Raw genomic sequence first — 72,089 nt, 5'->3', positions numbered from 1 at the left:
CTTATTCAATCAAGGGGAATCAAGAAGTGAGGGGGAGCAAAAAGTGCTCAATGTTCAAGTAAGTAAAGCAATTGTGCCAACAATTGTTTTCACAATTCCACTTGCTAAAGATAACATAAATCTAATTAAAGAAGCAGCAGCCAATTTGAGAGAAGATGAGAAGAAGCAATTGAGTCCAATCAATTGGGAGAAAATTGATGAGAACATCCAAAAGATATTTGGCCCTATTCAGAAGCCAAACAAAGCTTTCAATCATCACTCTGAAGTCATGAAAATCTCTGTGAATGATATAAGTATGAACTATCTGGAAAGGGGTCAAACTTCCTGTGTCAAGTCTCCAAAGAAAGATCTCATCATGAAGGCCAAATAGAACTATCCTAAGGTTTCAGACAAGAATCCTATTGATACAGTGTTTGAGACACCAAATCCAGATGAAAAGAAACTGTTGTCAAGATCTATTGCATTCTACAAGGATCCAGCTGATTCAGCATTGAAAAGAAGAATTGCCAAAATTTACAGAAATGGTAAGGAGATTTGTGTGGTGGTTGGACACCCACTATTTATGGAAGCTAAGAAGGAAGAGAATGAAAGAATCAGGCTAGAGAAGAAATAAGCTGCTTTGGATGCTAAAAAGCAAAAACAAAAGAAAGAACAAGCTGCTATCTTGGCCAAGCTTCAAGCTGTAAAAACCAAAGCAAAACCTCCTATACAACCAACTGTAATCACTAAACCTAAGGATCTGAAAATGCAGGAAGAATCACAGCAGAAAAAAATGTTTAGATATAAACTTCATTTCAAGAGGAAAGTGAACTTAGATAAAGAGGAATTGGAAGATCAGTTTCCCAAAATGCCTACAACTAAAACTCAGACATCAAAACCCTTAGTGGTATTTGAAGAATTCAAAGTGGTTGATCCAACAAGAAATATTCATGGTAAACCAATTATTCCCAAGGATGAGCCAGTAGACTGGGATAGTTTACCAATTCCTGAGCTAAATTTGCCCATCTTCAAGACAAAGAAGACAAAGACTAGAGCCAACAAGAAAGTGAAGCTTTTCTCTCTCAAATCCAAAGCTCTAACCAAATCCCAACCCACAGTCAACAAGAGAGATCTCATGTACATTTGTGATATCAAGGAATTTTCAGACTTGAATCTCTACTTGAATGAATTGGAAGAAGTTAGAGGAATTGATGCTTACAGACATCTTCCTAAAAGACTGGTATTCAAATACAAGGGAGGGAAAGAGATGACATGGCCTCTTCACAGGATTCTCCAAGAAAGCCAATCTGTTCTGATTAAAGTCTACTCATCATTCAAGAAGAACTTTGGATACAATGTGACTGCAAGAAGAACAGTTCTAAAGAGGATTGAGGAACTAAGGAGTATTAGATCCAAAGATGCACTTTCAAAAACTCTATCCATTCCCTTTACAGGAAAGACATTGCATCTAAGGCCCTAATGGATGATTGAGTTCATGGATGACAAAGGTGTCAGAAGATTCTTCAGAATGGAGCACCAACTGAGTATCCCTAGCAATGAGACTCTTTTGTAAATGCAGGAAATGCTAAATCTCTCAAAAGCCGATGAACTAGAATTCCACAGACAACTTCAGAATCAAATTGAAGAAAACAACAGAAGTCTTGGAAAGAAATTAGACAATCAAGGAAATAGATATATCTGCTCAGACTAGAGGAGCATCTTGATAACAATTATGAGCAATTTCTTTGTGTACTTTGCATTGTTCAATTTTCAGTAATATTGTAGCACTTATCAGTTCTATCTACTATTTTTCAAACTGTATCTTTAGTATGTTTTGTTATCATCAAGTTTCTCTTAATTTATGGCTACAATTCCAGTAGACATAAATTGGGGGAGATTGTTAGGAATATGTTGTGTACTTGATGATAAGCTAAATAAAACATCTTAGTAGATTTAACTTAGTGAATTTTGTAGCACCCGACGGATGATCAATTATAGTCATGACGGATGATTCAATATAGTCCCGACGGATGACTAATTGATATCCACCGGGTGAGTAGCTTATGTAACAATAAGTTATGTAGCACATTTTTGCAAACAACTTTGTATAGTTTCTGTAGTAGCTTATGAGTCATGGAGACTGCTAGTAGATGTGCAGAATAGGTTGATTAAATATAAATATAAGATGTCTTGTAATTCTGCACAAATGAAATAGAGTCAAGTGATAAATGGCTACCGACGGATGATCAACAAAGCTACCCGACGGATGATCAACAAGGCTACCCGACGGATAACAAGCAGGTACCCGACGGATGATCAATTCAAATATATGTTGACAGTGACAACATAGTCACATGTGTCGATTGTTTGCAAAAGGAATGTGGCAGCCTGTTTAACAGGGTTTTGAGAATAAAAAAGCATTACCATTTTCATGCAAGCTATGAAGGTTTTCAAAGATGCTGGAATAGAGTAATGAAGTAGCATAGAGTTAGACTTGATAGTTTTGTTTTATTATCTTGTCTTTTTGCTATGTAAACTTGGTGATATATAAACCAAGTGAAGCAAGTAGAACAACAACTAACTAGACTAAGAAAATACATTCTCAGAGAAACATTTGTAAGCTGTATCCTTTAGCATTTCTCTACAAGTTTTAGTTGTTCATACGTGTAAGCAGCTGTGAGCTTATTTGAGCTACACAGAGTTCTCTCGATATATATATATATATATATATATATATATATATATATATCTGGTGGATACATTCAAATCCACCAGAAAGTTTTAAAGACTTATGTTTTTATTACTTGTGTCTTGATATATATAATTCTTTCATTCCGCACTTTGCAAATCATACACATATATATTATTGAGTTAGAACCATTTTTCATAAACTTTAAAAAGAATCCAGAATTATATGCAACCCCCCTTTATGTAATTCTTGTTGTATTATTAGGGAATAACTGGTTTTCCAAACCTCATCCTTCTGAAACCTTTCACAAGCATTGCAGCCATCTCAACCACTTGAGGATCATCCATATCGATTTCAGAATCCTCGTCAGTATCTGTATCAGGATCTGATGCATCATTAGTATCTGATTCTTCCACAATATTCCTTCACGTTGACCTTTCACTTGTCTTTTCCTTGCCTTTGTGAGTCTCAGCATTAAGAGCCAAAGCCTTCATCTTCTGACCTTTTCTATTCTTCCTTTTTTGGATCTCCAAGTCATGAGTCTTTAGCATCCCATACACTTCATCCAGAGTCAGAGAATCAAGATCATATTGATGCCTGATTATTGAGGCCTGTGTATCCCAATCTTCTGGAAGAGCTCTCAAAAATTTGGTGTTTGAGTCTTCTCTTTCATATGCTTTTCCAACCAATGATAGATCATTCAGTAGTGTCAGAAATCTATCATATATGTCAGTAATTGACTCATCAGCCTTGACATCAAATTGCTTATTCTAGCACAAGAACAGCTCTTTTATTTTTCTTTATTGCCATCATACCTTGACAATGTATCATATTTCCTTTACAGTCTTGCAGGAAATAACTCTGTTTGACATCAAATTGTCGAAACTGTTGTGCAGAATATTCTGAACTTTAGCATCTTTAAGCATATCAACTTTTTCAGCATCTGACCACTTTGATTTTTCTTTTATGGCATAGTGTTCAGGAGCTTCTGCAGATATAGCCACAGTTTTGTTAGGCACAAAACACGCACTAATAATTCACGCAAGTATACGCGTTCACATGTAATATAGAATGATTTCTAGTTCATTACCACAGAGACTCAGACTAATTATATTTAATTAACACACACTTACCAATGTATTATTACTTCTCAATGTCAAGATAATAACACTTAAGGTTGATTAACTAATTACTAACTACAATTTACTATGAGAATAAAACACTTAAATTATTACTTGAATTAACAATATTAAACACACATGAGATCATAACTTCATTACTACTTCATTCAATAGTCATTGTTATTACCCTTAGCATGTAACGGTGATGATATTAATCGAACAACACGAAACAATAAAAGCCAACTTTCGTTGTACTAGTACCATTCTACCAAAAATCCACAATTAAGATAGAAGTTGTGTAACACCCCCAAATCCGGGGTCGGGCATCCGGGTTGTCACGAGTTCCATTTCCCTTAATAACACCCAATCTTAATAAACAACCAACTACTCCGTACTGTGACCCCACAATATACACACACACGCCACAAGTTATAGTCTCAGAGATGAATACCAAAAATAACACAAGTCATTTTATTCCACATTATAAGCCATTACACCTCAAGAGGGTTTCTGAATAAATTTATATTTTTTTGCCATTATTACAATTCATATAGATACATAAGTCCGGTACAACAAAAGTTGAAAGCCTAGCCTACAGGTAGTTCCTACCTCAGCTACAACGACATCAACGCCTACAGGAAACTGCGGAACGTTTCCTAATCGCTCACGAATTGGGAGCTTGATCCTGTTCATCTTGTCTATCTGTTGTTGTGTGATGAAAGAAGAAAGCAAGGGTGAGCAACAAGCCCACCGAAATAATATGTATAATGAATAACAATATATGAGCATTCTCATAGCACTCATGAAAGTCTTGGTCAAGAAGAATTGAACCAAGTTGATATCTTAACGCGACCAAGTCACAAAATATTCAGTATATATATACATATATACTTTTCACAATCTTTGAAATCCTCTGACATGTATAATATACACAGAGTTCCAGTTTATAACTGTATAAAAATATCGTTGCAAGGTGATCTCATATATCTAACCTTGTCTCAACATTTTTCTGAAAACCTTTGTCATTCATAAGATAATCATTAACTAGATATAAGTTGAAAAGATTAAGTTACAAGATACTCCAATATACTTATATCTTTTTCCGAATACTACTTGAACTGCCACCGTTCAAGGTATAAATAGTTCATCCCATAGATGAAGCTACATGACAAAACTTGTATAGAATCAATCTTTGAAATATCATCAAAATGAAATGAAGTTACGAGATACTTCATTTGATGAAAACATCATTTTGAAAACTCGACCCTGCCAACACTCAACAATCGCCCAGCCGTAGCCTTTCTATCGAAGTGCTCTGGGTAGTGTTGTAGAAATATCCAATTGGATGATAAACTCATTACGGGAGTTTTCCACGCCAGGAAGACCACTTACGATGACCAGTCGCAGTAGTGCAACCCCACCATTTTCTACATGTAGAGGAGAGCAGTCGGATTTACTTGTCAACCGAACCCTGGACTCCTAAGGAATGGACCGTCTTAGCGGAACTTCCAGGCCATTTGGGCCAATATAATAAGGCTGGGCCGGCGCCACTCGACCACTTACGCCACTCCTAGTTCAAATGAAATCCATGACTCTGAAACATAAAGCTCGTCCCCCCTTTCCCCAAGTAGAAACTTGTTGATACGGCTCCACCAAGAAGTCGTATCTAGTTGGAAAGGAAAACTCACCGATATTTCCCAGGCGGTGCCTGTTAATGGATTAACTTGTTCCAAGAATTTTACTTCCCGAGTGTTGGGTAAGTAATCAAAAACTCTTTTATCAAAACAGCAACCTTGTTGCGAATATAAAATACACCACAGAGCCGGATCCCTCATGTTTTGAGCGAGTATTTAAATCCCCTCCGAAAGGAAGATCTTAAATATAAAAAAATGAGTTTTGAGATCCGCCCTAACCTTTAAAAATCATTTTGAAGACTCGAAAATATTTTTAAGAATGTTTGGAGTAATGCTGATTTAATAAAATAAATCAGTCCCGATATATTAGAAAATATCTGAATATTATTATTTAAATAATATTCCCACAAGGATAATCCTTATAAAAATAATTGAAGTAGAAGTTTTAAAACTCATACTTGAAATGAATAATAAATAACCAAAGATATACTTATACGAAAGTACGATCTTTATTTGAATAATCGAAAATAAGTTTGATTATCAAAATATTATTCTTTAATAAAATAAAGAATATTATTTAATAAAATAAGCGGAGTCATAAGTCCTCGAATGAATATTCAAAACAATATTCATTAAATAAATTAAGCGGAGTCATAAGTCCTCGAATGAATATTCCAAAATAATATTCATTAAGTGAAATAAAGTTATCGAATAAACCTTATTCGAATAATAGTTTTGAAAACTATTCATATATATATAAATATAAATATATATAATATACTCGGGAACATCGTCTCCCGGTTTAGAAAATATGTTCACCTTTGGGTCCCCTATACCAAGGGTATACGCAACTACTGCTTATCTCTAGCATAGGTATTATGCAACTTATAAGCAATTGAATCAACAATTAGATATCAAGATTACGAAACAGACATGCATATATACCATATCAGTATGCTCCAATATATCGCAAGATTTGTTAATAACAATCATGCACTTATCACAAGATAATGCATATACATATATACATCACAACAACAGTATAACGGGTAGAAAACTTGCCTGAGTGCTCCGGGGTAGACTTAAGCTTAGAGTGGGTCCAGTAACCTATGAACAACAACATAAGCCGGAATTAAACTACGGTCGCTTAAGAAACTAGACTTTAACCAATTGAACCCTAACGTTTGCTTATGGTCATTTCTACGCTTAACAAATCACATAAGTCGTTCGAGTACCCTCGGCTCCACCATTTTTAATAAATTAACCGTTATGAATTTTAAGGTGACGCTTTCGTGAATACCCTAACAACTGTCTAATCCACTTTACATAATTGTTTCATACTCCAATTAGTCATTTAAGGGCCTTAACCAAGGTTTCAAAGTAAGGCGAGGGGTAATGGTTCGTTCGCGAAACACCGTTACTTAAAACGGTCATTTCTCCTAAACCGTACATCGGATTCAAGCGAACCACATATCAAAACGAAGCTCGTAACATGAACTATCTAAAAATTCAAAGGTTAGAATCTTTCAGTGAGTTCACGGGTCCTAAAGTTAAGAACAGAATAGTTAAGGAAAATCGGGCATTATGACGCTTATGTTTACGCGATTTCCAATTTAATTAACACTCTAAATTATCATCAATTTACGCACAACCACCAATACAACAATATTCAACCATCATACTACAAACTCAGTCCCCAAATCCAAGTTTTCCCAATTTATCCAACCAATCAAAGACCCAATATTCAAAACCAATACAAATCCACCAAAACTACTTATAATCAAAGATCAAGCCTTAATACTAACAATGCTTCAATAAAACTTAATGGAATCATAAAATCAAAGCTAGGGTTTGAAGTTGATACCTTCCTTGGTAGGTGTTAAGTTGCTAGGAAGCCTTAGGGAGCCTTAATCTAACCTCCTACAAACTTGATCTTTCCAAAGAAATCAAGAACACAAAGTTAGGTTTTGAAGTTTCTAAAAGTCAGATTGAAAGAACTGTCAAAACGAGGGTCTTACCATGTTATTTGGATGAGACTTGTGAACAAGAGTTGTAGGCCATCGCAATACCTTTCCAAAGAGCTATAGAACATACTATTTCAGTGAGTATTGAAGGAGATATGGTAGTTTGAAGTTGCAGCTCTGGTTTTGGCCGAGAGCTTGCTTCTTTAAAATGAAAAGTCAAGTTTGTGTTATGTTGTTTTGTTTCTTTGTTTATGGCTTGGCTAATTTTGAGGATTTACCATGGTAAAAAATGAAAGGCTCACAATCAACCAACAACACACTTCTTTTTGTCATGCTTAGCTCATCATTCTTATGTCATCCAAATTGCCACATGTCTCTTCCTTGTGGTTTGATGATGTCACAATCCTTGGCTTCTTGTACAAGCTTGTCTCTTGGTCGCTTATTTGTTTTACGGTTCGCTTAACTTTCGTTCTCGTTTGTCGTTTGAGGGATCATATCCGGGATCTTATTACTTGGGTTCCCCTAAACCTTTCTCAATATTTTATATTCCTTTTTATGATCCCCTCTTAAAATCCTTGAATTTAAATCCTTTTTATCCTGTCACCTTATACTCAATTCTTTCGGTATCTGGTGGATTTTCGGGAAAAAAATCAAAGTGTTCGAATTTGGATTCTGACGATCTTTACATACACTTATATACCATATAGAGTACTAATAAGATATCAGAATAATAATAGAATAACCCTTACATAGTGTGGCATGAAAAGTTTTCTTATTCAGCATAATCAGCAAAAACACTATTCATAAGGGTTACAAAAAGTTCAAAATTTTAGGGTTATTACAAGTTGCATAGGCATCAATTATGTTTAGACCCTATATGTCTACAGAATTTGACAATATAACGATTTAAGCGCAATTTATTCATTATGATTACACAGGGCAAGTAAAATGGTTAGAGTTACCCACTAATCATGCATACAATACATGAACCTATGCTAGCATGGCAAGTTCTAAATCTCAAGATTCACTATCGCTTCACAAGAGATTAATAGGATATCTTATATGTTCGCGACGCACATAAGACGAATAAGCACAACCTATACTGGATATCATACAATCATCACAGACCAAGGTATTAAACAATTAACTAACGAAATCCATAGTAAATCCACTATGACCCCATGATCACGATTAGCCCATGATAGAACTTATCGTCACCATGGGTTCATATGAAAACATGATAATAACATGACAATATAAACTAACTAACTATTTATTAAAACCAGAGTACGTCACAAGAGTATTAAGGTTCAAAGTAAAGAAAACTAGCATCCACTGTTACAACGAATAAAAGACTCATAAATTAATGTATGCTTCCTCTTCTTTATTAAGGTGTGCTAAAACGGTCTTCTTTTCTTCTCTCCTTGCTCCTTGCTTGATGAATACTTCATGTTGTGAAACGTCTCTGAAGATTACTTATATAGAAGTCCACAAGAATCAGCCGTCTCAGAAGTCCAGTAGAACACGACTTAATAAAAATCAGAATTAAAATTCCCGACTCCGGGCGGCCGCCCCAGCTTCCCAGGCGGGCGACCTAGATCCCAGGCGGCCGCCCCAGATCCCAGGCGACCGCCCCAGATCCCAGGCGGGCGCCTGGCAGGCTTCTGGAAAAAATGTTTTTCTGCTCCTGATTTTGCTGAATTCTCCGCACATTCCCCCGAGACTGATCCCAAGTACTTCCCTAGGCTTATTTTGATGAAATCTCCCCGAATATGCAAGTTACACCCTGAAATGCAAAAATACTTGATTCCAAAACATCAATTCAAGCCATTATAAGATGTTCTAAGTGGTATAAAATGCCACTTATCAAGTTTCCATAGGTTATGGAGGTCCTGTTTTGATTATATCAACATATGCATCATCAATAGCTTCAAGGAACATCAACATCTTTACTCTCCATGTAGAGTAATCGGCTTTCTTCAGGATGTGAATTTTCATGCTTTCATACTTACTTCCAGACATCTTGACCTTTGCAAATTAACAATTAATTTGACAGCTCTGATAACACTTGTTGCCCAGTAAAGTAATTGTGTAAGGGGGATGGATACAATTACTAAACAAATCGATGTATTATGAAAGTAAAGTAAGAACGGATTAATCAAATAACAATTTATATTGATCTTTAATAAACTGTTACAAAACTCTCTCAAGAACAATATTCTTAAGAGCTGCTAGGTTATACGAATACTCGAGCTATGCACTATACATTGTGATAACCTATTTTGTGTTTATATACTACACAGCTACAAATCAGTCCTCTATCAATTACAAGATATGTTTTAATATAACTCTAATACTTTACATAATTAACTACGATCCTATAAATCAGTACCTTCTGATTTATCTCGCAGTCATGACTTATCAACCAAGTCATTCTTCAACGGATAGCTTTGATCAACTGATAAATGTTTTAGCTTCAATGGATAATCATTTATGTATATCAACGGATGATATCGAAGCTTTTAACGGATAATCATATTAGAGCAGTTGATCATATCCTGATTGTGACATAAATCCTGATCTTTGACTTAACTAATTCTCAACAATCTCCCCCAATTTATGCTTTACAGAATAAGCATAATTTCCAATATAATTGTCTAGTACCAAAAACCAAATAGACAAAATAAGTAGTGTAAAGCTTACTTTATTTCATATATAGATCTTCATATTTATTGATAGACTCTGCGATATCTCTGAACAAAAGCTTTAACTCTGTCATCAATCTTTTTCAACAGAATATCTTTTAACTTGATCTTCAAATTATTTTCATACTCTATTTTGTTAGATAATTGATAGATAGAAGCCCTCAGACTTCTGATTTGTGCTCTTTCTGTCATCATGCCTTCCAATGAAACATAGCAAGTTTTTCTTCCATCAGGATTTATAGTTATATTTCTCTGAGTAAGAACATTTTCAATGACAACTTCACCTTTCTTCATGTTGACTTCTTGCCCTCTGAAATTTATGTATTTAGGAACATATGATCCGAAATAATATCGACCATCATCCAGTATCCTTCTTCTGATATTGGAAAGAATCATGTTTGATCATAACCTAGAAGTTTCATCTTCAACTCTTAGCAAATAATGAATGTACTTAAATTATTTTGTAGGCATGATCATCAGTTCATCAAGTGAAAGAACTTAAACTTGATCATTTTGAAATAAAAGCAAGATCTTCTATTTAGATTCAGAACGATCATGTTTATCAAGGATAATCTTCACAACTTCAAGTCTATCCAGATGATCAGCAGTTATTTCCAAATATGGACTATCAACAAGTGTGAAGTTCAACAACTTTAAGTTGATAAGTTTAGCTTCATGATGTCTTATTCCAGCTCCTTTGAATGGTTCAAACAACTTCAGCTTCCTAGCTTGTTCTAACCAAAATTTCTTATCTCACATGGTAATAGAACTAAGTAAATCATCCAACCTTATTCCTCTTGGAGTAAAACTCAATTTATCTTTACAATTAAGATCAACAACCTTTCTCCATTTGCATTTGTTTTTTATCTTTGGAAATACTTGAGCTCTCCTTTCTATTTTTTCTTGCAACATCTTCTTATTTATGCTCCTCCATCTATTCCTTTCAGATCTTTTAAGCATATTCTTATATTCTTGATCTGCTTTATCAACAACTATTCTGATTTTTCCTTCCTGAGCCATTTCTTCTCTGTAGGAAATCATTTCTTTTTCCTTGAAGTTTTCAACATTAACAGCTTAAACATAAGCAGAGAGAATTTGTAAATCTATTCAAAATAAAATTTCTTCTTATTTGGATTTCACAGAATCATGAATCACACCATCACTCTTTCAGTGTCAGGAAAATCATCAGAACTTGTATCTTTGTAATCAAGAATTGATATAGGAGTAACAAAAGCAGCTTCCATGTTAGATCTATGTGATCTATCCTTAGAGATTTGAGTTGACTGTGTCTTCTTTTGACTTTGAATTCTAATTCCAGATTAAACTTTCACAGTATCAACTTTCATAGCATCAGATGTCTCCTTTTTTTTATCACCATCATCATCACAATTGGTATTTCTCCACAAAACTGATTCAGGTTGACATTTTGTCTTTTGATACTATCTCCCCATTTTTGGCATCTAGACTCTATAGTAGAGAAAAAATAGCATCCAATTTGGAATTTGTAGCAATCTGACCAGCTTGTAAAGTTGTCAGTTTTTTAGACATTTGATCTTGTTTTGATTCCAAACTAAACATTCTCTTTAGCAAACCAATTTGTTTATTTATACCTTTGATAGTCAGAGAAAGATCAACAAGCTCTTCTTTGATTTTAACAGTATCTTCCTTGAATGCAGAGACAGAAGAATGCAGTCATTTGACTAAAATAGTAGTGGATTTGATAGATGCTTTTATATCAGTATTTGAAACTCATTGAACATCATGATCAGCTAAAGTTTGAGGAGATTCTATAGATATCTTTTCACTTAGTAATCGCCAGGAATGATTCCATTCATAAGCCCTATAAGGTTGTAGAATAATTGTATGACCAGCTATTGAACTAAAAGTAGAGAATTTAAATGCTTTAATTGTTGGGTTTCGAGCACATAAACGCAACGAAAACAGTAATTAAAAACATAAAAATCAGAGCTTTTGAAACCCACCGCAGGATCCATGCGAAAAACATATATTTAATTCGTAGATCAGATTGTTTACCTTAATAAGCTTTACCAATTGGTTGACTAATGGAGATACAAAGCTTGTTCAATCACCACACATCCCGCTCTCGCGATCTACGCTCTATCGGTATCCACACGAATGCTTGAACTCAAGGATTGGATATGTACTAGCACAAACCCGTTTCTTCTTGCTCTCTCCATCTTTTCTCTTGGTGGCTAGGGTTTTAGTAAAAGTCTTTTTCACACCCAAAAATAAGCCACACAAGAGATGTTATATAGAGAGTAGAAAAATGAATTATAACTTTTAACTAATTAGGAGTTATTATTAATTCAAAATTCCTATTTATATTACAATTAAGTCTCACTTAATTATTTAACAAATAAATTTTATAATTAATATTAGTAAATTTGAATATCAATATTTATCTAATTAATTAATCATACTTAATTAATATTATAAATAATTTGAATTACTTTAATATAATTTAAATCCAATTTAAATTAAATAATCCTTCAAACATTCTTAGTGTGTGACCCTATAGGTTATTATTACGTTGGCAATGAATTTTAAATCTAATTTAAAATCGTAAACAATGAGCGACATCTAGTAATACATCATTGCTACCCAAGTAATAATAATTGAATCGGTGATCGATTAACCTTTTCGTGAATAATGTACAATATAATAAAATCCCTTTAACCACATATTATAAATTAAACTAGAGGCATGTAATGTGTCATCCTCATCAATGTTTAATCCAGATTTTCTTGATCAATGAGTAGACTATCATATCAAATCAACATTTGAGTGTGGCCACGCATTTCATAGTCTAGCTCACATAAGAGGCCAATAATATCACTCCTAAAATATGAGGGTTAAATCCCATCTAGATCATTCATATTTCTCATACGATTCATAATATACCCAATGTCCACTTTTATCATTACTCGGTCAAGGATAACTTTTAATGGAATCAATGTATATTAATTCTCGTATAGAAATATAATGACTTCAGGTCTAAGGACCATTACTTCATTATCACTGTGAAAATTACTTATGACACAACAGACATGTAGAATCTCACATCGGGTCTGTCCAGCACCATGTACATATACATCTGCCTGTGTTTTTGACTTTAGTATCACTATACCAATGATCAATAAGATGTGATCATCAGTCAACAAACACACCGGTCTTAATGCATTATTATTGTCCCTTAATAATGATACTCAACTAGAGACCTTTAGGAATATTGATATTATTCTCATAATCTCATTTCTAAGTCACGTACTTAGAGATATAGAATTGCAGATCATATTCCAAGGACATTTATTAATCTAACATTTATATCGCAGTAAATTAAGAATTAATAAATTATGAAGAAACTAGTATCAGTGTAACCCTTTACAACTAGTTCCCTATCTTCTCCTTACACCAAAAATAAATCTTTAGTCCTCTTTAAGTACTTAAGAATATTCTTGACAACTATCTAGTGACCCTCACCTGGATCAGACTGGTATCTGTTTGTCATGCTCAAAGCATACACAATATCATGACAAGTACATATCATTGCATACATTATAGATCCAATTGCTAAAGCATATGGAGCTTTCTCAAACGGCCCTTATCATCTAATGATTTAGGGGGAAATTATTTTTATGAAATCAATAGCCCTAACTATTAATTCGGAAAAAATATCTTTTATATCCTCTCTAGTGAGCCAAGACCCATATTTCACCACGCATTAGGTCAGTTTTGGCTTTTCTCCTAACACATGATTATTTAGGTAGACAACATTTGTCAATTATATCAACTATATAATCTTCACACACAAAAATCAGGAATTTGAGATCAACCCTACTGTGGTTGAGGCAGCTTAGAAATTTCTTGTGTTGAATGGCAAGATTCTAGTTGTGACTCCCACTTCGACACTCTTTGACCGGGGCAAAGACATTGGTCATGCTGTTGATTTCACTAAGGCTCGGGAGATGTTCAGAACAAAGCTCAAGAAAGAATGGAATTTCTTCTTTGATTGTATAAGTAGAGCTTTTCTGAATAAGGTATCTAACTTTGATGTTCGTCCATTATCATCATTGCATATAGGTTATTCATTGATATTTGGTCATACTTTTGATTATGGTAACACTATTATGCAATTCCTAGACAGCTTGATTTAGTGATAAAGCTGGTGGTGTTGGTTACACTAGGTTCTTACAATTGATTTTTATATATCTTTTACCTGGTGAAAGTTTTGAAAATGATGAATTACTGATGATCTTTTAAATCAATTTTAAATCTCTAACTGATTTAGCAAAAAGGAAAGATACTTTTAGGAGAAGAACGGTTTTACCACGAGAATTGTGGGTATTTTTGTCTAACAAAATGCCTGACAAATATAGTTTTTCAAATCCTGATGTTATGGGGCACGACACATCTAACCCTGTTCCTGACCAAAGTGTTCATTTTGCTTCACTTAAATTGAAACACAAAATCACCTCTAATTTTTCTCAAAAGGAATCAGTTGCAAAATCAAAGACAGTAGCTAAGTTTGATTTATCTCAGAGACAATCAGGTCTAAAGGTTGTTTCACTCTCACCTATATTTTTGGAGCAACAAGGTGGAGTACGGAAGAAAAGTGTTTCATCAGTAACACACAAGAAGAAGCTTATAGAAAGTAAAAAAAGGAAAGTTTGAGCTGGTAACAAACTAGTTGATGAATCATCACACAATAAAAGTGACAGTGATGGTCCAATTGTGTTCAAGAAGCCTTCTAGACCAGTGGAGGTTACTGGTGCTAGTGCAGGAGAAGATCGAAATTTGGTTGTAGGTGCTAAACCTAAGAAAATAAGATTAATGAAGTTAGCAGAAAAGGTTCACAAGGAACCAGATGGTCTTCAAGTGTTGGCTGATATTGCTCTAGATCAAGAATCTATAAATCCTGACAAATCTTTGACAAATCCTGACAGGTCTCAAGCAATTTCTGACAAGATTGTGACAATTTCTGGTCAGACAATTTTTACATATCATATATCCAAGAAAGTTGAAATTGCTAAGGAAGTTGATCTACAGAAGTCTATCAAGAGGAAAGCAAAGACTTCATCTATTTATCAATACAAGAAGATCACACTTCAATCCCCACAGAAGGGGTATAATACACAAGAACCATCTTCTCAAAGTGAAGATGCACCTGTTAAAGCCCCAGCTACACAAGAACCACCTGCTCAAAGTGTAGGTGCACGCATATTCTCACATCTGACTATTCCTGCCATTGCTCAAGGAAGTCAAATTTCTATGGTTGATGACATTATGAAGATAGTAAAAGATATGGAAGGTCATCAAAAGCACATTGTTGAATTGGATGATGTTATCCATGATCCTATATTTGATGGAAGCACAAAAGAACCTTCAGTTGAAAGGGTTGAAGAAGTTTCTACACCTCAAGTCAAACAAGAACCAACAGTTCAAAGTACTGTTGTAGACTTAGTATCAAATTCTACTAAGGGATTATTTTCTGACAAGCAGCACATTCCTGATACAAGGACAATTCCTGATGAAGTTGTTCCTAATTCTACAGATCTACTGATCACTTCTCAAGATAAGTTTGAAGCAATCTTGGTATAACCACTCAAGGCTATACCAATGGTTGATACTCCACAAGGTATAAATTCTCTAAACTCTATTTTATCTGCTGATATGACTGTGATTAGACCTTTATAAAGAAATACCTCTAGTCATATGATCATAGACAACTCTTCTCAGCCACCTCTTATTTCTGTAGGACAAACTTTTCTAAGCTTTTTATGTGAGACTGAGAGAAAAGATTTAGTGAAAAACAGAATTAAAGTGAGGTAGGATCCTTACCTGGAAAAAGGAGAGATAGATGAGAGACATGATTTAGTTAATCCTTGTGAGGAAGCTCTGACTATTAAAAGTGATGAGATGAGTGGAGTGATAGGCGACAAGATCACTTTAAAAGAAAAGAGAGATTTAGGTACTCAAGGTTCTTTTCTCACAGGATCCACATAGGTAACTAAGCCTTCTAAATCAAATCTTGATTTAAAGCTCAAAGGTATAGTTCCTGATTCTAATGTTGATTCTGATATTCCAAAGAGATATTCTGATGATCAAGATGATTCTGATGACTCTAACGATAATAATCCTGATGATGCTATTTTGAAAGCTGGCATTAATGTTAGTGTTTGTGCCCTAGAGACAACACTATGATGTTTTAGTTTAAGACATTAAGATTATTAATGTTTATGTTCTATCGATTATTCCCTTTATAATTTTTTATTTCTTAATTTATTGCGATATAAATGTTAGATTAATAAATGTCCTTAGAATATGATATGCAATTTTATATCTCTAAGTACGTGACTTAGACATGAGATTATGAGAATAGTATCAATATTCCCAAAGGTCCCTAGTTGAGTATTATTATTAAGGGACAATAATAATGTATTAAGACCGGTGTGTTTGTTGACTGATGATCACATCTCATTGATCATAAGTATAGTGATACTAAAGTCAAAAACACAGGCAGATGTTTATGTACATGGTGCTGGACAGACCCGATGTGAGATTCCACATGTCTGTTATGTCATAAGTAATTCTCACAATGTTAAAGATGTAATGGTCCTTAGACCTGAAGTCATTATAATTCTATACGATAATTAATATACATTGATTCTATTAAAAGTTATCCTTGACCGGGTAATGATAAAAGTGGACATTGGGTATATTATGAATCGTATGAGAAATATGAATGATCTAGATGGGATTTAACCCTCCTATTTTAGGAGTGATATTATTGGCCTCTTGTGTGAGCTAGACTATGAAATGCGTGGCCACGCTCAAATGTTGATTTGATATGATAGTCTACTCATTGATCAAGGAAACCTGAATTAACCATTGATGAGGATGGCACATTACATTAGTATTACGTTGGCAACGAAATAGTAAAGAGACGTAGAATTAATAGAAAAGCTCGGATAATTTGTCCTACAGAAATAAGAGGTGGCTAAAGAAGGGTGGTATGTGGTCATACAACTAGAGGTATTCCTTGAATAAGGTCTAGAAAAAATCATACCAACAGGATTTAAAACACGCATAATAAATGCTGAAAATACCAAATCAGTATTTAGAATAAATGCTGATAAAGTAATAACAGTATCTATTATAATATCCGGGATATCGCGTGTAATTATTTTATCAATAAATGATTATTATATGATTATTATGTGATTTCTGAGGAATTATTTGTTGAATGATATTAATATTTAGATGTATATATGTGATAAGCTATGAGTATGTTAATTTTAATATGTCCAGAATAAAATATATATGATTATGATATTTTTCTGATAATTTTTGGATCATTATATGATTTTATAATGGTTTATAGATTTAATAATTATTTTATGAATAATTAGAAGACTATTTTATAAAACCGGGAATTGTCCAATTTCAACCGTTTTTACATTTTTACAACCCGCAACTCTTCGGAAAACTCCTTCCTAACCTAACCTGATAATTCCAGACATTTTTTCGTGTTTTAACCTTTTTGATCCGGATTACGGTTTGACCCGTACGCGTCCTGACACGATATTTTCGATACGATAACCATTTCGATAAATTAACAAACCCCGTATTCTCGAAAGACGGGATATTATTACATTATTTTTGTATATAGTGTTTTATAAGAAGCCCGGTTTGGATAATTATCCAATAAGGGTATCAAAACGGATCGTTTTTGTAGTTACTTAGCGGCTAAGTAACTAATTTATCGATCCAACACGAACCAATATTCCATAAATATAAACAGCCCTTTACTTATCTTATTTTATTCGTATAACCATAATCAGTTAGTAAAATTCAGTGAAATACAAAAATAAATCTCAATTAAATGTTACGTTCTTGAAAATCAAATGCACAAACGAAGGCGTATCAGACTCCGATTCAAGCGTGCCATATATCAAATCTAAGCTCTCAAAAAGACCTTTCTGAATCAATCAATACTTCTAGTGCAGAAATCAAGGTATTTTTCTTATTTAATTGTTTTATTTCAAATTATTTAAAGATTAAATTATGAAATTTTGTTCTTGATGTTGTTTGTGTGATTTGATGGCATAATGATGTAGATAATTTTCTCCTGATTAATTTGGTATATTATATGTCAAAAATAGAGGTCAATAACATGTAGAAAATGATGTTTGATTCTAGAAAATTGAAATTAGGGTTTTAATGGTTGTAATGGTCTTAATTCGAAATTGGGGGGTTTCAATTTCGTTGATTCTGGGTAAATCTGTTACCACCAATGCACTCAGGACATTCCTAGGAATCGATTCGTGATTTTTATTTGATTTGAGGAGTCTGATTTCGATCAGATCGGAAAATAAGAACAGTGGCGGCGTTCTTCATTTCCGATCAATATTCCAGCTGACACGTTGTTTGTTTGCAAGGTTTGGTTACACATAATGATTCGTGGCATGGTAAAGAACAGATCTACACCTTCCTGTGTGATTTTGGGCGATTTGCAATCGCCGCCGGCGAGCTCGATGGCGGTAGCCATTGCTGTAGGTGGCGGAGGGTGAAAGTGGTGGTGAAATTGCAGTTTAATCACCCACCTTTCACCTAATTTGTATTTCAGTCCCTTCTTTTTAAAATCATTTCAAAAACGAAATTATGTTATTTTAAAAATCAGAAAATTGTTTATTTAATTATTTTAAATTCATATAATTCTTTTTAATTATTTATTTACTTAAAAATAAATTTGATTTACTTTATTAATTAATTTTAATTAGTTTTTAATTATTTTTTTAATTGATTAATTTAATATTTATTGATTAATTAATCTAATTAATTATTAATTGATTTTAATTGATTTAATAATTAGTTTTTATTATTTTTTTGATTTAAAAATCACGAAAAATAGTTTCGAGCTTTAAAATATTATTTTGAATTATTTTCAAAACTCGATAATTATTATAAAATTATTTTAAAGTCAGATTCGAGTGTTTGAACCCTATTATTTAATTATAAAATGATTTGGAGTCCCGTTTTAATTCCGAAAAATGTTCAAAAATTCATATTAAATACCTGGAAAATCATTTTAACCCCGAATCTTCTTCGAATAATTATTATAATTGACTATCTTACGTGCTATGTGTTACACGTGATCCAATTGCTATACAATATGACTATATGTGCGTTGTTTGACTGCTTTTGCTGTAACTTTCAATCCGTATGTTGGATTTGGGTGAAACGAAGGGTAGTTAGAAACTTGGAACGAATAGAACAAGATGAGATTAAATATCGGTACATACATGTGGTGTTTAACAGAGGAAGCGAGACGTAGAAAGGGGAAGCAAGTGGTCGGTGAGTGGGAACCAATTGACATGTGTTAGTAAAGTAAAAGCGAATTGATAAGGCAAGTACTTCTACTCTTTCTTGTGATATATTACAAGTACCTTTGAACTCTCTTCATTATGTTATTCCAAATAGTCCTTTTCTATATTATAAGCACTTTGAAGTACTTAACCCTAACCCTGATTCTTAGTGATCTTGAGCCGCAAGCCTGATTCCTTGTAAACTGATTGTTGAACTCTTGGATACAAACCACTTATATCCGATACTACTCCAAAAATACATATCTACCACATACTGATTCTTGATATGAGATTTCTTCACATACCAATCCTTATGCCTTGTATTACAGAAGACCAATCCTTGTAACTCTTGAACCCTTGTGTCTTCTGTTTTCTGATTCTTTCCTTGATTGAAAGCCAATCTTTTTAAATTCCTTGTTATACCTTCATGGTATTATGAATCACCCAATGCTTCAAGATAAATGTTTTTTATAATTCAGCTTATTGATTTACATTTTTTATCATATTGTTATTCTGGAATTGGATTACTTTTAAATATGGACCAGATTCGTGGTCGGGCTAGATTCGTGGTCATATATAGGCCAATGTGTACCTTGGATCCAATATATAGAGCAAAGCTGGGAGCCGTGCTCGGGGTTAGTGCGTGACTGATCAGCAGCCTAACCTTGGCTTTTAAAAAAATTAAAGTTACTATCCAATTCTAATCATTGCTTATCAGGAAACTTAATTTCTTAAATCATTTCAATTGATCATTGTTAATCTCAGTGACTGTCATTATGACTTGCTGAACTAGTTAGCTCACTCTTGCAAATCTGTTTATATTATTTTCCAGTGGAAAGGAAACTGGTGGTAGCGAGGATCCCTAGACAAGTGTGCGATCTAGGAATCCAGGTTGAAATGGGATAAGGTAGCAGATGATGTTTGGCTTAGTGTGTGTTGATAGTTTGTAATAAAGTTTACTTCCTTTTTAAGATAAATAAACTGGGATTTGGAACGTTTGTAATATAAATAAGGTTGTGACTTGTGGGCATACTTTAAACTGCTTCGATCCGTGAAATATGGTAAGTAGGGTCATTCCATATATATTATTATATTCATAAACATGTTTAAATATGATGTGTGTTTGTGTGTTGTAGACCCCAAAATTCTGACCTGGGTTTGGAGGGCGCCACAGGTTTGACATCAGAGCTACTGTTTAAAAGTCACTGCCACAAGCCTAAATTGTCGGGAAAGGGTAGAGGGTTAAGACTAATATTAAGAAATAAAGAAATAGAACATCGAGAGGTTGAGTGTCACCAAATAGTAGGTTTTAGTATGATTCATGCTGAGATATGAGATTCTTATCTAATAGCGTAATTTTCAAATAGCAGCGATGACAGATTCCTTTATCTCGATATCATCTGATTACTCGGAGCCTTCAGTCGGAAGACCGTCATCTGATCCACGTCCTGCTCTTCCACTGGTGTCAGCTATAATACCTGTTGCGATGGTTTCACCACAGAGAGCTATTCCACCTCCAGATATGAGACCACCTACTTGAGGACCCCCCACTTTCTGATTCTGACTCTACTGGACATTCAGTTATGGGTGCATCTTTCTGGTTTACTCCACACCATGTTCCATATTATAAGTATGAGGCTCTTCTTTTGGAACGAGAAGCCCTGTTGGCAAAAATCCGGGAGTTACATCATATTATAAGGACTATAGATGTTGACAGAAATGTGAGGGAACTTCAGAATGAGATTCATGTGACGCGGAGAGTACTTGAGGCTAAACTTCACGGAGCTACTTGTAAGTATGCATCCCCAGATCCTCTTATGGGATGGACTGGAGAGGTATTGGAAAATTTGGAGAGGCTTGGTGGACCAGAGTTTCCTTTAGGCTAGACAACAAGAGATGATATGACGGCTAATATATGTATAATAGTGTGTAATGTGTATTATCAAACTTTTGGTAGGTATATAAATAAACCAGACTTGCGGAATAATGGATATGCATGTTGTACCTTTGACTTTAATAAAACATTTTGCACTTGTACTACCAAACTTTGATATATATTAGTACCTTTCATTTCCAGCATTGTCATTTCCTTTACCATACCTGTTTTATCTTACTACACCAATTATAAACTCTTGTGATAACATGTACCCTATTTCCTAACTATTTACATTATGTAAAGAAGCATGCAATTTACTTAGTTCAACGATTGAAAATGTTTTCAAAAAGAGATATTTCTCTTTTACAAATGCTTTTCATCAAAAGGGTTTTTATTATAAAGGCTAAATAAGTTGTTTGATTCTTTACAGAAAATGCCTCCTAGAAGAAACACCGGTTCTACCAACCAAAATGAAGAAACCAATAACAACAACAATACCCAAGACAACAATAACCAGAATGTCAATCCAGGTCCTATAGACCCAACTATAGCCCAGATTCTTCAGATCTTTAGCCCAACAGACAGTCCACCTGACTCAACAACAGCATGGGCAGACTAATCCTCAGGTAACCTTTAAGACTTTCCAAGCGGTGAATCCACCAGAGTTTAAAGGTTCTCTAGACCCTATTGAGGCAAGAGTTTGGTTAAAGGAAATTGAGAAGGCATTTGCCTTAGTCAAGGTGAAAGAGGAACAAAAGACTAAGTTTGCGAGTTACTATTTGAAGAATGAAGCCACCTACTGGTGGGAAACTGTTAAAGTGTTGGAAGGTACAAATGATGTTACGTGGGATAGATTCAAGGAGCAGTTTTTAGAGAAGTATTTCCCTCAATTTGTCCAGGATCAAATGGAATTAAAATTTCTGGAGCTCAAGCAGGGGAATATGTCAGTGGCGGATTATGAAAGTAAGTTTGAGGAATTGTCTAGGTTTGTACCATCGTATGTGGATACTGATAGGAAGAAAGCTAAGAGGTTCCATCAAGGACTTAAGCCATAGATCCGTGGGAAGGTGGCCATCTTTGAATTAGACACGTGTGTGGGAGTTGTGTAAAAAGCTATGATTACTAATTGATTTTAATTGATTTATTAATTAGTTTTAATTATTTTTTTAATTTACAAATCCTGAAAAATAGTTTCGACCTTTAAAATATTATTTTAAATTATTTTCAAAGCTCGATAATTATTATAAAATTATTTTAAAGTCAAATTCGGGTGTTCGAACCCTATTATTTAATTATAAAATGATTCGGAGCCCGTTTTAATTCCGAAAAATGTTCAAATTTTTTTATTAAATACCCGGAAAATCATTTTAACCCCGAATCTTCTTCGAATGATTATTATAATTGACTATCTTACGTGCTATATGTTACACGTGATCCATTTGTTGTACAATATGACTGTAAGTGCGTTATTTGACTGTTTTTGCTGTAACTTTCAATCCGTACGTCAGATTTGGGTGAAACGAAGGGTAGTTAGAAGCTTGTAACGAATAGAACAAGATGAGATTGAATATTGATACATACATGTTGTGTTTAACAGAGGAAACGAGACGTAGAAAGGGGAAACAAGTGATCAGTGAGTGGGAACCAATTGACAAGTGTTAGTAAAGTAAAAGCAAATTGATCAGGCAAGTGTTTCTACTTTTTCTTGTGATATATTGCAAGTACCATTGAACTCTCTTCATTATGTTATTCCAAATAGTCCTTGTTCTATATTGCAAGTATTTTGAAGTACTTAACCCTAACCTAATTGTTAGTGGTCTTGAGCTACAACCCTGATTCCTTGTAAACTGATTGTTGAACTCTTAGATACGAACCACATATATCTGATACTACTCCACAAATACATATCTACCACATACTGATCTTGATATGAGATTGCTTCACATACCAACCCGTATGCCTTGTATTACAGAAGACCAATCCTTGTAACTCTTGAACCCTTGTATCTTCTGTTTTCTGATTCTTTCCTTGATTGAAAGCCAATCTTTTTGAATTCTTTGTTATACCTTAATGGTATTATGAATCACCCAATGCTTCAAGATAAATGTTTTTTATGATTCATCTTATTGATTTACATTTTTTATCATATTGTTATTCTGAAATTGGATTATTTTTAAATATGGACCAGATTCGTGGTCGGGCTAGATTCGTGGTCATAATAGGCCAATGTGTACCTTGGATCCAGTATATAGAGCAAAGCTGGGAGCCGTGCTCGGGGTTAGTGCATGACTGATCAGCAGCCTAACTTTGGTTTTTAAAAAAATTAAAGTTACTATCCAATTCTAATCATTGCTTATCAGGAAACTTGATTTCTTAAATCATTTCAATTGATCATTGTTAATCTCAGTGACTGTCATTATGACTTGCTGAACTAGTTAGCTCACTCTTGCAAATTTGTTTATATTATTTTCCAGTGAAAAAGGAAACTGGTGGTAGCGAGGATCCCTAGACAAGTGTGTGATCTAGGAATCCAGGTTGAAATGGGATAAGTTAGCACATGATGTTTGGCTTAGTGTGTGTTGATAGTTTGTAATAAAGTTTACTTCCGTTTTAAGATAAATAAACTGGGATTTGGAACGTTTGTAATATAAATAAGGTTGTGACTTATGGGCATACTTTAAACTGCTTCGATCCGTGAAATATGGTAAGTAGGGTCATTCCATATATATTATTATATTCATAAACATGTTTAAATATGGTGTGTGTGTGTGTGCGTTGGGAACCCCAAACTTCTGACCCGGGTTTGGAGGGCCCCACATTTATACCTTGTGAATCTGAAGATGTAGCTTATGTGCATCCATTCAGTGGTTGTACTGATAAAACATCAGTAGACAGTTGAGACGAATCAATTCTACCTTCAGCATCTATAATAAGAGTCACTACAGCAGGAGTAATGCCTTCATTGCAACTTTGATGCAATGTTTCATGTGTAGCTGGAGAATCAGGAGCCGCTGGATGACTTTGACAACCAGGTTCTTGTGTACTCTTCTTCATAATTGCAGTAATGACCTCCTGAGCGAGCTCTGTTAGGGTTTATAATGAAATATTCATTTGAAGTATATACTATTTTAATAATCTTTGAGAATCTTGAATGCATGTTTTCATATTATCTGTATATTATATATTGTAGACAATTTAGTATCAAATAAAATAGCAGAAGATTAGATTGTCAAGCTCCTTATATAATATAATAAAGGTTCACAGTCTAAGTGGTGTTAGACAAACCACTGGAATGGCTGACGTATTATTTAGAAATAGTATATCTTTACTATTGAATAATGCTTGTATACTTTGTGTATATTGAACGGGGAACAAAATAGTAGAATAATTCTTTCTTTTATTCTGACAATAAAGAAGAACTAAGATTCTGTGATATTATTATTGCTTAGGTTCATTATCCGGATATAGTGATTGACACTTGTCTATGATGCATATTCCTTGATTCATACATTAAGTAATTTATTTTAAATTGTGAATTTATGTATTGGGAAATGACATTATATACAGAGTGGGATATTGACTATAAAAGGAAACCGTGTCCGAAAAATATATTCGGGCGATGATGTCCTCTTGAAAGATCATAAAGATAATTGTGCTTTAGTCATGTAGGAAGTTTTGTTCTTGCACAATTATAAGGTTGAGTGGATGATCAAGGATAAAAGATATTGATTAAATTAATTGTCAGAAATTAATTTAATTAATGGACATATGATATCTTAAACATGGGGTATTTAATAAGCAACTAATATGGGAGCCGAATTAAATAACTAATTTATGGAATTAGGAAAGGTGGTGCAAATATTAATTCTTTAGTGGATTGAATTAATATTTAATGACATTGGGCATGGCCCAAAATATCATTGGGAGGCCCGACCTAATTGTCCATGATCCCTACTTTAGCCTATAAATATTCTAATTCTCCTGAAGCTAGAGGTGGTGAGAACACGAGAACAAAAAAATGAAAAAATATCCTAGGGTTTGAGAGAGACAGCCATTTTTCTCAAGGAGCCAGCTAGGGTTTTGGATTTTTGGAGCTTTAAGGAGAGGTACATCTTGATAGATCGAAGCCCACACTTGTCCAAGGAGAATCAGGGAATACAGTAGAAGACGTGGATTTAAATCGCTTGTGCCATAGCGATTAAGTTTAATGTTCTGTTCGTACTCTTTAGAGATATATCATAAAACGTAGGGCAACGATCATATTTTTCCAACAATTGGTATCAGAGCCTGGTTCTAGGTTCTGTGTTTTATGATATGAAGTCCATATCATAATTATATATGCATATATATATTGGTATGCTTGTATTCATTCTATGATGCAGGTTGATATTCACTATTATGGCCATGTTTTAATTATGTGTTTGGATCCCACATGGTTTAATCGTGGTTATTTTGTTATGATTAAGATCCCATGTGGTTTATCGTGGTTTTGTTGTAAATCACGAGGGTTGATCGTGATAGTTTTTTCTATTCTGGTTTTTCTGATGTAATAGAATAGTCTTGTTCAGCTGTATTAAGTTATATATAATTATTTGAGCAATTAAGATGTAAGAAATAAATATTTTCCGCTACTGCATTCTGTTTTCGGGGAGCTTCGTTGTTGTGACTGCAGATTTCGCATACGATATCCGATTTGGGCTTGCAATACCTTTTCGGAAATGGAAGAACGAGACGGACATGCTGCAATAAAACTAAAGATCTATTATGTAATAACCCCAATTTTTGGAATTTTTGAAACCCTTATGAATAGTGATTTTGCTGATTATGCTGAATAAGAAAACTTTTCATACCACACTATGTAGGGGTTCTTTTATTGATCTTCTGAGATATTTTTAGTACTGTATGTGGTATATAAGTGTATGTAAAGATCGTCAGAATCCAAATCCGAACACTTTGATTTTTTCCCGAAAATCCACCAGATACCGAAAGAATTGAGTATAAGGGAACAGGATAAAAAGGATTTAAATTCAAGGATTATAAGAAAGGATCATAAAAGGAATATAATGTATTGATAAAGGTTAAGGGAACCCAAGTAATAAGATCCCGGGTATGATCCCTCAAACGATAAACAAAAACGAAAGTTAAGCGAACCGTATAACATATCAGCGGTCATTAGCCAAGTAATTAGGAGCTAATCAAAGAGGTTAGTGAGGATGATGTCATCAAACCAATAAGAAGAGGACAAGCATGGGAAGATGACATAAGAATGATGTACTAAGCATGACCAAAAAGGAAGAAAGGTTGGTTGATTAAGAACCACACAAAAATCACCATGGTTAAAAGGTAAATAATTAAAACAAAACCCAAAAACACCCAACCAACAATTCATTTCACCAAAACACAAAGTTGACTTCACTTTTCTTCAAGAAAGCTCTCGGCCCTTTTCATATTTCAAGAAGAAAAAATCCAAAATCCAAGCCTTGTTAATTAGTGAGGTAATTATCTAAGACTCCTTATGCATAGATATAGCTATCCTATAAGTTTGAGCTTCAAATTCCTTCACAATCTCTTCCTAAAATTCATGGAAGAAGAGGGTGAATAGTGTTTTTCAAAAAACTTAACATTTTGTTCTTGAGTTTTTGTTTAGATTAAGCTTGGGTAAGGACTTTCAAGGGTGATTCCAAGCTAATTAGTTACTCCCACTCACAAGGAAAGTATAATCTCTTAACCTAGCTTTGTTATTGAATGTTAAGAGGTTAATATGAGTATTATAGTTCATAAGAGGCTTGATTGTTGTGTATGTAGAGATTAGTTGGTTTTGTGATTTTTTGGAGTTGTAAATCTTGGTTATTAGTTAAAGAACTTAAGAATAGTTTTAGTTCATGTTTCAGATTAATATAAATTGGAAAAACTTGAGGTGTTGGGGCTGTTGTAGTGATGTATGGATGGAGTTTGGATGTATGGTTGAATTGTGGTTGGTTTGTGGTTGATTTGGAGTAGAATAAAAATTGGTAATCGCGTAAACATAGCCGTCGTAATGTCCGATTTACTTTAGACTGTTTTTGTTCTTAACGTCAGGACCCGAGAACTCACTGTTAGGTTTTGACCATTGCCATGATTAGATAGTTCATGTTACGAGCTTCGTTTTGATATATGGTTCGTTTGAATCCGATATACAATTTAGGAGAAACGACCGTTTTAAGTAACGGCGTTTCGCGAACGAACCATTACCCCTCGTCTTACTTGAAACATAGGTTAAAGACCTTAAATGACTAATTGGAGTATGAATCATTTATGTAAAGTGTATTAGGAAGTTGGTAAGGCACTCGCGAGAGAATCGCCTTAAAACCCTTAATGGTTAATTTATTAAAAATGGTGGAGCTGAGGGTACTCGAGCGACTTAAGTGAATCGTTAAGCGCAAAAGCGAACGTTAGGGTCTAATTGGTTAAAGTATAGATTCATAAGCGACTTTGGTTTAATTCCAACTTATATGTTGTTTATAGGTTACCTGACTCGTCCCAAGCCATTTATCACCCCCAGTCGCTCAGGCAAGTTTTCTACCCGTTATACTGTTGTTGTGATGTATATATGTATATGCATTATCTTGTGATAAGTGCATGAATGTTATTAGCAAATCTTGCGATATATTGGAGCATGCTGATATGGTATATATGCATGTCTGTTTCATAATCTTGATATCTAATTGTTGATTCAATTGCTTATAGTTGCATAATACCTATGCTAGAGATAAGCAGTAGTTGCGTATACCCTTTGTATAGGGGACCCAAAGGTGAACATTTTTCTAAACCGGGAGTCGATGTTCCCGAGTATAATATATATATATATTGATATAGTTTTCAAAACTATTAATCGAATAAGGTTTATTCGGTAACTTTATTTTATTTATTTAATGAATATTATTTTTGAATATTCATTCGAGGATTTATGACTCCGTTATTTTATTTAATGAATATTATTTTTGAATATTCATTCGAGAATTTATGACTCCGTTATTTTATTTAATGAATATTATTTTTGAATATTCATTCGAGGATTTTTGACTCCGTTAATGAATATTATTTTTGAATATTCATTTGAGGGCTTATGACTCCGCTTATTTATTAAATATTATTCTTTATTTTATTAAAGAATAATGTTTCAATAATCAAACTTATTTTCGATTATTCAAATAAAGATAGTACTTTCGTATAAGTATATCTTTGGTTATTTAATATTCATTTCAAGTATGAGTTTTAAAACTTCTACTTCAAATTGTTTATATAGAGATTATCCTTTTGGGAATATTATTTAAATAATAATATTCAGATATTTTCTAATATATCGGGACTGATTTATTTCATTAAATCAGCATTACTCCAAACATTCTTAAAAATATTTTCGAGTCTTCAAAATGATTTTAAAAGTTAGAGCGGATCCCAAAACTCATTTTTATATTTAAGATCTTCCTTTCGAAGGGGATTTAAATACTCGCTCAAAACTTGATGTATCCGGCTCAATGGTGTATTTTACATTCGCAACGAGGTTGCTGTTTTGATAAATGAATTGATTACTTACCCAACGTTCGGGAAGTAAGCCCATCTATTGAGTCGGCATAAGCAACATGGGCTCAGTGGGCGCCCATGAAAGTGTAAGTGGCTCAGTGGGAGTCCATCAAATGCGTAAGTGGCTGAGTGGCAGTCCAGCATAAGGTCCTATTGCGGCCAGGGTGATGACCAGTGGGGAATTCGTCCATCTACTAGTAGAAAATGTTACTTATTGGTATCTTTGCCTGATCAGCAAGATATCAGGTTTATGCCAAGGTTTTCTCCTTTCCAAATTCATTGGATATTGCAACTCTGTTTATTATTTTCATAACAGCGGTTTTAAAGGAGTGTATGAAATGTATATATATAGGTGTATATATATATATATCGGGACTTAATGAAGTATCTCGTAACTTCATTATTTATAATGATATTTCAAGGATTGAATCTATTCAAGTTTTGTCTTGTAGCTTAATCTATGGGATGAACTATTTATACATTGAACGGTGGTAGTTCAAGTAGTATTCGGAAAAGATATAAGTATATTGGAGTATCTTGTAACTTCATCTTTTAAACTTATATCTAGTAAATGATTATCTTGTGCATGTCAAAGATTTTCAGAAAGACGTTGAGACAAGGTTAGATATATGAGATCACCTTGCAACGATATTTTTATACAGTTATAAACTGGAACTCTGTGTATATTATACATGTCAGAGGATTTCAAAGATTGTGAAAAGTATATATGTATATATATATACTGAATATTTTGCGACTTGGTCGCGGTAAGATATCAAACTTGGTTCATTTCTTCTTGACCAAGACTTTCATGAGTACTATGAGAATGCTCATTTATTGTAAATCATTATACATATTATTTTGGTGGGCTTGTTGCTCACCCTTGCTTTCTTCTTTCATCACACAACATCAGATAGACAAGATGAACATGACCAAGCTCCTAATTCGTGAGCAGATAGGAAACATTCCGCAGTTTTCTATAGGCGTTGGTGTCGTTGTAGCTGAGGTAGGAACTACCAATAGGCTAGGCTTTCAACTTTTGATGTACCAGACTTATGTATCTTTATCAATTATAATAATGGCAAAGAAATGTAAATTTATTCAGAAACCCTTTTAAGGTGTAATAGCATATAATTGTGGAATAAAATGACTCGTGTTATTTTTGGATATTCATCTCTGAGACTATAACTTGTGGTGTGTGTGTTTATTGTGGGGTCACAGTACAGAGTAGTTGATTGTTTATTAAGATTGGGTGTTATTAAGGGAAATGGAACTCGTGACAACCCGGATCCCCGACCCCGGATTTGGGGGTGTTACATATTAACCCAGTTTTCAAGTAGTTATGAGGATGATCAAAGACATCCATTGATCAGATTATATGGGGCCATAATAGTGATTGTGATTTATTATGTTTTACATAATTTCTGCTGATCTTGATTATTGCTACTATATGTTTCTTGTCTGTGTTATTATGCCATGTGATAGTAACCCTTAGCATTCTAGAATGACATGGACATAGGATTATATTAATTAATTCTTTAATCATGAGAGCATGTTATTATGTTATGTCTTCTTTGTTGTTGACATAATACATCTGGAATTCAAAGAAATAACATAGGATGATGCATCTAGATTATAATCCTCAAAGTAAATAATAAGTGGGAGAGGGAATTAATATGAAATTAAAACCCATGGTCTTCATTATTATTTATATGTAATTTAACATAAAGACAAATATAAATTATATATATGTCACCCATAGTGGCATATAATTAATGGTGTCTAGAATGTTAAAGAAATTGCTAGAATAGACTTCTTAAATAAATAACGAATATTGGAAGGTATACATGTCACCCAACGTGGAATACCTAGTTTCATAGATTTCATATAATTATAAGATATCATTTGATGGCATCTGGTATAATTATGTTTAATTTAAGATTTGATGATGGTATACACTTAGCTATAAAAAATAATATAGACCACCACAACATGGCGTATTATTTAGTAATAGGACCAAAGTAACATTTAAACAAATTTAGGTGGTATACATGTCACACATCGTGGCATACCAGAAACTTATGGTGTTTGAATGTTAGTGCATTAATTTTAATAATTGTTAGAGGAACCAATAGGTCTTAATATTTAATGCATCCTTTATGTGTTATGTGATGTTTTTTGCATGATTCTCAAGATATAATGGGCTTTAATTCACTGTTCACCATACTTAAGGATAAACAACTTACCGGACCTAACTATATTGAATGGAAACAAAATTTGAACATTGTGTTGACTGCTGAAGAGTATTATAAGGTGGATTACAGCTGATGAGATGTCGCGATATTACATTCTCGCAACAATGTCGGGTGTTTTGCAGCATCAGCATTAGTCTATGGCCACTACTGCAGATATGCTCTTTAATCTCAAGGAACTTTTTGGAGATCATAATAGGGCTGTTAGGCAACTCGCCATGAAGGCTTTAATGAACACCGAGATGCCTGAAGGAAGGCCTATAAGGGATCATGTTCTCAAGATGATGTCGCATCTGAATGAGATAGAGATCCTTGGTGCTGATCTTGACGGGGAAACCCAGATTGACTTATCCTTATGAGCTTGTCCAAGAGTTTTGAGCAGTTTCGCTTGAATTACAACATGAAAAAGAGGTTGTATAGTCTCGTGGAAAACCTGACAGAACTTCAGGAAGCTGAAGGATTATTTTGGCAAAGTGTTCAAGTGAATGTGGCTGAGAAAGGTTCTTCCTCTAAGCCGAAATGTATGAAGAAGAAGAAGAAAAAGGCTCAGACACAGAAAGCTGTGAAGGCACTGGGAGTTCAAGGTGGCGTGAACAAGCTTAAGGGAAAGTGCTTCAGGTGCAATCTGTCAGGTCACTAGAAATAGGATTGTCCTCTTCCTAGGAAGACAAACAATACTGATATGTCTTTTTCTCTAGTTACGAAAACATATATAGCGGCTATATCTACGAGGACTTGGTGTGTAGATACAGGAGCCACTGATCCTGTTTGTAATTCTATGCAGGGATTCCATCTATCCAGAATTCTTAGAGATGATGAGATATACGTGTTCATGGGAGTTGCTACGAAAGTAGCAGTAGTTGCAGTAGGAGTTATTCATTTATCTTTTGGTTCTGATAGGATTTTTGTTTTGAACAATTGTCTTTATGTACCTTCTTTTAGAAGAAATCTGATTTCGATTTCTAAGCTTGCTATGGATGGTTAAAATGTTTGTTTGGATCGTAATGTTCCTATTATGATGAATAAATAAATTATATGTTCTATATTTCAAGACAATTTGTATATAATTAATCCTAGTCAACCTGCACTGCAACTGCAAAATAGGGAATTGAATAACACATTTTCTACTTGTACTAAAAGAAAGGAACCTTCTAGTTTGAACCAAACATATCTTGGGAACTTGAGATTAGGTCATATTAACTTGAGGAGGATTCAAAGACTGGTAGAAGACGGGCCTTTAGGCTCATTGGAAGTTGAGGCATTTTCAGTTTGTGAATCCTTCTTGGAAGGAAAAATGACTAATAGGCATTTCAAGGCAAAGGGAAGTAGAGCCAAAGAAGTGTTAGAATTGGTTCACAGTGATTTATGTGGACCCATGAATATCCAAGCAAGAGGTGGTTATGAGTATTTCGTCACATTCATTGACGATTATTCTAGATCTGGGTACGTTTATTTATTGTACCGTAAGTCTGAGTGCTTTGAGAAGTTTAAAAGGTACAAAGCTAAAACGGAGAAGCAACTTAATAAATGTATCAAGTCATTGTGATAAGGTCGTGGTGGAGAATACTTGCTTTGAGAATTTAGGGAATATTTATCAGAGAATGGGATAGAATCCCAGCTAACACTACAAGAAAAATGTTAATAGACATCACATATTAGACATCGATCACTGATGTCACTGATGTCTAAAGCATAATAGACATCACCCTGTGTTTATTCGATATCTTTCTATTTTTAAGACATCGTTTATTTGAAAACCGATGTCTTAAGTTCAGTTTTTAAAAATTGAATGTGCGGCCTCCCTAATTATTTTCCCCTTTAACAAAATATTTACTCCCTCCTTAACAAATTTTGGTTTCTCCCTCTCAAATTAAATAGAAACTAAAAACTAAAAAACTAAAAACAAATACTCTCACATTCTCTCTCTCACAACTCCCCCTCTCTCTCACGGCGCGCTATCTCTCTCTCTCTCTCTCAGCTCTCTCTCCATCAAGAACACACCCTTCTCAGCTCTCTCTCTCACTCACTGCTGCTCACCATTTCTCACCACATCTACTATGCTCTCTTTTCCTTTAAATCCTTTAATCGAAACCCTAGTTTTTAGAATTGGGGATTTTTTGAAATTGAAACCCAAATTAAAGTACTGTATGGTAATGCTGCCATCGGTGTTAGAGGTAGCGATACTATCGTTCTCGGTGTTGAGAAGAAATCAACCATCAAACTTGAAGACTGTAGGTATCCTGTTCTTTATATTCATATATGTTCAATTGGGATAATTAGAGTTTATTTGATAGGTCCTATATATATTAGTTGTTGAGGAGCTTGACTTTTTTTTATAAATAATTGTTAGTTGACTGTAATTATTATTTTAGCGATATTAATATTTTATCGGTTACTACATAGTCAAGGTTCAATTGTAGTACGTATCAACTTGATCTAATTTCTGGTGGCGCAGTTATTGGTATCTCTGTTCTTTATGCTGATTGACAATTTATATTCTTCTAAAATTTTGTTGCTCGTTAGATGGAGCAACTACACAAAATATTCAAGTTATGTGGCTCACCATCTGAGGACTACTGGAAGAAATCACGGCTGCCAAAGGCAACACTTTTTAAGCCACATCATCCGTACAAGCGTTGCACAACAGAAACCTTCAAGCATTTTCCATCTTCTCTCCCTTTAATTAGGAGCGTGCCTCTACCAAGGCAGCTTTGAAAATAGAAGTGAGTAATACAAGCAGTTTTCCTACATAAATAGTTCAATGTTTTAACTGTTCCCCAACTTATTACTGGACAGTAAGTATTTATCTATGCAAAGAATCTCTAGAATAATTCTAATCTCATAAAATTCATTTCTGGATCCTAAGATTTGGAGGATAAGTAAAAAACGAGATGAAAGTAAACTAATCGTAGAATGTATCAGAAATAAGTTGACTTTGTGGCCAATATATTCAAAATAGTCTGGTTATGTGGTGCAATTTCAATTTGTATAGTTTTTCTCTATGGAACCTTATACTTGTGAGCCATCATCTTTACCGAAAACACTCCTAGAATAGAACTGGATATGAAGCGAATAGATGAAGAAGCTAAAAGGTTCATCGGTCATTCCTTCAAGTGCACAATGTTAGGATGCTACTATGCTAAATCAAAATAATCGGTCGAATATGTTTTATATACAGGAACAGAGGTTCGAGTGAGAAAGCTCATACTGTAGACAGTGCCAGAAAAGTACCACATGATGGCAACATAAAGTTTTTATTGTTGTTTGAGGGTGACTCTACAAAATAGAGTGGACTCAAATTGAAACATCATATAGTTTGCCTTTAAAGACATTAGCTTTATATGTCCCAGCTGGAAATTATTTTGAAATATATAGTTCTTAAAATAGAAGATGCATGTGTCCTTCTAAATGTGTGTCATCTATTTATATTTTTTTAGGGTAGTACCTAATACAAAAGTCGAGGTTCTGCAGGCAATGATCTCCTACTTGCTACCGAATTTCAAATTCATGGTAAAAAGAGATGCTCAGGCACTAGAATAACAGGCATTCAGGTTTCTAACTGTAATACTTGCCTAGTTTTCCTTTGATTAAGTTATGTAACATTGTTAAAAGAAACATTTGCTTTGTGTAGTTCCTCGAGCAGGATTCCCAAACAGTTATGACAACATCAGAGGATTCCAAAATTCGTATTTTTGATGGGCTTGACATGGTCCAAAAATACAGAGGTACTTGATTGACTTGATTTATTAGCTCTGTTAATACTAGTGTAATCATTTAAAATTCCAGTACAAATTCTAGTGCATTTTGCATTATGAATTAGATTATGAAGAGATCATTTTGCAGTCATCTTATATAACAGCAAGAGATAAAGCCTCTGGTTTTAAACAACTCAGTACAATTGTAATCATGTATTATCCTTGCTGTAGAATGGTAATATTATTAAAATAAATACAATAATGCATTTCGCATGATACTGATGTTATAGACTTTTTTTCTATAACTTTGTTTTGTGAGGCTTATTCTTAATGAAAAATGTCTGCATAAACTGCAGTTGCATGCCACACTAATGAATGCAAGTCACGGGAAAAGGTTTTATTTGTTTATTTATACAAGTTTTAGTCATTTTTTGCAACTAATTTGGTGATTTGATCATTGACCGGTCTCTAATCATTTGACAGCTGTGTTTGTTTCGTTTCTTTCTTGGCGGGACTAACTGTTCTTATTAAACGTCCAGGAAGAAAATGACAAGAAGGGCTGATACATTTGATGCATAGGGTAAAGATGCTTGAATTGCTCAAGATGAATCCTAACTTCAAAATATTAGGGGTCATTGTGATTGGTTAATGAAAATCAAGGGAATGATTGTTGACAACAATGCACCAAAAGTTGGTGAAAGCAAAAGTTTATTGAAAATTATGTGTAATTTATTATTCTTGTGTAACTTTTTAAATATATTTTTAATTTTAATTATAAATTTGCATATATGTCAATGGTTAAACTTTCAAAAAAAATTATATCCTTTAGTTGCTAACTGGTGCAAGTATATATAAATATTCACTTTGTTGGTTATTCTTAACCTCAGGAAGTGGAAATAAAATATCTTATGTGTATGGATAGTAATTGCTGCAGCGATAACAGTTACGGCTGGCATCATCATTTTGATACATTGGAGTGGAAAACTGGTATTACTTTAAATAGCTTACATACTTTTATGTAATGCTCCATTGGAGAAGGAGTTGGTGCATTGATTGAAGCACAAACTTCCTAATTTTCCATCCCAAATGGGATAGGTAGTAGTTTCTTCATAACCCATGAAGCAGCAACAACCGCTATATAGTAGTGAATTTCTTCTAATTGTTTGGGAATGTAATCTTCCATGAGAGTAACGTAGGCTTTGTAATATTTATAGTGGTTTGCCTATAAATTTAAAATTTTGTTTTCTTAGTCTAACTTCCATGTTTCATGAACAATAGTAAAGAAACATTTGTATAGCCATCACCTTTGACAGTAAATTGAATATTGAATGGAAATTTATATTTGTCTTTAAACTTCTTATACATCACTTTTAATGAATTAATATTGATGTCAAAAAATAATTGTACACCGCTTTTAATGAACAAATACTGATATCTCAAAAGTAATTGTACATCACTTTTAAAGAAAAAAACTGATGTCAAAAAAGTTAAGGTCCATGGCTTTTTGATAAAAAACGGATGTCAAAGACTAACATGTTCAAGTCTAAATTGAACATAGACATCAATTTGTTTGGGATAAAACTGATGTCTATGTGCAAATATAGACATCATTTTTTACTGAATAAATCGATGTTTAATATCTTATTTTACATCACATAAATGAAATTATTCGATATCTATGTGAAAAAAACATAGCTCATTATATGTTTAATAGGTTGTAATAGGTGTAATTTATTTTTAAAATTATTTATTTCTAACATATTTTGTAAAAAAACAATGCATGGACATCAACTTTTTTACTAGAAACGATGTATAATCGAGTAAAGACATCGGGTTTTAACCGATGTCTAGAATAGACATCACCAACATCAACATCGGTTGCTTAACAACATAGACATCGGCCAAAAACCGATGTATATTGACATTTTTCTTGTAGTGTAACTGCACCAGGCACACCCCAGCAGAATAGTGTAGCAGAGAGAAAGAACCATACTCTTTTAGAGAGTGTTAGATCGATGATGAGTTATTCGGATTTACCCAAGTTATTTTGGGGATATGCCTTAGAAACAGCAGGTTATCTTCTAAACCTAGTACCTTCTAAATCGGTTCCTAAGACCCCCTTAGAATTGTGAACCGGGGACAACCCGAGTCTAAGACACATTCAAATATGGGGTTGTCCAGGACATGTGCTGAACAAGAACACGACTAAGTTAGAATCTCGTACAAAAGTAAGGTTGTTTGTAGGCTACGACATGGGAATGAAAGGTTATTTATTTTATAGTCTGAAGAACCAGGATGTCATTGTTAGCACCAATGTTAGATGCTTAGAGCAAGACTATATAATGAATCACAAACCCATGAGTAGTATCATTTTAGAGGAACTATTGGGAGGGATAGATAATACCCATAAACCTATAGTACAGGTAGAACAACCACAACAAAATGCATAACTTGTCACTAATACAACACCAGTGCCTCATCGTAGTGGGAGGGTTGTTCGACAGCCTGATAGATTTATGTTTTTTGGAGAGTCTTTGGACTTGGTCTCTGGTGAACATGATGATGATCCCCGGACATACGAAGATGCACTACAAGACAAAGATGCAGATCTTTGGCAAAAGGAAATGGAATCTGAGATGGAATCGATGTATTTTAATCATGTATGGGAGCTCGTGGAACCAGCCAAAGGTATAAAACCTATTGGATGTAATTGGACCTGCAAGAAAAAGAGGGGATCAGATAAAAAGGTGAAAGCCTGGAATGCAAGACTTATTGTGAAAGGGTATACTCAGAAAGAAGGTATCGATTATGAGGAAATTTTTTCACCAGTGGTCATGCTTAAGTCAATCTGTATTCTTTTATCTATAGCAGCTCATCTTGATTATGAGATTGGTAAATGGATGTCAAGACAACTTTCCTTAATGGAAGTCTTGAAAAAACCATCTATATGCAGCAACCAGAGGGATTCATTAAGGAAGGCCAAGAGCATCTTGTATGTAAGCTTAAAAGGTCTATTTATGGACTTAAACAAACATCTAGGTATTGGAACATTCATTTTGATCAGGAAGCCCAGTCGTATGGTTTTGATCAAAGTCCAAGCAAAGCATGCGTGTATAGGAGATGTGAGGGAAATGCAGTGGTTTTTCTAGTGCTATATGTTGATGACATTTTACTCATTGGAAACAATGTTAAGATGTTATCTTCAATAAAGGCATGGTTGTTCAAACAATTTGAAATGAAGGACTTAGGTGAAGCAACATACATCCTTGGGATCAAAGTTATAAGGGATCGCAAGAAAAGGATGTTGGCTTTATCTCAGGAGCCTTACATAGATGAGGTATAATCTAGTTTTAACATGCAAGACTCCAAGAAGGGTAATTTACCTTTCAGACATAGATTTTCTCTATCAAAAAGTCAGTTCCCTTCGACACCTAAAGAGATACATGAAGGAAAGTCCTTATGCTTCGGCATGTGGAAGCCTAATGTATGTTATGTTATGTATGAAACCTAATATCTGTTTTTCCATGGGCATGGTTAGCCGATACCAGTCAAACACGGGACATGAACATTGGAGTGCAGTAAAAACAATACTCAAGTACATACGTAGAACTAAATAGTATATGTAAGTTTACAAGTCCTTAGATTTGTTGCCTCTGGGATATACCGATTCAGATTTCCAGACAGATAAGGATAAGAGAAAGTCCACCTCGGGATCTGTTTTTACTTTGGGAGGTGGAGCCGTAATATGGAGGAGGGTGAATCAGAAATGCATTGCAGACTCAACCATGGAAGCCGATTATGTGGCAGCCTCTGAGGCAGCCAAAGAGGCTATATGGTTTTGAAACTTCCTGCTGGATTTGGATGTAGTTCCTAATTTGCCACGGAAAATCATGACCTATTATGATAATACTGGTGTTGTGGCAATTCCAAGGAGCCATGGGCCCATAAGGAAGCAAAATACATAGAGCCTAAATATCACCTCATAAGGCAGTTCGTTAAGCGAGGAGATATTATTGTGGTTGATATAGCGTCAAAGGATAACTGGGCATATCCTTTCACGAAGAGCTTACCATCTAAGGCTTCTCAGGAGCACGTGGAAGAGATATGAGTCAGACACTTGGTCACATAGTTATATAGTTGGTAGTGGATTGATTGTAATAAACACTGATATACTCAAAGAATAGCTTGAGTATAAGTGGGAGATTGTTAGGGTTTACACTGAACTATTCGTTTGAAGTATATACTATTATAATAATTATTTGAAAATCTTGAATGCATGTTTCCACATTGTCTGTATATTATATATTATAGATAATCTAGTATCAAATGGGATAGCGGAAGATTAGATTGTCAAGCTCCTTAGATAATATATTAAAGGTTCACAGTCTAAGTGGTGTTAGAAAAACCACTGGAATGGCTGAAGTATTATTTAGAAATACTATATCTTTACTATTGAATAATGCTTGTATACTTTGTGTATATTGAACGGGATCAAAATAGTAGAATAATTCTTTCTTTTATTCTGATAATAAAGAAGAACTAACATTCTACGATAATATTATTGCTTAGGTTCTTAATCCGGATATAGTGATTCACACTTGTATATGATGCACATGCCTCGATTCATACATTAAGTAATTTATTTTAAATTTTGAATTTATGTATTGGGCAATGACATTATATACAGAGTGGGATATTGACTATAAAAGGAAACTGTGTCCGAAAAATATATTCGGGCGATGATGTCCTCTTGAAAGCTCATAAAGATAATTGTGCTTTAGTCCTGTAGGAAGTTTTATTCTTGCACAATTATAAGGTAGAGTGGATGATCAAGGATAAAAGATATTGATTAAATTAATTGTCAGAAATTAATTTAATTAATGGACATACGATATCTTAAACATGGGGTATTTAATAAGCAACTAATATGGGAGCCGAATTAAATAACGAATTTATGGAATTAGGAAAGGTAGTGCAAATATTAATTCTTTAGTGGATTGAATTAATATTTAATGACATTGGGCATGGCCCAAAATGTCATTGGGAGGCCCGACCTAATTGTCCATGATCCCTACTGTAGCCTATAAATATTCTAATTATCCTGAAGCTAGAGGTGGTGAGAACACGAGAACAAAAAACTGAAAAAAATATCCTAGGGTTTGAGAGAGGAAGCCATTTTTCTCAAGGAGCCCGCTAGTGTTTTGGATTTTCGGAGCTTAAAGGAGAGGTACACCTTGGAAGATCGAAGCCCACACTTCGTCCAAGGAGATTCGGGAAATAAAGTAGAAGACGTGGATTTGTATCGCTTGTGCCGTAGCGATTAAGGTTAATGTTCTGTTCACACTCTTTAGAGATATATCATAAAATGCAGGTCAAATATCATATTGTTCCAGCAGGCTCTTCATCATGCCATTGTTGAACGGACTTTGTAATCAGAGGATCTTGTCCTTCAATATCTGCTGCACCACTTTGAGGTGCAGGTTCTTGTGGGATTGGATTAGAAAATGCAGCTGATGTACCCCTTTGAGATACAGGTTCTTATGTGCTTGATCCAGGGAAGAAACTTTTCCATTGCAGCCTCTTCACACTAGCTTCAACTTGCTCATGAGAGATTTCTCTTGCTCTCTTGTGATATTGCTTTTTTGGAGAATCAGACAGTTCTACAAGGGCCTCAACAGTTGGTTGAAACTTAGAATTTGGATTGGATACACTGAGCAAGTGATGATTGAAATATGCTTTGACCATCTTGTTTTCTTTGGCATGGGGCTTGTACCAGCATCAGCAGCTGTGCCCTTTATAGTTGATGGAACAACTGGTCTTGGAGAAGAATCAGATGAAAACTTTGGAAATCTAGAAGATAAGGTAGCATTGTGCTCATCTGAATCTGATTCTAATCCAGGATTACAAGTTTCCTCTTGAAAAATTATGAAGGTTTAAGAGAATGAGGAACTTGAGATGCTTCATCTTTTGACTTAGCTACATCAGGATTTGTAGGTCTCTTAGACAATTCTTTCTTTCTTTTTACAGCAGGTGTCTTTTGGGAGGTACCTGAGGTGGCTTCTATTTGATATTTTTATGGTGGTTGAGTTTATGTTTGGATTTGTGTTTGGGTAGTTATGCTGGGGTGAGCTACATGATGGTTTCCAATGGTAATTTCCTGCAGCTTAGCACTCTAGCTGTTAAGAAAACCATAAGTTTTAGGGAGTCTTGCTAAGTGCAAGTTTCTAGCAACCAATGGCAACCATAAAGGAGCTAAAGTCAACCGCTTTCCATCTTATGAAATTAAGTCAGAAAAAGCCCTTTTTATCAATTTAAACAATGACATTAGATTAGAAGGGATAGGGGTATCAGAAAAACAAACATTAAAAATCAAATAACAGAATCTAGCATAATATACCACATTTCTATCATCATTTATCCTATCACCAATAAAAGACAAGACTACTCTACCATAATTATAATGTGAACCATGAATTAGACAGTACCCTATTTGTTGTGTCATGATGGGAAAGGCATCAAAATTAGAATATTTGTTATTGAAAGCCTTTGTGATGTAGTCGAAGAAGAAATTCCATTCCTTCCTGAGCCCATTCCTTTTTAATTAACCAAGGTTCTTCAAATCCTTGTCATAGCCTATCTTAGTGAAGAATCTCTTTATTTCAGTATCTCCCTTGAATCTAGTATAGGAGGTATGAGTAGGAAATTGCAATGCATCCCTCACAGTTTGAGGAGTTACAATCCTTGTTTTATTATCAAATTCAAACAAAAGGCTTGAAGATCCGTTAGCTCCTCCATCATCATAGATTCTAGTCCAGATAGTAAGCACCTGGTCACCGGAGATTGTGGGTGGAGCTGTGAGAACGAACCCAATCTTACGGGATCTAAGAAAGACGTGTTCCATATCCTCTTGTTAACGTGTAAATATATGTAACCATGAAAAATTACCCACTTGTGGCTAACTTCAAACCTGTGATTACAATAATATTTGAATATCATAAAAATAGTCAATCAAAGTTTGACCATTATCAGTATTTAATCACGACTATCAAGATTATCAGTCAACGCTGGTTTGACAAATATCAGAATTTACAACTACTGTCAGGATCTATTAGTAAAAGAAAGTTTAAATAATATCAGAGCATATATGCATAATCAGTAGTTCAACATGCAACTATCAGCTAAGGATCATAGAAGTTAATTGCATGTTATCCTGGAATCAACATTTAGCACAATAATCAATATTTAACAAGTACTAACACATAAAAATATACCATGCTTCAAATATCAGTAGTTATTTCTTAATTATCAGAGTTTGAGAAATGTCCTGATATCATTCCCAATTTATTCACCAATCTTGTGAAAGTAGCTTCACGTAGAGGCTTGGTGAATATATCTGCCAATTACTGATCTGTTGGAACGAAGACCAATTCCACTGTACCTGCTTCCAAATGTTCCCTTATGAAATGGTACTTGATGCTGATGTGTTTAGTCATTGAATGTTGCACTAGATTTCCTATCATTGCAATAGCACTTTGATTATCACAATATATAGGAATAGCAGTGTTAGGAGCAATTGATGATATCAAGCAGAAACTATCAGATGTTCATTTCAGATTTTATATCAACGGATGATGATGATATCAGCGGATGTTGATATCGACTGATAAGGACATCGACGGATGTTGATAATCGACGGATAAGGATATTTATGGATGATGATGTCAATGGCTGATGAAATCAGTATTTGTCACATCAATTGATCTTTGATAAGGAAAAGGAAACAAGAACTCAAGGCGGTGAAGGACTTTATCTCAGAAGCAATTGTATAGGTTTCCTTGTTGTTGATAGAATATGATTCCTTATGCATTGTGTAACTGTGCTCTATATAAAGCAAAAATTAGGTTCATGCTATAAGCATTGTGACATTGTTATATCTTTCGCATAACCTAGCAGCTCTCAAGACTATTTGTTCATCCTTTCGAGAGAGTACGTTTGTAATAAGTTTTTATCAGTTAATATAAAAATTGTTGATTCTATTGAAGCTTTGTCGAATTGATTGTATTAACTGTATTCACCCCCTACAATTGTTTAAGGGCCTAACAATTGGTATCAGAGCTTGATGTTAATGTACAAACAGTTTAAGATCTGAAAATCAATCAACCATGTCAGAAAAAGAAGAAGAAGAAGCACAGAATTCGAAGCCACAACCCCAGCCTCATCACAAATAAGCAGCAACATAAGTAGGTATGAATGAATCAAGGTGTCTATCATAAAGATACATGAAAATCCAATCTGGAAAGTCAGGAAGGCCTTGTTCTTGGAAACCACAGATCCTGAATATCTGAACAGGATCAATGATGGTCCTCATAGACCAATAAGGTGGTTGTTTTTCTTATAGGAGAACCAGAGAAGATGATAGACAAAGACACGAAGGACTACTCTACTGAAGATATCTCATCTATAATAAAGGATGTTAAGGTTAGACACATCTTGCACGATAGTCATGATAGTGTTATGTGCAATAGAGTCATTGGATGTAAGACAACACAAGAAATATGGGATTCTTTAGAAGTAAAGTGTCAAGGTACAACCGCTATCAAGAAAAATAGGAAGACAGTACTTACTCAAGAATTTGAGCACTTTGACTTAAGGGACAATGAGTCCTTAACTGAGATCTATGACAAATTTCAGAAGTTGCTGAATGACTTATCCCTTGTCAACAAAGAATAAGATTTGGAGGATTCAAAACTGAAGTTCCTACTTGCTCTCCCTGAAAAGTGGGACTTTAAAGTCACATCAATAAGGGACAACTATTAACTTGACAACACACCTTTAAATGCGATCTATGGAGTTCTGAAAACTCATGAACAAGAGAAGGAGCAAAGAAGCAAGAGAAAATGATCAAAAGCTCGACTAGTTACACTCAAGGTTGAAGAGAAGCTAAAGGAGAAAGCTATGAGGAAAAGCTACTCCAAAGGGAAAGCCATTATTGCAAAGTCAGATACTAAATCACCAAATTCTGATGATGACTCAAATACTGATACTAAATCAGTTACTGATAGTGATCATAACAACAATGAAGATATGGATCAAATGGCTGCCCTACTGGTTAAAAGCTTCAAGAAGATGGTCTACAGGAACTTCAGAAAAGGGAGACGATTTCCGGAAAAGGTTCCAGTTCCTCAAACTCTGATAAGAGGAACAACAAGAGAAATACTGATGGGAAGGAATCAAGATCTGGAAAACTTGACAAAGTCAAAAGAGAGATGTTACAACTGTGATGGAATTGGACACTTTGCAGCTGACTGCAGAAAACCCAGAACTGAGAAGAAACAAGCCTTGATCTCAAGGAAGAGAAACTGGAATGATTCATCAGATTCAGATAATGGAGTCAACCATGCTCTCATGGAAAAAGCTGGTGTTGAGGATGACAATGTTGAATTAAAGGTACCTCAGACTACTCTTGCTTTTGATAATGATGATATCTATGAATTAAGATTATTTCTTAAGTCTCTGTATATTAGTTTTAGGGAACAAACCTTGGAGAATAATAGAATGAAGAGTGAAAACTCTGTGTTAAAGAAATGAATGATCACCTAGAAATTAACTTGTTTTCCATGCTAGAAATTCAAAAAGAAAGAGATATTGTTGTTTATGTTAAGGAAAAATTGTTAGAAAAACATGTTTATCTAGAGAAGGAGCTAGCAAAACAAAGAGAAGTCATTAAACTTTGGACTAACTCAGGAAAATCAACTCAGGAAATTCAAGAGAATAGTTGTTGGGGATCAGGATTAGGATATTCAGCTAGATCTAATTCTGATAAGAAAAGTGGAAAAGAAACTAAGATAACAGAACCAATAAAAACTGATAGCAAGGTCAAACTGAACAAGGTTCAAATAAAGACCATTAAGTTTAATACTAGTGCTAATACCGTTAAGTAAATCCATGAGGAAGGTACAACCTCAATACCTAGATCAAACATAATTAATGATAAGAGTTAACAAGTTCACACAAATTCGGTAAATATTGGTTCAATGACTCGAAAACAGCTTAATTAAAAGCTGAAGGATCTACACATGAAAGACAAGATGAAAAAGTCTAAGAAAAATAGGAATGGCAAGGTAGGTGTTAATAAGAATGGAAATTATGTAACCCCACCAAATGCACCTAGAAAGACCTGTTGAAATAGTGGTAGCACTAATCATCTTGCTAACTCTTGCAAGAAGAATAAAAAGATAAATATTGTTTCTTCTAAATCAGTGTTTATGAATAAAACAGTTAGATATAAACCACAGAGTCCTTGTTTTCATTAAGGAAGTGTTTAGCATTCTATTTATACATATAAAGAGTATCACAGTTTGTATTATGATTATTATAAACTGAAACCCTCTTTAATTAAAGAAAAATTTGTTTCTGCATGTATAAATACTGATAGTACAGATGTTAACATAAACTCTGATAAAAATTCTTTTGCTGAATATGTTAATAAACTTAAAGAGGCCAAAGGATCCAAGCAAGTCTGGGTCCTTAAAAACACTAACTGATTAAAATTACTGATTGTAGGGTGACAGAAGGAATGCTCTAGTCTTTGAAAGTGAATGCTCGAGACATATGACTGGTTATAAATCACCGCTATCAGAATTTGAGGAGAAGGCTGGCCCAAGCGTTTCTTATGGAGAGGGCAACTTAGAAAAAATCTTGGGATATGGAAAAATCAAAGTTGGAAATTTTATCATTAAAAATGTATCTCTAGTTGCAAGACTCAAGCATAATCTGATTAGTGTGAGTCAAATCTGTGACTGAGGTTACCATGTCAACTTCTTTGAGGAGCATTGTGAAATTGTCAGTAAGTCTGATGGTAAGATTGCATTGAATGGTGTAAGATATGGTAGTTTATATGAAGCGAGGGTCTCCACAAGTATTGATAATTTAAAAGTTTATCTACTGAGTAGAGCATCTGTGAAAGATAGCTGGAACTGGCATAAAATACTTTCTCACCTTAACTTCAATAATATCAATGAACTAGTGAGGAAAGATCTTGTTAGAGGATTTCCCAATGCAGTTTTTACTCCTGATGGATTATGTGATTCTTACCATAAAGCCAAGAAAAGGAAAACTTCTTTTAAGAGTAAAACTGAATCCTCAATTCTTGAACCATATCATCTACTTCATGTTGATCTCTTTGGTCCAGTGAATGTTATGTCAATTTCCAAGAAGAGGTATGCACTCGTAATTGTTGATGAATATACAAGATACACATGGGTGTATTTTCTGCACACCAAGGATGAATGTCCATCCATTTTTCATGATCATGTGAGGGACCTGAAAAAAAGATCAACATGCAAAATGAAGACCATCAGAAGTGATAATGGAACTGAGTTCAAGAATAGCTCTATGGAAGAATTCTGCAAACTCAAGGGGATAAAACAAGAGTATTCTGCTCCCGAAACTCCACAAAAAAATAGGGTTATTGAAAGAAAGAATAGAACTCTGATAAAAGCTGCAAGAACCATGCTAGAGGAAGAAAGATTTCCTACCTACTTCTAGGCTGAGGCTGTGCAAACAACTTGCTTTACACAAAATGTAACATTGAACAACAAGCATGGAAAAACACCATTTGAGATGGTAAAGGGAAAAAAGCCAAATTTGAAGTTCTTTCATATTTTTTGTTGTAAGTGTTTTGTTCTCAAAACTCATCTGGGGCAGCTGACCAAGTTTGATCTGAAAGCTGATGAAGGAATATTTGTGGGTTATCCGTTGACCACAAAAGCTTTTAGAGTTTACAATCTGAGAACAAGAACAGTCGTGGAATCTATACAAGTATTTTTTGATGAAAAGAAAATAACAGGTCTAGAAGATGCAGATGACCATGACAAATTGAGATTTGAAAATGAAGTACCTTATGCTGAACTTTTAAATCCTGACTCTGATATAGTAAGTCCTGATATCACTCAAAGCTCAGAGGTTCCATAAAGTAGTGAAAATAGTTCTAACACTGAAGCATATGTTAAGGTGGAGAAACATGATTCTAATCCAAAGACTACATCTCAAGAGATATTAGTAGAAAGATCATCAGACTCATCTTCCTCAAATACTGATAACAATGGGAACACTGATTCAGGGGGAACATCAAGAAACAAAAGTGGTATTAATCAAAGAAATAACAGAGAGTTCATGGATCAAGGGGAGGTTCGTCTTCACGGAGTCAACTTCCATCTGCAAGAAAATGGTCTAAGTCACACACACCTGACTTAATCATTGGGAACCCTGACTGTGGCATAAGAACAAGGAAAGCCACCCAAAATGAATGTCTCTACCATTATTCTCTATCTCAAACTGAACCTAAAAAGGTTAAAGAAGCTCTGCAAGATACTGACTGGGTCACAACAATACAAGAAGAGCACAATAAATTTGAAAGGAACAAAGTTTGGACTCTTATGCCAAGACCAAAGAACAGATCTTTAGTTGGCACAAATTGGGTTTTCAGAAACAAAACTTATAGTGAGGGCATTATTACAAGGAATAAAGCAAGACTGGTTGTAAAGAGTTACTCACAACAAGAAGGCATTGATTATGATGAGACTTTTGCTCCAGTTGCAAGGCTTGAGGCAATTAGAATCTTTCTTACCTATGATGCTCATAAGAATTTTAAGGTGTTCCAAATGGATATGAAGAGTGCATTCTTGAATAGAGACTCGAAGAGGAAGTTTATATTGAACAACCTTCAGGGTTCATTGATCCAAGGTATCCAGATCATGTCTACTTATTGGATAAAGAACTCTATGGACTAAAGCAAGCTCCAAGGGCCTGGTATGAAACACTTACTCTATTTCTGCTAGAGAGCGGTTTCGTCAGAGGTACAATTGACAAAACCCACTTTTATAAATACCATGGTAAGGACTTATTATTATTACAGATATATGTTGATGATATCATTTTTGGATCTACTAATGATAAACTTTGTGAGAGATTTGCAAAGCTAATGCAGTCCAGGTATCAAATGAGTATGATGGGAGAACTGAGTTAGTTTCTAGGGTTGCAAGTGTGGCGCCCTCCAAACCCGGGTCAGAAGTTTGGGTCCACACACACACTTTATTTATAACCTGCTTATAACAATAATAAAGATAATAATAATAATACTATGCAGTGACCCTACTTACCAACTACCACGGACCGTAATAGGTTAAAGTATGCACACAAGCCACACACATACTTTATATTACAAACGTCCAAATCCCAACTATTCAAACTCAGAACTGAGTATTAAGCATTATTACAAACTTTGACAAACTTAAACTACTCAAAATATGCCTACTAGCTTAACTCGATCAACCTGAACCCCTAGCTCTCGCGCTGGACTGGGGATCCTCGCTACCAACGGGTTCCTTCTTAACTGGAAAAGAACATAAACAACATCGCACAAATGAGCTAACTAGCTCAGCAAGTCACAATGACAAAACTGAGAATAATGATCATCAAGTGAAAAGGTTATGATATCAAGTGAACAATGAATTATGATTTAGAATTGGATATTATATTTTTATTTTAAAAAAAAACAAGGTAAGGCTGTTGATCAGTCATGCATTAACCCCGAGCAAAGCACACAGCACTGCTCTAACTACTGGATCCAAGGCACACATTTGCCTAACTTGACCATTTATATGGTCTGACCACGAATCTGGTCCATAATTTTATAAAACAATCCAATTCTAATATAATAAGAGAATAAACAATGAAAAGCAATAAACAGAATAATAAACAACATTTGGATGTTCGATAATGAAATGGTTTCAACCTTCACAAAGGATCAACATGGCAATTTCAAAGCTTGGTTGTTAGGTAATGAAAGAATTGGATAACAAAGGAATCAACATTTCAAGGTTTCAAGGATTTGATCTTTCAAAGCATAAGGTACAATGGTTAGAATATGTAAGTAATTCAGTTCAGTGTTTGGTATTTAGTTGTATGTATTTGTGGAGTAGTATCATATATTTGTGGTTTGTATTTGGGTATACAACAATCAATGGTTTAGAAAGAATAAGGTTTACGGCTCAAGATCAATAACTGGAATCAGGGTTTAGGGGTCAGTGCTTCAAAGCACTTGCAATATAAAACAGGACTATCAATCAACTACAATATATCTCGAGAAAGTTCAGAACACTTGCCTGGTATTGGCTTGCTATACTTCTCTAACTTTCAATCACAACCGTCTACTCCTCGACTATCTGTTTCCATTTCCTATACCTTGCCTCTTCTGCTCACATATCATAAGCATCTATCAATATCCAACTCATACGATTCTATTTGACATACACTTCTATCTACCCTTCGTCTTACCCAAATCCGATTAACGGATTGAAAGTTACGCTATAAGCAAGTAAAGACCGAACATATAGACCGATAGTTAACCAACAAGTCACATATAGCACATAACATATCAAACAATCAATGATATATCATTTATAAAGAAGTCTCGGGTCATAAACAGGCTTTCGGGTATTTAAAATGATTTTTAAAACATTTTTTAGAATTAAAACGGGTCGTTGGATCAATTTCAGAGTAATAAACAAGGTTCGGTTGGCCAAATCTGGCTTCAAAACAATTTTATAATAATTATCGAGCCTTGAAAACAATTTAAAATAATATTTTAAAGCTCGAAACTATTTTTCGGAATTTTTAAATCATTTTTAAATAATTAAATCTAATTAAATAATTACTTAAAATCAATTAATAATTAATTAAATCAATTAATCAATTAATTTTTGAATTAATTGACCAATTAATCAATTAAATATTAACTGAAATTAATTAACTAATTAATTCAGATTTATTTTTGAATTAAAAATAATTTTTGGAATTAAAATAATAATTTTTGGAATTTTCAGAAATTAAAAACGGATTTTTATAATTAAAATAAATAGAAAATATGATTTTTAAATAATTTTAAAACAGGAATCCAAAATATGCAAATTTTGGAAACCTGGAGGACTAAACTTCATCACCTACAAAAATACAGGGGCTAAACTGCAATTTTGCAGTTCACCCCGCCGGAAAACGACGGGTTCGCCGGAGAACTCGTCTCCGGCACCGTCACACTTTCACAACCTCCAGATCACATCTACACTTCACAAGGAACACAACCATGCCATCAATTCATTCTAATTATCCCAGAGTTGGCCGGAAAATGTTCAAAAAACTCGCCGGTTTCCGGCGAGTTCGACGAAAACTTTAAAATACAACTCCCTTTGCTACAGACCTCGTCGATTTGCAAAACTTGTACGAATAGATTGCAAATTTCACAAAGAACAAAACCCACTATACCACAACATCTATCTATCCCGAATTAAGAAACCCCCAAATTCAATTAAGAACATTCATACGGATATAATCCCTAATTTTAAAATTCGAAGATTAAACTCAATTTTGAACATGTTATTGAACTCCAAATCAGTCATATGACATATGAAAATCATTGGGAAAACAAGCTCTACAACATGCAAGCATCAAATCATCCAAACAATCATCCGAACAAAAATTCATATTTTTAATCATAATAATTCGAAAATAATTAAATTTCCAGAAAATAAACCTTTGATTCTGCAGTGATATGGAACACAGATTCTGATAGTACACCTCAAGACCTTCGTTTTGAGTACTCGAGCTTTCCAAACGGATTTCGGTAACACCTCCGATTGTTGGTTTGATTTTCTTGAAAAGTTTATGAATATATGAATTTTCTCTGTAAAAACTCTGTAAATACTGTTTGCAAATGATTTCTGATACGGAATAAAATACAGTAAAGGCTATTTATAATTACGGAAAATTAGTATCCGTTGGAACGTTCCAGATACAAAATGGTACGTTTATTTATAAAAACTGATCCAAACGGTACCGGTTTTCGGGATAATTATCCAAACCAGTACAATTTGTACTGCGGTCTTGGTCTCAGCGCCTGGTTACACGTATTACGAGGTGATAATTGTGATAGTTTAATAAAAAGATCCTGTTTATCGAAAATACGAGTTTTATTGATTTACCGAAACGAATAATTTATCGAAAATGTTGCGCCGGGACCCGCGCAGGACAAACCGTACGCCGAATCGAAAAAGTCGAAACATGGAAAATGCTCCGAATATTGCAATTAGGTTAGGAAGGTGTTCTCGGAAGAGTTTCGGGTAATAAAAACGTAAAAACGGATGACGTCGGTTGGTTCCCGATTGTATAAAATAGTTTTTAAATACTCGGAAAAAGATTTTATAAAATCCATATATTTCCTATAAAATAATAAATCAACATAAAAATAATTAGGAAGATATGAAAATTATCTATATTTTATTTTGGACATATAAAAATTAAAATACTCAATTAATATTATTTTTAAACATCCAAACATATTTAACACTTAACAAATAATTCATAGAATAAAAACTGAACATTCATAATAATTATTTATTAGCAAAAATAATTACACAATATATCCTGGATATTACATCCTTCCCCCCTTAAAAGGATTCTGTCCTCGGAATCTCTTAAGAAAATAAATGAGGGTACTTTTCTTTCATATCACTTTCTAGCTCCCAGGTTGACTCTTCAACCTTTGGGTTTCTCCACAATACTCTTATTAACTTTACCACTTTATTTCTCAATACTTTCTCTCTTTCCTCTAGAATTTCTATCGGACTCTCTACATATGACAAATCTGCCTGAAGCTCTATTGGCTCATATTCTATTACATGCTTGGAGTCTGGATTATACTTCTTAAGCATCGATACGTGAAAAATATTGTGAATGTGCTCCATGTGCGGAGGTAACGCCAACTCGTAAGCTACTTTTCCGACGCGCTTTAGAATCTCAAAAGGTCCGACATATCTTGGGCTCAGCTTTCCTTTCTTTCCAAATCTCGTTAATCCCTTCCACGGTGATACTTTTAGTAATACCAAGTTTCCTTCTTCGAATTCCATATCTTTCCTTGATTGATCTACATACTTCCTTTGACGGTCTTGTGCTGCTATCAATTTCTTCTGGATAACTTCAACAACTTCCTTCGTTTGCTGTACTAATTTAGGTCCAAGTATTTTGCGTTCTCCTACTTCGTCCCAATACACTGGAGATCTACATTTGCATCCGTAAAGAGCTTCGTAGGGTGGCATCCCAATACTGGCGTGATAACTATTGTTGTATGCGAATTCTACCAGAGGTAAATGCTCGTCCCAACTTCCTTTGAAATTAATAGCATAAATACGTAACATGTCTTCGATTGTCTGGATCGTTCTTTCACTCTGGCCGTCTGTCTGTGGATGGTAAGCCGTACTCATATTCAGTCTCGTTCCCAAACATTCTTGAAAACTTTTCCAAAATTTCCAAAATCTTAAATTAAATCTTGGATCTCGATCAGATACGATGGACACAGGAACTCCATGACGAACTACAATTTCCTTCAGGTACATAAAGACCAACTTGTCGAGTGAAAATCTTTCATTTATAGGCATAAAATGAGCTGACTTGGTAAGTCTATCCACTATAACCCAGATGACATCATGATTAGCTTTTGTCCTTGGTAATCCAACTATGAAATCCATGGCAATATGCTCCCACTTCCACTCTGGAATCTCCAATGGCTGTAGTAATCCACTTGGTCTCTGATGTTCTGCTTTAACTCTCTGACATGTATAATATCTGCTAACCCATTTCGCAATTTCCCTCTTCATATCTGGCCACTAATAATTTTCCTATAAATCTCTGTACATTTTGGTACTCCCTGGATGGATTGAATACCTTAAACTATGAGCGTCCTGTAAAATTTCATTCTTCAACTCCGTTACTGGTGGAATCCAAATTCTAGAAGAAAACCTAAGAATACCTTGATCGTCCTTTTGCATCCACAATTCTTCACCTACCAAACGATTAATGTCCTGATCCATTACTTCTTCTTGACACTTCTTTATCTTCTCTAACAACTCCGGCTGGAAAGTCATACTATACACTTTTACTTCATCAGGCTTGCAAATTCTAATCTCCAATTCCAGTTTTTGAAATTCCTTATATATTTCTTCGGGTACTGATAACATATTTAACTTTTCCTTCTGACTCAACGCGTCTGCTACGACGTTTGCTTTACCATGATGATAATTAATCATGCAGTCGTAATCCTTGATCAATTCTAACCATCTCCTTTGTCTCATATTAAGCTCATTTTGTTTGAATATGTACTTCAAGCTTTTATAATCCGTGTAAATCTCGCATTTTTCTCCATATAGATAATGTCTCCAAATTTTCAAAGCGAAAACTATGGCCGCTAGCTCCAAATCATGAGTAGGATATTTCTGTTCGTGTGGTTTCAGTTGCCTTGACGCATACGCAATCACCTTATCGTGCTACATCAGAACACATCCGAGTCCTTTATGAGAAGCATCGCTATAAATTACGAAATTTCCTTGATCGTCGGGAAGTGACAAAATAGGTGCCGTGATTAATCTTCGCTTCAATTCCTAAAAACTCTATTCACATTTATCGTTCCATATAAAATTTTCATTCTTCCGTGTAAGCTTTGTCAATGGTGTGGCAATTCTTGAGAAATTTTGAACGAATCGACGATAATATCCCGCTAATCCCAAGAAACTTCTTACCTCTATTGGCGTTCTCGGTCTTTCCCAATTTGTAACTGCTTCAATCTTTGCTGGGTCTACTTTGATCCCTTCAAGGTCTTTCCCAATTTATAATTGCTTCAATCTTTGTTGGGTCTACTTTGATCCCTTCATTACTGACTATGTGTCCTAAGAACTGAACCTCCTATAGCCAAAATTCACACTTCGAGAATTTAGAATTTAACTTCTTTTTCCTTAAAATCTCCAAAGTTGTTCCTAAATGTGCTGCATGATCCTCTTCTGTCTTTAAATAAATTAAAATGTCGTCTATAAACACAATAACAAACTTGTCCAAATATTCCTTAAAAATTCTGTTCATCAGGTCCATAAACACTGCCGGGGCATTGGTTAATCCAAAAGACATCACTAAAAATTCATAATGTCCATACCTCATCCTGAAAGCTGTCTTTTGTATATCTTCTCGCTTAATCTTTAGTTGATGATATCCCGATCTTAAGTCGATCTTGGAGAAGTACTTGGCTCCCTTCAAATTGTCAAACAAATCATCAATTCTGGGTAACAGATACTTGTTCTTGATTGTAAGCTTGTTGAGCTCCCGATAGTCGATGCACAGTCTCATGCTCTCATCTTTCTTCTTGACAAACAATACCGGTGTAACCCACGGGGATACACTGGGTCTAATTACTCCTTTCTCTAGCAACTCTTGCAATTACTTCGCTAGTTCTTTCATCTCAATGGGCGTCATTCTATACGGGGGCTTGGATACTGGTTCTGTTCCAGGTGCTAAGTCGATTGCAAACTCAATTTCTCTATCTGGAGGAAGTCCTGGTAACTCATCGGGAAACACGTCTGGAAATTCATTAACTATTGGAATATCTTCAAGTTTTGCTGGCTCCTGACTTCTATGAATCACATATGCAACGAAATGTTCGCATCCTTGTCGTAGTAACTTCTTGGCCTGAATCATCGTTAAGAACTTCTTTTCTTGCTTCTGGCCCTTGAATGTTACTATCTTTTCGTCTGGCGTCTTCACCATTACTTTCTTATTTCGACAATCTATCTGGGCATTGTGCTTAGATAACCAATCCATTCCTAAGATAACGTCAAATTCTACTAACTTGAATGGTATCAAATCTACACAAAACTTACTACCAGAATCTCAATCTCACAATTCTCGCAAACTTGATTAACAGATACACGTTCTTGATTTGCTAATTCCACAGTCATTATTTCATTTAAATACTCCACTGAACAATTTAACTTACTAACAAAATCTTGTGAAATAAATGATCGATTTGCTCCCGAATCTATTAACACTTTGGCACATAAAGAATTCATATTAAGCATACCTACCACGACATCAATATCCTGGATAGCGTCCTTCACAGACATATCAAAAACTCTAGCCCTTGGAGTCTCATTCACTGTTGGGGTAGATCCCATAATCCTCAATGCATTACTAACTGGGGCTGGTGTCTTGCAATCCCTGGTTATATGTCCTGGCTTCCCACATTTAAAGCACGTAAATCCAATGGCTGGAACCTTCACTGCTGGATTCCGGATAGGCTGTTCCTTGTTTGCTGGATCTCTTGCTGACGGATTTCGGCACTCCCTCGAATAGTGCCCTTTCTGATTGCACTTGAAACAAACCACATTCAACTTATTACAAACTCCTCCATGTTTCTTCCCACATACCTTGATAATATGGAAAAGTTAATCTCAACTAATTCGGCTGATTCACATTAACTGGACGGTTGCCCTGGCCTCCGTCGCCTGTATTTTGTCTCTTAAAATAAAATTTTTCCCTGGCTGAAACTTGCCCTTCTTAAAATTTGGAAACTTCCCTGGTTGTGACTGACCTTCATTCCCTTCAAATTTCCTTTTCATACTTTCTTTTTCCTTCTGTGACATCTCACTCTCTGTCTCTGCAATCATGGCCTTCTGTACAACTCCTGCATAGGTATCCAACTCAAAAATGGTTACCTTCCCTCTGATCCATGGCTTCAGACCTTGCTGGAATCTCTTAGCCTTCTTCCTGTCAGTATCCAAATATGACGGCACATACCTTGACAACTTTTCGAACTTACTTTCATAATCTGCCACCTACATATTTCATTGCTTTAATTCTAAAAAGTTTAGCTCCATCTGATCCTGAACAAACTGGGGAAAATATTTTTCTAAAAACAATTCCTTAAACCTCTCCCAAGTAATAACATATGTACCTTCCAATGTCTTCACAGTCTCCCATCAATAGGTGGCCTCATTCTTCAAGTAATAACTCACAAACTCAACCTTTTGTTCTTCCTTCACCTTCACTAAGGCAAATGATTTCTCTATTTCCTTTAACCAAATATTTGCTTCAATCGGTTCTAAGGAACCCTTGAATTCTGGTGGGTTTACTGCCTGAAAAGTTTTGAAAGTTACCTGGGGATTGGTCTGTCCTTGTTGTTGTTGTGCCAGGTGAATTGTTTGTTGGGCCAAGATTTGGAGAATCTGGGCTATTGCTGGGTCTATGGGTCCTGGGTTCACATTCTGGTTTCTATCATCTTGGTTATTATTGTTGTTGTTGGTTTCTTCATTCTGGGTGTTGGTGCGGGTATTTCTTTTGGGAGGCATTTTTCTGTAAAGAATCAAACAACTTATTTAGCTTTTAAATCAAATTCTTTGCATAAAAGAAAAGTTTTGTAGAACAGAAATATCTCTTTTTGAAAACAATTATAACAGTTGAACTAAGCAAATTGCATGCTTCTTTACAGAATATAAACAGTTATGGGAATATGGTACATGGTATCACAGGGGTATAACTGGTGCAATAAATAAGGTAAAGTAAAACAGGTGCAGTAAAGTAAATGACAATACTGGAAAAGAAAAAGGTACTGATATATATATAGATCAAAAGTTTTAGGTAGTACAAGCGTAAAGATGCTTCGGAAGCAAAAGCAAAAGGGTACAACAAACCTACTCACTAGTCAGCAGATCTAGTCTATAAATACAACCCAAAAGTCTACTGATATATACTACACACTATTGTACATAATATACAACCATAACAACACTGATCAGCATCTCTATCTCTGGATCTCTAGCTCAACTCCAAGGAAACTCTGGTCCTCCCAGCCTCTCAAAGTCCTCCATCACTTCAGTAGCCCATCACATAAGTGCATCAGGGCCTCGGCCAGGTAGTGTAGCTCCATGTAGCCTAGCCTCAAGAATCTTGTGTGTCACATGGATCTCCTCTCGAAGTTCCCTCACACCACGATTAACATCTGTAGTCCTGATGATATACTGTAGTTCTCGGATCTGGGCCAACAAGGAATCACGCTCCAATAAAAGAGCCTTATTCCGGTAATAAGGAACTGGATGCAATGTAGACTAGAATGGGGCACTCGCAACTGAATGCCCAGTGGAATCTGAATCAGCTGGTGGGGGTCCTCTGATAGGTGGCCTCATGCCTGGGGGTGGAATAGCCTGCAATGGTACGGGCTGCAACACAGGTGGAGGTAGAATAGCCAACACTGGTGGCATAACAGGACGTGGATCTGAAGATGGTACTCCAACTGAGGGCTCTGAGTGGTCAGCTGATACGGGGATGAAAGAGTCGGCCATCGCTGCTATCTGAAATCATATCGCAATATAAGAATCTCGAACCACGATGCAAATCATACTAATACCTATTATCCCGTAGCACTCAACCTCTCGACATTCTATGTTTTTATTCCTTACTTCTAATCCTAACCCTCTACCCATTCCCGTCAACCTAGGCTTGTGTCAGTGACTTATAACCTGTAGCCTTGATACCAAACATGTGGCGCCCTCCAAACCCGGGTCAGAAGTTTGGGGTCCACACACACACTTTATTTATAACCTGCTTATAACAATAATAAAGATAATAATAATAATATACAGTGACCCTACTTACCAACTACCACGGATCGTAATAGGTTAAAGTATGCACACAAGCCACACACATACTTTATATTACAAACGTCCAAATCCCAACTATTCAAACTCAGAACTGAGTATTAAGCATTATTACAAACTTTTACAAACTTAAATTATCTCAAAAGATGCCTACTAGCTTAACTCGATCAACCTGAACCCCTAGCTCTCGCGTTAGACTAGGGATCCTCGCTACCAACGGGTTCCTTCTTAACTGGAAAAGAACATAAACAACATCGTACAAATGAGCTAACTAGCTCAGCAAGTCACAATGATAAAACTGAGAATAATGATCATCAAGTGAAAAGGTTATGATATCAAGTGAACAATGAATTATGATTTAGAATTGGATATTATATTTTCATTTTAAAAAAAAACAAGGTTAGGCTGCTGATCAGTCACGCACTAACCCCGAGCAAAGCACACAACACTGCTCTAACTACTGGATCCAAGGTACACATTGGCCTAACTTGACCATTTATATGGTCTGATCACGAATCTGGTCCACAATTTTATAATATAATCCAATTCTAACATAATAACAGAATAAACAATGTAAAGCAATAAACATAATCATAAACAACATTTGGATGTTCGATAATGAAATGGTTTCAACCTTCACAAAGGATCATATTGGCAATTTCAAAGCTTGGCTGTTAGGTAATGAAAGAATTCGATAACAAAGGAATCAACATTTCAAGGGTTCAAGGATTTGGTCTTTGAAAGCATAAGGTACAATGGTTAGAATATATAAGTAATTTGGTTCAGTGTTTGGTATTTAGTTGTATGTATTTGTGGAGTAGTATCGTATATTTGTGGTTTGTATTTGGGTATACAACAATCAATGGTTTAGAAAGAATAAAGTTTACGGCTCAAGATCAATAACTGGAATCAGGGTTTAGGGTTCAGTGCTTCAAAGCACTTGCAATATAAAACAGGACTATCAATCAACTACAATATATCTCGAGAAAGTTCAGAACACTTGCTTGGTATTGGCTTGCTATACTTCTCTAACTTTCAATCACAACCGTCTACTCCTCGAGTATCTGTTTCCCTTTCCTATGCCTTGCCTCTTCTGTTCACATATCATAAGCATATATCAATATTCAACTCATATGATTCGATTTGACATACACTTCTATCTACCCTTCGTCTTACCCAAATCCGATTAACGGATTGAAAGTTACGCTATAAGCAAGTAAACACCGAACATATAGACCGATAGTTAACCAATAAGTCACATATAGCACATAACCTATCAAACAATCAATGATATATCATTTATAAAGAAGTCTCGGGTCTTAAACAGGCTTTCGGGTATTTATAATGATTTTTAAAACATTTTTCGGAATTAAAACGGGTCGTTGGATCAATTTCAGAGTAATAAACAGGGTTCGGTTGGCAAATCTGGCTTCAAAACAATTTTATAATAATTATCGAGCCTTGAAAACAATTTAAAATAATATTTTAAAGCTCCAAACTATTTTTCAAAATTTTTAAATCATTTTTAAATAATTAAATCTAATTAAATAATTACTTAAAATTAATTAATAATTAATTAAATCAATTAATCAATTAATTTTTGAATTAATTGACCAATTAATCAATTAAATATTAACTGAAATTAATTAACTAATTAATTCAGATTTATTTTTGAATTAAAAATAATTTTTGGAATTAAAATAATTATTTTTGGAATTTTCAGAAATTAAAAACGGATTTTTATAATTAAAATAAATAGAAAATATGATTTTTAAATAATTTTAAAACAGGAATCCAAAATATGCAAATTTTGGAAACCTGGAGGACTAAACTTCATCACCTACAAAAATACAGGGGCTAAACTGCAATTTTGCAGTTCACCCCGCCGGAAAATGACGGGTTCGCCGGAGAACTCGTCTCCGGCACCGTCACACTTTTACAACCTCCAGATCACATCTACACTTCACAAGGAACACAACCATGCCATCAATTCATTCTAATTATCCCAGAGTTGGCCGGAAAATGTTCTAGAACTCGCCGGTTTCTGGCGAGTTCGACGAAAACTTTAAAATACAACTCCCTTCACTACAGACCTCGTGGATTTGCAAAACTTGTACGAATAGATTGCAAATTTCATAAAGAACACAACCCACTATACCACAACATCTATCTATCTGATAAGTGGCATTTTATACCACTTAGAACGTCTTAAAATGGCTTAAATTGGTGTCTTGAAATCAAGTATTTTGTGTATTTGATGCGTTTTTCTAGTGTTTATGCATTTCAGGGTATTAGTTGCATTTCGGAGGAGGAATCATCAAGAATAAGCCTTGGCATGTGTTCACCATTGCGAGAGGAAAAGAACGGGCAGATTACGGCGAAGAAACGGAGCAAACCTGGAATTTTTCCAGTAGGGTCCTGCGCGCCCGCGCAGCAATGCTGAGCGGCCGCGCAGCAGCCTTGCGCGCCCGCGCAGAAATGCTGAGCGGCCGCGCAGGGTCGGGGAAAAAGCTGAATTATTTTAGACTTCTACTTCTGTTTGGCTTCCAACTTCTATGTAATCTGAGTTTTATGGGACTATTATATAAGTAGATTCGAGACGTTTTCATAGAGAAGATGAAAGAGATTATGTTTTAGATTGTGTTTTGCGCAAGAAGCGAAGGAGATAAGGAAGAAGACCGATTTAGCACACCGCAACGAAGAGGAAGCATATATTCTTGTGATTCTTGTTTCGTTGTAACGTTGGATGCTAGTTTTCTTGCTTTGACTTATTTACTCTTGTGACGTACTCTGTTTTAATATAATTAGTTTAGTTATTATTTTCTTGTGTCGTTTATCATGATTTCATATGAACCCATGATGGCGATAAGTTCTATTATGGGCTAATCGTGATCATGGGGTTGCAACGGATTTATTATGAAATTCTTTAGTTAATTGTTTAATACTTTAGTGTGTGATGATTGCATGATATCTAGTATTGGTTGTGCGTATTCGTCTTATGTGCGTCGCGAACATATAAGATAGGGTGTTAATCTCTTGTGAAGCGATGGTGGATCTTGAGATTTAGAACTTGCCATGCTAGCATAGGTTCATGTACGTTGTGCATGATTAGTGGGTAACTCTAACAGTTTTATTTGCCTTATGTAATGAAAAGGAATAACTTGTGCTTAAATCGTTGTGTTGTCAATTTCTGTAGACATATAGGAACTCAACATAATTGATGACTATTCAACTTCTATCTTAATTGTGGATGCTTGGTAGAATGGTATTAGTACAATGAAAGTTGGCTTTTATCAGTTTCGTGTTATTCGATTAATATCATCACTGTCACATGCTAAAGGTAATAACAATGGCTATAGAAGGAAGTAATAATGAAGTTGTGATCTCATGAGTATTTTATTATTGATAAATTGAAGTGTTAGTTAAGTGGTTAATTAAGTAGTTAATTATAGTTAATATTTAATCAACAATTTTAAGTGTTATCTTAACATTGAGAAGTAATCATACATTGGTGAGTGAGTTTAATTAGACAATAACTTAGTCTGAGTCTCTGAGGGAACGAACTAGAAAGTATTCTATATTACTTGCGAACGCGTATACTTGCGTGAATATTAGTGCGTGATTTCGCCCTAACAAGTTTTTGGCGCCGCTGCCGGGGACTCGGCGTATTTGTTTAGTTTATGTACTTACCATCATTGGTCATTAGGACTCAGTGATTAGGACGTAGTAGTTAATTACTCTTTTCGGTTGTGTTTCAGGTACTTTAGCAAGCGTTTATGCAAACTCATTCTCGTGCTCGCAAGAGGACCTTAGATACAGCTGAGGAGAAAGACGAAGTTCTTGATACTCCGGAGAAGTTAGATTTTGAGGATTCGGATTCAGGAACTGAGCAGAAAGAACCAGTAAACATGGGAGATCGTATTGTTCAAGCTGATCCAGCTCTTATGGATTTTTCTCGGCCTAAAATTGATGACATTCAGTCAAGCATCCTTCATCCGGCTATTCAAGCTAACACCTTTGAAATCAAGCCGGGCACTATTCAGATGGTGCAGAATTCTGTTTCTTTTGGAGGAGCGGCAACTGAAGACCCCAACATGCACATAAGGAATTTTGTCGAGATCTGCAGCACTTTTAAGTATAATGGCGTGACTGATGAGGCTATCAAGTTGAGGCTTTTCCCATTCTCACTGAGGGATAAGGCTAAAGACTGGTTACATTCTGAACCAGCTGGGTCCATCACTACGTGGCAAGATCTTGCGCAAAAGTTTCTGGTGAAGTTTTATCTAATGGCAAAGACTGCTGCTATGAGGAGTGCTCTTACTCAGTTTGCGCAGCAACCTACAGAATCTATGTGCGAGGCTTGGGAACGCTACAAGGAAATGTTGAGAAAATGTCCACATCATGGAATGCCGGATTGGATGGTAATCACTGGTTTTTATAATGGTTTGGGGGCCCAATCTCGGCCCATGCTCGATGCAGCAGCTGGAGGCGCCTTATGGGCTAAAAGCTATACTGAGGTGTATAATTTTATCGAGACGATGGCTGTAAATGAGCATCAAAACCCAACTCAGAGGATGACGTCAGGCAAGGTAGCAGGTATTCTGGAAGTTGATGCAGCCACCGCTATTGCAGCCCAGCTCCAAGTGCTATCAATGAAGGTTGATTCTTTGGCTACGTATGGAGTTAATCAAATAGCTATGGTTTGTGAGCTTTGTGCAGGTTCTCATGCTACGGATCAGTGTTCTCTTGTCAATGAATCTGTTCAGTATGTGAATAATTATCAGCGACAACAGCAGCCTATGCCAGCAACCTATCATCCTAACAACAGAAATCATCCAAATTTCAGCTGGGGGAATAATCAGAATGCTATTCAGCCACCATATCAGCAAGGAGTGAGTAAACAGTTTAACCCACCTGGATTCCAGCAACCACAGCAGTATGCTACAAGGCAATCATATCCTCAACAGGGAAGTGCAGCTGCACCTACTAGTGCTGATTTTGAGGAACTTAAGCTGTTGTGCAAGAGTCAGGCGGTTTCTATCAAGACCTTGGAAAATCAAATCGGTCAATTAGCCAATGCAGTGCTCAATCGTCAACCTGGCACTCTTCCCAGTGACACGGAAGTACCAGGCAGGAAGGAAGCTAAAGAGCAAGTCAAGGCTATTACCTTAAGGTCTGGAAAAGTAGCTGATGCTGAAAAGGCAAAAGAAGTCGAAGCTGAAGTTAGAGATGAAAAATCTAAGCAAAAGGAGAAAGTGGCGGAACCAAGGAAGACTACTATTGAACACACTCTGCCTGAGGCTAATACAGGGGAGAAACAGCTCTATCCTCCACCACCTTTTCCTAAGAGATTGCAGCAACAAAAGCTGGATAGACAGTTCGGGAAGTTTCTGGAGGTGTTCAAGAAACTTCACATCAATATACCTTTCGCTGAGGCTCTGGAACAAATGCCTAGTTATGCGAAGTTTATGAAGACTATTCTTTCAAGGAAGGTGAAACTGGATGACCTTGAAACCGTTGCTCTCACGGAAGAATGCAGCGCTGTTCTGCAGCAAAAGTTACCACCAAAACTGAAAGATCCAGGAAGCTTCACCATTCCTTGCACCATTGGCAATCTAACTTTTGACAAGTGCCTTTGTGATTTGGGAGCAAGCATTAATCTGATGCCCTTGTCGATCTTTAAAAAGCTGGATCTGCCTGATCCAAAACCCACATACATGTCGCTACAATTGGCGGACCGTTCCATTACTTACCCAAGGGGCATAGTTGAGGATGTGCTCGTCAAGGTGGATAAGCTCTTCTTTCCTACAGATTTTGTCATTCTGGATTTTGAGGAAGATAAGAAGATTCCCATAATCTTGGGGAGGCCTTTCTTGGCTACTGGCCGTACCTTGATAGATGTGCAAAAAGGGGAACTTACTATGCGGGTCCAAGATCAGGATGTGACCTTCAACGTATTCAAGGCAATAAAATTCCCTATAGAAGATGAGGAGTGTTTAAAAGTGGATGTGATTGATTCCGCAGTTACTTCGGAACTCGATCACATGCTAATGTCTGATGCATTGGAAAAGGCCTTAGTGGGGGATTTTGACAGCGATGATGAAGATATCAACGAGCAATTACAATATCTGAACGCTTCTCCATGGAAGCAAAAGCTCGACATACCATTTGAATCTCTTGGTACTTCTGACCTTAAGAATGCCTAAGGGAAGCTCAAACCATCAATAGAGGAAGCACCTACCTTGGAGCTCAAACCATTACCTGAACACTTGAGGTATGCTTTTTTAGGTGATTCATCTACGTTACCTGTTATTATTTCAGCTGACCTTTCAGGTAGTGAGGAAGACAAGCTCTTAAGGATTTTGAGAGAATTCAAATCGGCTATAGGATGGACCATAGCAGACATCAAGGGGATAAGTCCTTCATATTGTATGCATAAAATTCTGTTAGAGGAAGGTAGTAAGCCAACTGTGGAACAGCAGCGAAGACTGAACCCGATCATGAAGGAGGTGGTGAAGAAAGAAATTCTGAAATGGCTAGATACAGGCATCATTTATCCTATTTCTGACAGCTCGTGGGTGAGCCCCGTGCAATGTGTACCTAAGAAAGGAGGTATCACTGTGGTCGCAAATGAAAAGAATGAGCTCATCCCTACTCGAACAGTTACAGGATGGAGAGTATGCATGGATTATAGAAAATTGAACAAAGCCACATGGAAGGATCACTTCCCTCTCCCATTCATTGATCAAATGCTTAGAAGTTAATAACCTATCCAAAAACACAAAAAAATCAGAAAAAAGGGGCTGAATTTTTTTTTCCAGAGACCCTCTGCGCGCCCGCGCAGCTATGCTGAGCGGCCGCGCAGCTTGCTGCGCGCCCGCGCAGAAATGCTGAGCGACCGCGCAGGGGTCGAGTTCCAGAAAATTTTTTACAGTTCAGAAAAAAAAACAAAAAAAAAAACAAACAAAAACACAAAAACCCATCACAGCCCATAAACCCACGAATTCTTTTCCCATTACCCCATGATTTTATCCCTCAACCCCACTCCTAATCTAATTTAACCTACTCCACACACTATATATACATACACCTATCCTACATATCTCCCACAAATTTCCTACACTTAAACCCTCTCATAAACATCAAAAATCAGTTCTTACAGACTTTTATTCACAAATCAATGGCACCCAAGAGAGCACGCACTATTGACAGCAGCAACACAGTTCCTACTGCTGATTCATCAAGGGGTACTGCTGCAAGGCCTCGGTTAACTGACAGAGCTGCGGAGGAGGAGTACACTAGGCTGTTGGGGAAGCCGATTCTGAAGGAGAGGGGGTTTTTACCATCAGGGAGGGATGGTGAGTTGTTGCCCATGATTGCAGAGAAGGGGTGGATAGCTTTTTGTGAGTCACCCGAAGCAGTACCGATGAGTGTTGTTCGCGAGTTCTACGCGAACGCGAAGGCTGAAAAGAATGGGTTTTCTGTAGTTCATGGGCTAACGGTTGATTATCATCCTGCGGCGATTCGCCGTGTGATTGGACAGCGAGAGAGGAAGCCCGAGGAGGAGAACTGGAATGAAAAGACTGCTGAGGATTTTGACTTGGATTTGATTTGTGCGACTCTCTGTCGACCGGGCACAGTTTGGAACCGCAGTCCAACCAATAATGAGTATCGTCACTTTCCGGCGATCGCCATGAACATGTATGCCCGTGCATGGAATGCATTTATATGTGCTAATATTTTGCCTTCTTCTCGTGCACACGAGGTCACAGTTGAGAGAGCACAGTTGTTGTGGGGAATTCTGAATGAGGAATACTATGTGGACCTTGGTGAGTTTATCTACCAAGGAATTCTGAAGTTTTTGAGGGGAGCAAAGCATATGAACATCCCTTATGCATCCACGGTTACGAAGCTATGCCGAGCAGTAGGAGTGAACTGGCCGGCTCATGAGCAGTTGCAGTTGCCAGCAGCTCTGATAGATTTTGGCACTTTGAATGGGATGCAGGAGTGGACCGGTGGTGAGCCTGAGGAGCATGGGCTGGGTTATCGTCTTCCAGGAGGGCGTCCAGCACGAGGTGCTACTATGGCTAGACCAGGGCGTGGTGAGGCTGGTTCTTCCAGAGCTCAGGAGGGTGCTGGGATGGGTGATGCCCAGTATAGGAGGCTTTCACGGCGGATGGATGCCATGTATGAGACGCAGAGCAGGTTTGCTCAGGAGCTCACCCTTGCGTTAGGGACTGCTTTTCGAGGCCTTGGAGCTGATATCTAGTGGCCAGTTTTTGGTGAGGACTCTGCATACCCGCCGCCTGATACTCCACCCACTGAGGGTGATGATGATGATGACTCCGAGTAGGTATACCCTGTGTTCCTTTCTACTACCTTCACTGGGGACAGTGAAGATTTTAAGTTTGGGGGTGGTAGTTAAGGAATATTTTGTGTGTGTCATATAGCTGCATATTCATGATAGTTAGTTCATATAGTTGCATAATTTTTGCCATATAGTTTTTTTTTATATAGCTTTATTTGTTTGTCATATTATATAGCTCATGCATATACCATGATCCCTTTTGCAATGATTTATCGACTGAATTGTGATATTGATGCGAGTGTAGTGATAGCATTAAAGTGTTATTAAGTTGTGTAGGTTGATATGCATGCTAGAAGCACTTGTATTTTCACTAAGTCTTAGAGAATGCTTAAGGGCTAGATTGTTGTTATGATCTGATTATTTTCGAGGATAATCTATTTATTATGCTTAGAATTTGATAATAGGTTCTTAGTGGTAAAGGCATGAAAAAGAAAAAAAAATGGAGTAAAAATGGAATTTGTTGCTAGTTGTGGCTAGGCGTCAAATGGCTAGTAGCCGGCTCGCATGTTATGCGAGTAGTCTAGGGTTGAGCAAGATGGAGCGAAACGGACTTGCTCAGAAAAGAAAAAAAAAATTTGCATAATTGATCAAGAGTGGGTTCTTTGGTATTCGAGTTATTAAGTTCTTAGGGGACTTTGTGCCTAGTGACCTAAGGCTTTTAGAGTCTGGGATCCGCTAACCTAACGCTCGTTACATGGATACCATTGTATAAGTCTTTTGTGGACCTCACTCATTGCACGGTCAAATAAGCATTTGAGTAGTAAATAAAAAGCACGATTCCGTAGTAAGCTCCAAAGTTCTTGTAGTGTTGTATATCACTTTGTGCCTAGAATTTTTATTCTTTGTATAATCGTAGGATTGCCTTGAGGATAGTCTAGTCATAGTAATTGGTCTAGTTCCGAAGCATATCTGTTAAGCATTTGCACACACCACGTTTCTGGCTGTATGTCCGTTTGCATGAGTTTATTGATCTTTAGTGTCTAACTGCATTCGTTGAGACGTGACAATTTGGTTGGTTAATTGTAGTAAGGGGGATCGTTGCATTTTCATATAGATTGCATTCATGCATATTTTTAGTTGTTTTGAGTCTGTGACGCTTGAGGACAAGCATCGATTTAAGTTTGGGGTGTGATAAGTGGCATTTTATACCACTTAGAACGTCTTAAAATGGCTTAAATTGGTGTCTTGAAATCAAGTATTTTGTGTATTTGATGCGTTTTTCTAGTGTTTATGCATTTCAGGGTATTAGTTGCATTTCGGAGGAGGAATCATCAAGAATAAGCCTTGACATGTGTTCACCATTGCGAGAGGAAAAGAACGGGCAGATTACGGCGAAGAAACGGAGCAAACCTGGAATTTTTCCAGTAGGGTCCTGCGCGCCCGCGCAGCAATGCTGAGCGGCCGCACAGCAGCCTTGCGCGCCCGCGCAGAAATGCTGAGCGGCCGCGCAGGGTCGGGGAAAAAGCTGAATTATTTTAGACTTCTACTTCTGTTTGGCTTCCAACTTCTATGTAATCTGAGTTTTATGGGACTATTATATAAGTAGATTTGAGACGTTTTCATAGAGAAGATGAAAGAGATTATGTTTTAGATTGTGTTTTGCGCAAGAAGCGAAGGAGATAAGGAAGAAGACCGATTTAGCACACCGCAACGAAGAGGAAGCATATATTCTTGTGATTCTTGTTTCGTTGTAACGTTGGATGCTAGTTTTCTTGCTTTGACTTATTTACTCTTGTGACGTACTCTGTTTTAATATAATTAGTTTAGTTATTATTTTCTTGTGTCGTTTATCATGATTTCATATGAACCCATGATGGCGATAAGTTCTATTATGGGCTAATCGTGATCATGGGGTTGCAACGGATTTATTATGAAATTCTTTAGTTAATTGTTTAATACTTTAGTGTGTGATGATTGCATGATATCTAGTATTGGTTGTGCGTATTCGTCTTATGTGCGTCGCGAACATATAAGATAGGGTGTTAATCTCTTGTGAAGCGACGGTGGATCTTGAGATTTAGAACTTGTCATGCTAGCATAGGTTCATGTACGTTGTGCATGATTAGTGGGTAACTCTAACAGTTTTATTTGCCTTATGTAATCAAAAGGAATAACTTGTGCTTAAATCGTTGTGTTGTCAATTTCTGTAGACATATAGGAACTCAACATAATTGATGACTATTCAACTTCTATCTTAATTGTGGATGCTTGGTAGAATGGTATTAGTACAATGAAAGTTGGCTTTTATCAGTTTCGTGTTATTCGATTAATATCATCACTGTCACATGCTAAAGGTAATAACAATGGCTATAGAAGGAAGTAATAATGAAGTTGTGATCTCATGAGTGTTTTATTATTGATAAATTGAAGTGTTAGTTAAGTGGTTAATTAAGTAGTTAATTATAATTAATATTTAATCAACAATTTTAAGTGTTATCTTAACATTGAGAAGTAATCATACATTGGTGAGTGAGTTTAATTAGACAATAACTTAGTCTGAGTCTCTGAGGGAACGAACTAGAAAGTATTCTATATTACTTGCGAACGCGTATACTTGCGTGAATATTAGTGCGTGATTTCGCCCTAACACTATCCCGAATTAAGAAACCCCCAAATTCAATTAAGAACATTCATACGGGTTATAAACCCTAATTTTAAAATTTGAAGATTGAACTCAATTTTGAACATGTTATTGAACTCCAAATCAGTCAAATGACATATGAAAATCATCAGGAAAACAAGCTCTACAACATGCAAGCATCAAATCATCCAAACAATCATCCGAACAAAAATTCATATTTTTAATCAATATAATTCGAAAATAATTAAATTTCCAGAAAATAAACCTTTGATTCTGCAGTGATATGGAACACAGATTCTGATAGTACACCTCAAGACCTTCGTTTTCAGTACTCGAGCTTTCTAAACGAATTTCGGTAACACCTTCGATTGTTGGTTTGATTTTCAGAAAAGTTTATGAATATATGAATTTTCTCTGTAAAAACTCTGTAAATACTGTTTGCAAATGATTTCTGATACGGAATAAAATACGGTAAAGGCTATCTATAATTACGGAAAATTAGTATCCCGTTTGATCGTTCCAGATACAAAATGGTACGTTTATTTATAAAAACTGATACAAACGGTACCGGTTTTCGGGATAATTATCCAAACCAGTACAATTTGTACTGCGGTCTTGGTCTCAGTGCCTGGTTACACGTATTACAAGGTGATAATTTTGATAGTATAATAAAAAGATCCCGTTTATCGAAAATACGAGTTTTATTGATTTACCGAAACGAATAATGTATCGAAAATGTTGCACCGGGACCCGCGCAGATCAAATTATACGCCGGATCGAAAAAGTCAAAACATGAAAAATGCTCGGAATATTGCAATTAGGTTAGGAAGGAGTTCTCGGAAGAGTTTCGGGTTATAAAAACGTAAAAACGGATGACGTCGGTGTGTTCCCGATTGTATAAAATAGTTTTTAAATACTCGGAAAAATATTTATAAAATCCATATATTTCCTATAAAATCATAAATCAACATAAAAATAATTAGGAATATATGAAAATTATCTATATTTTATTTTGGACATATAAAAATTAAAATACTCAATTAATATTATTTTTAAACATCCAAACACATTTAACACTTAACAAATAATTCACAGAATAAACACTGAACATTCATAATAATTATTTATTAGCAAAAATAATTACACGATATATCCCAGATATTACAACAAGTTAGACAGACTAATGAAGGAATCTTCATAAATCAATCCAAATACACTAGGAATCTACTCAAAAGATTTAGAATGCAAGACTGCTCAACTGCATCAACTCCCATGGCCACTGCAACCAAGTAAGATATAAATACTGGTTCTTCAGTAGATATAACTAACTACAGAGGTATGATTGGCTCACTCTTATATCTGACTTTTAGTAGACCTGATATCATGTGTGCTATCTATCTCTGTGCAAGGTTCCAAGCTGATCCTAGAAAACCTCATCTATTAGCTGTGAAGAGAATTTTTAAGTATCTCAAAGGCGCCATGAATATGGGATTATGGTATCCTAGAGATTCATACTTTAAGCTAATTGGATATTCATATGCTGATTTTGCAGGATGCAAAATAGACAGGAAAAGCACTTCTGGAAGCTGTCAATTCCTTGGTGGAAAATTGGTTTCAGGAAGCAGTATACATTGCTGCAGGAAGTTGTTGTGCTCAGATTCTATGGATGAAGAATCAGTTACTGGATTATGGGTTAGACTATTCTTTTATTCCTATATATTGTGATAATCAAAGTACTATGGTAATGACAGGAAATCCAGTGGAGCATTCACTGACTAAGCACATCGATATCAGGTACCATTTCGTATGGGAACATGTGGAAGCAGGTACAGTGGAATTGGTCTTTGTTCCAACAGATCAACAAGTAGCAGATATATTCACCAAGCCTCTTTGTGAAGCTACATTCACAAGATTGGTGAATGAATTGGGAATGATTTCAAGACAGTTCTCAAACTCTGATAATTAAGTCTGCTGATATTATTGAAGCATGGTATCTTATTATTTGTCAGTACTTGTTTGATACTGATTCTTGTGCTAAATGATGATGCCATGATAACATGCAAATTGTGCTAAATGATTTTATGTGAAAACTGCATGTTGAACCATTGATCATGCTTAAATGCTTTATTATTAGTTAAACCTGTTTTGACTAATAGGTTTTGCCAGTCGTTGACAAATTCTGATATTGGTCAACTCAGTTTTTACTGATAAGTCCTGATATTCGTAATTAAAATACTGATAATGATCAAAACTTGATTTATTGTTATACTTCATTGATTATTTTGAACTTGTTCGAAATAAATTGTTAAGAAGTATTTTTAATTATATAGTGAGATAGTGGAATATCTTTTAATTGCTTAAATGGGTTAGCTACTGATGCAAGTATCTTGTAATACTTGAGTATTTACATTGGGAATAAGCATCCGAAGAGAGAGATTACTTTTTGTTTACGTAGATATGCGTAATCGTGTATTTGTTTTATAGTCAATTATTACATGGTTAATCAAAGAGTCCCTTCAGTTTCTAAACCTCTCGGCTATAAATACAACCCTCCACTTTCGAAATTTCTCACTGTCTTTTTCTATAAACAACTCATCATCTGCTCAAATCTTTTGTCCAAAACTTCATCCTCACTCATCAAAAATGGTTCGACCCCAGTTTTACACACGCAACGGTGGATGCTATATACCGATCTTTAATCCTAGTGATGAAAAGATGTACTTTGATCCCTACAGACTTAAGGTTCATATTGGTGATGAAGTCTACCACCCAACTGAAGTTCCAATTTTAGTCTATGATCATCTTTCTTGGAATGATTAGTTGGAACTACATTTCTTTACCGCAAAAGTTCTTCTAAGAGAAGAACTTCGTGATGAACTGGCGGAACGTGCTTGTCAAGCAGCACATGAGTTGCAAGAGAACATTATCTCTCTTGCAAAGACTATCTCGGGGATTTATCACCGCCGATCCATGAAGAAGCAAGTAGTTTTGAAGAAGTTGAAGATGGGATAGTCTCTAGGAATAGTTTTCAGCTTGTGTTAGGACTATTTTATGATTCTGCTTTATATTAATCTTCTTCATGTTTGATAAAAATCTTTAGGCTTCTTTGCTATCTTATTTGACTACTTGTTTACTTTCTTGTTTGTGTGCTTGAATGCTTTTAAATGTTATATCCAAATCAGTATTGCATGCTAAACTTCAGATATTTTCAATAGTGCATGTGAATAAACTAATCTTTGTTTAAAGTTCATGTGATCACTTCAATACAGATTGAGCATACTTTAGGAGGTAACTATTATTAGAGAAGAAATTTATGGAAGATTTAATTCTTAGTCAATGAGGATTATTATCTTTGAGTGTTACATTTTATTTAGAATCTCTAAAACTTTTTTTTTCTCATCAAGAAAGTTGTTCACACTCATTTCTCGTCATTACACATCTTATATATTAAATTTCTTCTCACGATTAGTACACTTGAATTCTTTTCTTAAATGTTGTCAAAAATCAAGTGACATGATTATTGAATTGTGCTCACCACTCAGAAACAATATTTAGTTTGTTAGAGACTTCTTGATGAGGTAGATCTTAATAATACTAACAGTGACACGGAGATTTCATCAGTCTTTACTGAAGATTCTGTGATAGCTTTCAATAAACACATTCAAGTGTTAGTTATTTGGAAGAAGAACAAGGTTTGAGATCATGGTACGTGACAGTAACCTGATCAAATCCTCTCCAATTCAAATGGAG

The 72,089-nt window shown here is 35.4% G+C and overlaps 1 long non-coding RNA gene and 1 other non-coding gene across 4 annotated transcripts; one reads left to right on the top strand and one right to left on the bottom strand.

Annotated features, from left to right (window-relative positions):
• Nucleotides 1–33,080: 33,080 nt before the first annotated feature.
• LOC141716743 (uncharacterized) lies at nt 33,081–36,055 on the top strand. Of its 3 annotated transcripts, none has more exons than XR_012573333.1 (5): nt 33,081–33,400; nt 33,693–33,892; nt 34,641–34,720; nt 34,801–34,894; nt 35,404–36,055. It is a non-coding gene; the product is annotated as an uncharacterized LOC141716743 (long non-coding RNA). The 3 variants fall into 3 exon arrangements; XR_012573332.1 differs by having other exon boundaries at nt 33,081–33,404; XR_012573334.1 differs by having other exon boundaries at nt 33,081–33,404; nt 34,607–34,720.
• Nucleotides 36,056–61,691: 25,636 nt separating this feature from the next.
• On the bottom strand, nt 61,692–61,798 carry LOC141722279 (small nucleolar RNA R71). Its single transcript, XR_012575298.1, has one exon. It is a non-coding gene; the product is annotated as a small nucleolar RNA R71 (small nucleolar RNA).
• Nucleotides 61,799–72,089: the final 10,291 nt, after the last annotated feature.

This window comes from Apium graveolens, chromosome 4, assembly GCF_009905375.1.
Source record: "Apium graveolens cultivar Ventura chromosome 4, ASM990537v1, whole genome shotgun sequence".
Lineage (NCBI taxonomy): Eukaryota > Viridiplantae > Streptophyta > Magnoliopsida > Apiales > Apiaceae > Apium > Apium graveolens.
This window is presented reverse-complemented; position numbering and strand designations above follow the sequence as displayed.